Source organism: Tasmannia lanceolata, unplaced genomic scaffold (genome assembly GCF_043159265.1).
Source record: "Tasmannia lanceolata isolate RefF3 unplaced genomic scaffold, GAP_Taslan_0.1 ptg000002l, whole genome shotgun sequence".
Lineage (NCBI taxonomy): Eukaryota > Viridiplantae > Streptophyta > Magnoliopsida > Canellales > Winteraceae > Tasmannia > Tasmannia lanceolata.
Genome location: NW_027518679.1, coordinates 42,736,922 through 42,800,298, shown reverse-complemented (window position 1 = coordinate 42,800,298; position 63,377 = coordinate 42,736,922). Strand labels below are relative to the sequence as shown.

The 63,377-nt window shown below is 38.4% G+C and overlaps 4 protein-coding genes and 1 long non-coding RNA gene across 6 annotated transcripts; 4 read left to right on the top strand and 1 right to left on the bottom strand.

The window, feature by feature from the left end:
- Positions 1-5,574: 5,574 nt before the first annotated feature.
- LOC143891975 (uncharacterized) lies at positions 5,575-7,533 on the top strand. The gene is made up of 2 exons (XM_077396461.1): positions 5,575-6,448; positions 6,536-7,533. The coding sequence occupies exons 1-2, from the start codon at positions 5,575-5,577 to the stop codon at positions 7,531-7,533; spliced, it is 1,872 nt and encodes a 623-aa protein (XP_077252576.1).
- A 607-nt stretch (positions 7,534-8,140) lies between these two features.
- On the top strand, positions 8,141-9,088 carry LOC143891966 (uncharacterized). The gene has a single exon (XM_077396454.1). It carries the CDS (start codon positions 8,141-8,143, stop codon positions 9,086-9,088), a length of 948 nt encoding a protein of 315 aa, XP_077252569.1.
- A 146-nt stretch (positions 9,089-9,234) lies between these two features.
- On the top strand, positions 9,235-17,578 carry LOC143891960 (replication protein A 70 kDa DNA-binding subunit B-like). Its single transcript, XM_077396447.1, has 9 exons — positions 9,235-9,445; positions 9,555-9,697; positions 9,806-10,079; positions 10,163-10,306; positions 10,570-10,651; positions 10,717-10,852; positions 10,937-11,094; positions 11,181-11,295; positions 17,420-17,578. The coding sequence occupies exons 1-9, from the start codon at positions 9,235-9,237 to the stop codon at positions 17,576-17,578; spliced, it is 1,422 nt and encodes a 473-aa protein (XP_077252562.1).
- On the bottom strand, positions 17,555-57,673 carry LOC143873683 (ent-copalyl diphosphate synthase 1-like). 2 transcript variants are annotated; one of them, XM_077376830.1, is made up of 16 exons: positions 57,552-57,673; positions 41,522-41,614; positions 37,947-38,039; positions 35,185-35,267; positions 34,787-35,090; positions 33,739-33,922; positions 32,484-32,698; positions 32,266-32,386; positions 31,780-31,892; positions 31,472-31,698; positions 31,255-31,370; positions 27,832-27,930; positions 27,527-27,751; positions 18,954-19,074; positions 18,674-18,868; positions 17,555-17,972 (listed from the first exon to the last, which is right to left on the bottom strand). In XM_077376830.1, the coding sequence occupies exons 1-16, from the start codon at positions 57,643-57,645 to the stop codon at positions 17,739-17,741; spliced, it is 2,517 nt and encodes an 838-aa protein (XP_077232945.1). In that variant the 5' UTR covers positions 57,646-57,673; the 3' UTR covers positions 17,555-17,738. The 2 variants fall into 2 exon arrangements, with proteins under 2 accessions (XP_077232945.1, XP_077232946.1); XM_077376831.1 differs by lacking the exons at positions 41,522-41,614; positions 57,552-57,673 and adding an exon at positions 40,472-40,588 and having other exon boundaries at positions 17,556-17,972.
- On the top strand, positions 46,993-60,169 carry LOC143873709 (uncharacterized). The gene is made up of 2 exons (XR_013248417.1): positions 46,993-48,242; positions 59,832-60,169. It is a non-coding gene; the product is annotated as an uncharacterized LOC143873709 (long non-coding RNA).
- Positions 60,170-63,377: the final 3,208 nt, after the last annotated feature.

Below are 63,377 nucleotides of genomic sequence, written 5' to 3'. Positions count from 1 at the left end.
CTTTTCATGGAATTTTTTTCCGTTACGATTTTTTTTTCTAATACGTTTTCCTATCTCCAAATATCTCTTTCAAGTCTTTTTTTCATTATTGCAGGGATCAGGATTAGAGTGACAACCATATCATAAGACTCGAATTATGTTACCCACTAGATAAATGCACCGAAATATCCTTTACAATTGTGTCCTTTTGGTATAGAGCAATTCATTTAATTCATCTGAGTTTGCTCTCTCTCGTACCTTCTACGATGGTCTAAAGCAAATCCCGCATGTGAGTAGTAGGAGTGACTCTCTCTCTCTCTCTCTCTCTCTCTCTCTCTCTCGTGTATTTAATTATGGGAAATGTTATCAGCACTGCTGTATTTTGATGAGGGCACTCTTCACTTTATTAAAAGTACGGTATGGCCTGCACCATAGGATGATCCAAACTGTCCATTAGATGGGCCACAGCCTAAATAGGTTGTGCCCAAAAATCATTTCCATAGGTTGATCCTAACCCTCCGATCTATTGACGGTTAGGATCAACCCTCTAACATTCAGATCGGAGGGTTAGGATCAACCTATGGAAATGATTTTTTAGGGCACAACCTATTTAGGCTGTGGCCCATCTAATGCACGGTTTGGATCATCCTATGGTGCTGGCCATACTGTACTTCTAATAAAGTGAGGAGTGCCCTCATTAAAATACAGTAGTGCTGATAACATTTCCCTTAATCCTATATATCTATACTTATATATAAAGCTGAATGTGGTACGCTGTGGTTGTGCCACGTGGCACCCCCTCTGCATACCGCATTCAGCTTTTGTCTTTTGTTTGAAAAAATCGCAAAAACATACGTCTTTTGGACTTTCCTGTCTTTACAAAAACATACGTCTTTAGGACTTTCCTGCCTCTTTAGCTTTACAAAAACGTCTCCAATTAATTACATATCTTATTCCCTCTCCTTAAAAGTTTTAAGTAAATGGTTTAAGATTCTCTCTCTCTCTCTCCTATATTGAGTGGAAGTTCCTTCCTGCTTATCTAAGTTTTTGTATTTTTTAGTTTCAATATCCATTTTTTAAGGATACAAATAGTTTTAATCCTACTGTCATTTCTCCACTACGCTATAATTTTAACCATGCTATTATTTTGGAGTTATCTGATATCGTTTTCTGCAAGTGAAGAAGACTAGAGTACAAGCAAGTTAAATTACAGTAACAATATCTTGGAAAAAGACAATCTTATCCCGTTTTTTTCCCAATATAATCAATCTAAACCTGGCTAAAAGATTTCTTTGTAGGTTTTTTGGTAATTGTCATCTTTTAATACATTGTACTGGTTTTTTTTGGTAATTTTTCTACTTTGGTTGCATTTGTCCGTAATTTTTCATTTAAAACTTAGTACCGTATGATTATTATGAATTGCTTTTATTTATTGCTGGCCACCTTTGCCCAAATCGTACTTCTGAAGCAAAGGATGGGCTACAAGCCGAAAAGTAGCCTCGGAGAAAGAGGCTAGCGAATCCCTATACAAAAAATATCTTAAAATAAAATACGTCAAAAATCCGGGTGCCCCGCGGGCTGGGTGCGGGTCCGAGTTTTAAAGCATTTTTCTCTCGCCCTGTGCATCGCACGGGTCTGCAACTATGTTGTGACCGTTCAAAACTATGAAATAAAACCCATATGGATGTGGGTGAAAAGATATAAGTTGTGAGTTATAGAGGGTTGTGACCGTTCATAGGGGTTTGGTTGGGTGGAGAGAGAGAGAGAGAGAGAGAGAGAGAGAGAGAGAGAGAGAGAGAGGTGTGTGTTGTATGATTTTTAGGAATTTGTAACAGCCATAATTCCAAACGTCACTTCTCCATTTTTTTTCTTGCTCCCAAAAAATCACATCCTTTAACCCCAAATCAGTGAATGCCGTTTGTAAAGGGGTGCCACGTGGCACACCCTCAGCAAAAACAAAAAAAACAAATAATTAAAAAGTGACTCCAAATAAAATAAACCAAATAACAAACATAAAATTAAAATTGAAAAAGTAGGATTCAAACTTAAAAAGAGGATGAGCACGATGAGAAGTAAGGCATGTTTGGCAGATGTTTTCACAACAACCCAATCAGAAAAAATTTCCATCCAGATCAAACATCGCCTTAGGAAAATATTAGATACGAAGGCCCTGTTTGGATTTCGAGAAAACATTTATGCTGGAAATTAATTTTTCATTAAAAAATTTAATTTCCATGATTTAGGTGCATATGATATGATTATACATTAAATTTGGAGGGATATTATAATAAAATTTCCCCAAGAAAAAGTTTTCCATCAAAAAAGTTTTTCTTGTAGCGATGATATTTTCACCCCTTCGGAACGCATTCGCCCCCCATTTAACATGATTTGGCATCAGAAAGGGTTGAAGTTGCCCACTGTTCACATTATAAAGGTTCCATCTAGGTCAAACATCGCCTTAGGAAAATATTAGATACGAAGGCCCTGTTTGGATTTTGAGAAAACATTTATGCTGGAAATTAATTTTGCATTAAAAAATTTAATTTCCATGATTTAGGTGCAAATGATATGATTATACATTAAATTTGGACTGATATTATAATAAAATTTCCCGAAGAAAAAGTTTTCCATCAAAAATGTTTTTCTTGCAGCGATGATATTTTCACTCCCTTCAAAACGCATCCCCCCCCCCCCCCCCCCCCCCCCTTTTAACATGATTTGGCATCAGAAAGCGTTGAAGTTGCCCACTGTTCACGTTATAAAGGGGGCGAATGAGTACTGCCGAGGGGGTGAAAATATCATATCCCTTCCCAAATCACATAAACGATACTTGATACGAATAACAGTGAAATGACACCCTGTTCCTTGAATTATGTTTTAATCTTGATCGAATGATATTTTGGTAATTTGAGTGTATGTTTGTGTTCTCGCCTTTGGCTTGCAGATATCGTTGTGTTCCGGGTTGACTGTGGCACTCACATCGTTATGTATTCGTCGTACCATATTCTGGTTTGTTTATCATCATCCTTCACTTGAAAAAAAAATCCTGATTATATCTGATTTGAATTTTTTCTAAACAACATGTTTTAGAATTGGAAGATTTATAATAAAATTTGTAATTATAAATTTATTTAAAAAAATTGTTAACATGATGAAGTAGCATGTTTAATTTGTCGTTACAGATAGAATGGAAAGAAAAGTGTATACAATCTCTTTCAAATATTTGTTGAATGACATTTTACAAAAAAAAATAAAAAATTACCACCAACAGTTTATACATTAAAACAAAATGCAGAAACAGGATATTATCGAGCTTTCATTGATATAACTAACACACTTGAAAAAGGTTCAATAGTGACATTATATGGAAAACCTTTCAAGAATAAGAGTGACGCGAAACAAGATGTCGCGAAGTGTGGAATTGAACGCATAAAGCGGCGCTATGATCTAGATATTGAAGACTACAATTATGAAGAACTGCAACTATTAAAATTCAATTATGAGCGTCTCGACTATACGTATGAAGAGTTATTAAAAGATAACAAAGAACTGAAGAAACAGCTCAACAAAGGTGCTTCATCATCTGGCAATCGTAGTGACGATTAGTTTTATAATTTCTTGATTTTGTAATACTGTAATAAAGCACTGTCGTGAAGTTTTTTTTGTATGTCAGTAATTTGTAATGAACAAATTCAATATTTGATTAATGAATATCTACTTGATTTAGTTTTTTTCCTGAATATTAAATCCTCAGTATTTTTTTTAAACTGAAGATCAGCATCTTATAACTTTATAGTCAAATTTGTACAAACCAAAAAACAAATAAATACAATACGATAATTATTTTTTTAAAATGTAACCTTCTGAAATTTATTAGCCAAAAAAATTAAGAATATTCATTTTATGTTGACATCACCATTCCATTTAAAAACATTAGATGAAATAATTAACCTTCCGTTGCATTTAACTACAACAATCAAGGTTTAATAAAATCTTAATAAGATTCTTTTAGTTCAAAAAAAAAATTAAATCATATTTCTTGTTTATTATTTTCTACAAATATTCGTCTGCTTTGATTAAATATTATTGTTTATGCAATATAAGATTCATTTTCAACTGTACATTTAAATTGGATATTATGATTGTTTATGCAATATAAGATTTATTTTCAACTGTAAATTTAAATTGGATATTATTATAAATTTGTTTCAAATTTATAATTCTTACTTAGTAGAGGATTATGAAATCTTTTAAGAATAGATGATAAAATTCCTTCATTTGCTAGATTTCATTAATTGACTACAATGGATAAGATGGAAAGATGTAAAGCTGCACGAATGAATCGATGGTTAATTATTAATGCACGGAGAAGAAGCGGCACTAGGGATGTTGAAATTCATTCTAGACATAATAGTGCACCCGCATATACTAGAACGAACAAATTAATAAATATTTTGTCACACTCTGTTGTCAATACGGATGGTAGTATCCAAACATCAACAACTGTTCATAGAATGAGTACAGTTACCAACGATGGATATATTCTTCAACCACCATGTGTTAATACTTGAGGTAAGATACTAAATTAGTAAGTTTTAATTGGGAAAACAGTTGTCGTAAAAAAATTAATTGGATTAATTTTTATGCTATTAAGTAGATAATGTGACGGTTAAAGCGAGTAGAAACAAAAGACGCAGAAGATGTCTCAATCGTCCAAAATTAAGCTTAGGTTCATGCTCTAGAAGGCTTGAAGTTGGACAGATGCGCCAAAGAAGGATAATAAATGACAGTAATAGTGACAATACCTAAATTTCTCGACATCTTATTCCAATATATAATCACAATACTAGGCAAGACTGGTTCTTAGGATACATAAGAAATACTTATAAATTTTCATTTCATATATTGTTACCAGAAAACCAAAGCACTTACGAAGATGGAGATATATTAATGGGGATTGAGAATACAAACTTTGTTCGAGAAGTCGGCCGAAGTAAGTGTCCTGTGTATCATTAGGTAGAAATTTATTTTAAAAATAAAAAAAGAACCTATAACTTAGAGATTTTGAATGTTTCTTGACGTAGGAAAATTCTACGAGGCATGGATTTTTGGAAGTCCGGGTTATGTGTGTCCACACTGTACGGCAATACTATGGTACGAGGAGCGAGTGGATAATTGTAACAGGACAACGATCCAAAATTCTCAATTTGTTGCCTCCAAGGAAAGGTTGACTTACCTGTTCTGCAGCAGCCTCCTGAATTTCTGGCAGAGCTTTTGAGTTATGACAAAGGAAATCGTGCTGCAAAATTTCGAGACAACATAAGAAGTTACAATTCTATTTTTGCATTTACACCGATGGGAGGCAACATTGATAAACGTATCAACGAAGGAAGAGGTCCATATGTGTTTCGAATAAATGGACAAAACCATCATCAAATAGGATCGTTGTTACCGGAGGCAGGAAAAATGCCTAAATTTACTCAGCTCTATATATATGACACAGAGAACGAGGTTTCCAATAGAATAAGAGCAATTAGCAAGGACAATAATAGGTATGACATCTTAGATGCTACAATTGTTGAAGGATTGTGAAATATGTTCGATAATTACAATCAATTTACAAAGGTTTTCCGTATGGCAAGAGACCGTGTCAAGGAATCCGACTTACGTAAGGTTCATATAAGGCTTATTGGGAACCGTGGCAGAGATGCAAGACAGTATAATATGCGAACTACTTCTGAAGTAGCTGCACTTATTGTTAGCGACTTGAGTGAGACAAATGTTGAAAGAGATGTTATAGTAGAGCACAGAAGTGATGGCCTGCAACGTATCAGTGATTTGAATCCAAGTTTCATGGCAATGCAGTACCCAATTCTTTTTCCTTATGGAGAAGATGGCTACCATCTAGGAATACCATATAAATGTAACAAGGGAAGAAGGCAAATGAAGAGACATTGTGTGACAATGAGAGAATATTATGCGTACAGAATTCAACAGAGAGAAAGTGAGAGCCAAACAATTATTCGTGGTGGGAGTCTATTCCAACAGTTTTTAGTCGACGCTTTTACAGCTATTGAAGAGGAACGATTACCCTGGATCCGTAATATCCAACCACAATTAAGAGCAGACTTGTATAAAGGTTTACGTGATGCAGTCGTGAGAGGTGACACGACTCCATCTTCAGTGGGAAGAAGAATTATTTTGCCATCATCATTTACAGGAAGCCCAAGATATATGGTACAGAATTATCAAGATGCAATGGCTATTTGTAGATGGGCAGAAAATCCTGATCTATTTATAACATTCACAGCAAATCCAAAGTGGCATGAAATTCAGAAGTTTGTTGATCAAATTCCTTTACAAAAACCAACTGATAGACCAGACATTGAATCAAGAGTTTTTAAGATTAAGCTCGATCAATTAATGAGAGATCTTATAAAATTACAACATTTTGGAAGAGTCATAGCAGGTGTGTATTTAGAAGTTTATGACAAATTTTTTAAACATAATTTTACAGATAATAACAAAATATATAACATGCTTTTTTAACTTTCAGCTGTCTACACTATTGAGTTCCAGAAAAGAGGCCTGCCACACACGCATATATTACTTTGGCTTCATCAATCAGATAAGTATCCAACATCATCTAAAATTGACAAGATCATATCAGCAGAAATACCAGATGAGACAAGTGATTATACCGCATACGCAGCAGTTGCAGAATATATGATGCATGGACCATGTGGGGCAGCAAACAACAAAGCACCTTGCATGAACGGAGGAAATTATTGCAGCAAAAAATTTCCAAAATTTTTTTACACTGAGACAACACTATCTGAAGGCAGGTTTCCAATTTACAGAAGAAGAGATAATGATAGATTTGTACAAAAGGGAGAGATAAAACTGGACAATAGATATGTAGCACCTCACAATGTTGATTTGATTGTAAAATATCAATCTCACATAAATATTGAGTGGTGCAACAGGTCAAGAGCGATAAAATATCTTTTCAAGTACATCAATAAAGGACCTGACAGGACAACAATGATAGTTGAAGAGGACATTTCTAGAAATCGTGGAAATGATAATAGAGAAATTCAAAGAATTGATGAAATCAAAAGTTATCTAGACTGTCGTTATGTCTCGGCATGTGAAGCATGCTGGAGAATATTTCAATTTGATATTCAACACCGAACACCTGCGATTGAAAGAATGGCGTTCCACCTTCCTGATGAGCAATGCATTACTTTTAGAGATTCTGAACCCATCAACCAAGTTCTGAACAAGGAAGATGTTGAAACAACAATGTTCACTCAATGGATGCATACAAATAGCGTTGAGGAAGGTGCTCAAAATCTGACCTTTGCTGAATTCCCCACAAAATTTGTATATAATAAAAAAGATAAGATGTGGCAACAAAGGAAAAAAGGGAAGTGCATAGGAAGGATAGTTTATGCACATCCGAGTTCTGGGGAAAGGTTCTATTTGAGGATGTTGTTAAATATTGTTAAAGGCCCACGAAGCTATGAAGAGATAGAACAGTCAACGGTGTAATACATCCAACATTTAAATCAACATGCTTTTCCCTTGGACTTTTAGATGGCGACAAGGAGTGGCATGATGCAATTAATGAGGCATCACAATGGGCAACGGCAGGACAACTAAGAGAAGTATTTGTGACTCTTTTACTCTTTTATGAAATCGCTAATCCATTTGAGCTGTGGGAAAGAAATTGGCAGCTGCTATCTGATGATATTCAGTACCGCCAACGACATGCATTTGGCCATGCACAACTAGAGTTAAATGAATATCAAATACAAAGTTACACTTTGTTTGAGATTGAAAACATCCTCATGCGAAATGGCAAGTCTTTGATAGATTTTAAGCCACTCCCACTACCTAATGCAACACTACTCAGCCAACTGAATAATCGACTCATAAGAGAAGAAACATCGTATGACAGGGAACCGTTCAGGATAGAGCACGACGAGTTATACAGCGGACTTAACTCAGACCAAAGAAATATATATGATTCTTTAGTAATAGCAGTTACTGAAAAAGAAGGAGGACTGTTTTTTGTTTACGGCCATGGAGGGACAGGAAAAATATGTATAGAACCTTAATTGCAAGATTGCGTTCGGAAGGCAAAATTGTTTTGGCTATGGCATCATCTGGAATAGCGGCTCTCATTTTACAAGAAGGATGGACTGCTCATTCAAGAGTCGAAATTCTAATCAATCCTGAAGAAAACTCCACGTGCGGCATTAATCAAGGTACCCAACTTGCGGAATTGATAACACGGGCATCGTTCATTATATGTGATGAAGCACCGATGCACCACCGGCATGCTTTCGAGGCAGTCGACAAAACTTTAAAAGACATATTAAGGTTTGATGATCTTAATTCAAGCGACAAGCCATTTGGAGGAAAGACTGTACTGCTTGGTGGAGATTTCAGACAGATTCTTCCCGTTGTTCCAAAAGGAGGAAGACATGAAGTTGTGCTTGCTTCTATAAATAATTACTACTTATGGGACCATTGCAAGGTCTTCAATTTAAAAACAAATATGAGATTGAATCCATGTTCACCCGACAGCAGTACATCTAATTCATTATCAGAATTCAGCAAATGGGTTTTAGATATCGGAGATGGCAAGATTGAATCAATATCAAGAGAAGAAGATGGCGAACCTTCGTGGATTAAAATTCCAAGTCATCTTCTTATACGTGGTGGAGATAACCCCATAGGTAAAATAGTATCCATCACATATCCATCGTTCCACAATAGTTACAAACATGCGCATTATCTTCAAGAAAGAGCAATATTGACTCCAAAAAATCATGCAGTCGATGAAATAAACTCATACGTGATGCAATTCGTTGTTGGGGAACAACATTCATATCTTAGCTCAGACTCAATATGTAAAGCTTTGTCAAATGTCGTTGATCAGAACATGATTTATCCGGTAGAGTTTTTTAATACATTACAGTTTCCGGGATTACCAAATCACGTTCTTCAGCTGAAAGTTGGAAATCCTATCATGCTTTTGAGAAACATCAATCAAAATGCAGGATTGTGCAATGGCACACGACTAATAGTAACTAGTTAGCCACTTGGATTATCGAAGGAAGAATAATCACTGGAAAAAATATTGGAACAAAAGTTCTCATTCCCAGGGTCATATTAACATCTATTGAATCGAAGTGGCCCTTCGTTTTGAGGCGAAGAAGGTTTCCAGTCAGAGTTTGTTATGCAATGACAATTAACAAAAGTCAGGGCCAAACTATTAAACAAGTTGGTCTATATCTGCCAAAGCCTGTTTTCACTCATGGGCAACTATATGTTGCTATCTCCCGAGTGACATCTCCTGATGGTCTGAAGATATTGATAGAAAAAATTGATGGCTACGAAAATGAGTACACAAAAAATATTGTATATAAAGAAGTTTTTAACAACTTACATACAAGTCAGTCAATAAAAAAATAAAGTTATTAAAAATAAAATCTAAAAATGACACAAGATCTTCTACTAATTAATTTTTTTCCCTTTCAGATTTTGATCTCTAAAGATGACAGGGGGACGTCATTTACTGAAAGAACTCCACAAGGACAAACAAGATTGGCAAATACATGTTAGAATAACAAGAATGTGGGATGCTGTTAACATTAAGTCAAATAATGAACTCATTAGTCTCGAACTAATTCTACTTGATGAAGAAGTATTCGTCACCCATTGTTTACTTGACAATTAATATTATAATTGTTTATTCTTATAAAAAACTACTACATTGTACATTTTAAAAAAATCTACATTTATGTCTATCAAGGGGGAGCATATTCAAGCATCAATTAAAAAGAAGTCCACTCATCAATTTAGAGCATTGCTTGAAGAAGGACATGTGTATGTGATAAAGAATTTCATTGTAGTTGACAGCAAAAATGAATACAGAATTGTTTCAGACAAATATATGATAAACTTTCATGAAATCACTTTTGTTAAAGAGAAAATGACTGAAAGTGATGAGATTGGAGAGCACAGATTCGAATTAATACCTTTTAGTATTCTATACAACCGAGTGAATAATAACAAGTTCCTCACAGGTAAAATAAATTTCCTTCACTATATGCTACCTTATTTTTTGTTATAACATTTGATAAAAAAAAATTAAATATACTATCGTCAGATGTAATTGGACAAATCACTGCAATTTCTGCCATTGAGGAAACACAGGCGAAAGGGAAGAAGGTGAATAAAAGAGTAATTGAGCTTCAAGACAAAAGGTTAAAAATAATGACAATGTATTACATTTTGAAAATTGATACTAACAGTATAAGAATATATATTTGAATAATTTTTTTTTAAAAAAATTGCATAAAAAAATCTGAATAACATTGTGGGGACAATTGGCAGAAGAGATAAACAAAAATGATTGCTTACATATTTTTTAGCCTGTCATTCTTATTATAACTTCAACTACTGTGAAGACATATCTCGGTACGTAACTATAATCTAATTCCGATATCACAATAATATTATGAAATTATTCTTTTTAAATATATTATAAAAATGATTCATACATTAATTATGCAGGAAATCTATCGCTCTCTTCAACAAATGCTACAAAGTTTTACGTAAACTTGGGAATTCCAGAAGTACTAGATTTCAAAAAAAGGTATGTATTGAAAATTATTAAAAAAAATTATTTAGAAATAAAATTAACAATTGCATGTTGCATAGTGTTACGGATGCAAAAGAGATTCTCCAATCAATTGAGCTACCAAGGAAATCATTAGCTGCTGATAGAGAATTGGTTGAAAAAAACAAAAGAATGGTGCAACAGATCTTAGATTTCGTCAAAGAAAGCAAGCAAAAGGTTAGACAAAATATTGTTAAAAAATTCGTTACTAGAATAATATATAAAAATACCATCAAAATAAAATAACATCGAAAATTACAGGATTCTGCTTTTTTCTGTGAAGCAACAATCATAAAAGTTGACTCGCATTATCGATGGTACTATCTCTCGTGCAACGACTGTAGCAAGAAATGTGATCCTTTAAGCTCATATTATTGGCGTCTTACATGCGAGAAGAAAGTTAACTTCCCACAAAAAAGGTAACTCTGGCAAAAAATTTATTATTAATAAAGTTTAAAAAATATTTTATGTTCAATATGTTCAATTTAAAACTTTACACGTATAGGCTGCAATTAGAGGTTGAAGACCACACAGCATCAACAAATTTTGTGATATTTGATAAGGAAGCAGAAGATATAATCCAGCAACCCGTTACACAGATTAGCATTCCTGAGAAAAAGGTACCCAACTTAATTAAAGTACTTTAAACGAGATTTTACAAATTTTTACAATTTATTTTTCATTATGTCTCATTTATTTTAATGAAGAAAGTAACTAACTTTATTACATTACAAGATGAAGATAAAGAAATTATGCCGCCTGCAATTGAAAAGTTATTAGGCATAACATATCTATTTCAATTAAAGGTGACCGCATTCAATTTCACAACATCAAAGCAGAATTTCTTATGCAGAAGACAAAATTATTGCCAAAAAAAAGAACTTTGGAAGATGAAGAACCGACGGAATGAGCAAATACAGAAGCAGATGCTCAAATTTTCAATGAAACTCCTCCAAGGAAAACTCCTGCAAGAAAATTATTCACAAGGTTAAAACTATATCTATATATAAAAAATTAATTGAATAAAAAAATGTATGCTAACGAAAAAACATTCACTCTTGCAGGGATTCAAAAGAATGACTAGAATGCGAAGTTCAAACAAAGTCAGAATTGGATTCATGTCATCAAAATGATTACTTCTTTTTTGGGTTTAAGAAACTATGGTGTTAATAATTTCTCATGAACTGATTATGTTATTCCAAGAGAATGATTACTTCTTTTCTTTGCTTTAAGGAACTCTAATGTTAAAAATAATCTACTTAATTACTGTTGTTGTTTTACAATTTTTTACTTATTTACTTTTATTCTGTTTTGATAATTCTGTCTTTTCTTCCTTTTATTTTTTAATTACAAATTTGTTATTACAATTAGGTCTTATATTTTGACACAAAGTAGAAGGCGAATAAGCTTTCAGAGTGACACCCCAAAGCCTTCCATATAAGATTTGGAACAGATTTATATACACATCTATAATTATATTGTGTATTTAACATCACCTTTATACTTGATTAATAGATGGCAACTATTCTCCTTTAATATGCTCATATAAACTATGTTTTCCTTTGTTTGGAATTAAGCTGCTACAATTATGTCCTTATATTTTTTCTCACTTACTTTAAACCAGATTCAATTTATTTTTTCATCTCTAAAGAGGCGTTAATATAGGCAAATTTTATAATCATAAATTGTATAATCCAGGATTTTCTGCTTCTTGGGCTTCTTTGGTAATTCCTTCCTGCTTATCTAAGTTTTTAGTATTTTTTAGTTTCAATATCCATTTTTTAAGGATACGAATAGTTTTAATCCTACCGCGATTTCTCCACTACCCTATAATTTTAACCATGCTATAATTTTGGAGTTATCTATTATAGTATAATAGAGATAATTCTAAAAACATAGTAAGGAGGAAAAAAAGAATAAACAGAATTAAACAGCAAAAACAAAAAAAAAACAAATAATTAAAAAGTGAATCCTATAACCGTAGTGCTGCCACGTGTCACCCCCTCTATAACCGGATTTTTTTAGAATTTTTTTTTTGTAACCATAGTGCTGCCACGTGGCACCCCCTCCATAACCGGATTTTTTTAGAAATATTTTTTTTTTTGTATGAATTTGCTAGCCACCAGTGCCGAGGCTACAACTCGCTGGTGCTTACTTCGAGGTGCAAAGATTGGCCCAAGTACTATTTGTGCTGTGCAAAGGTGGCTAGCAATAAATCTAGCAAAAAAGATCGGCCGAATACCAAGTTTAAAATGAAAAATTAAGGACAAAAATGGAAGCAAAGTTTAAAAATTGCGGAAAAAATACCAAAACAATGTAGTAAAATATGACAATTAAGAAAAAAACTGCAAATAAAATCTACACGCATTCCAATCACCATTCATCTGTTTTTTTTTTAATTTCTTTCCTATTATTTTCTTATAAACCGCATGCATACATCTCTATCAAGGATTTTGTTTGGATTAGCATTAATCAAGTTTTCGTCCGTGTTGATTTTGCGCGAGAATTTTCCCCACGGCGAGTTATTTGGCATTTCAGTTAGATCAAACCCCTCAACTCACAAACTTTTCGAAAGGTAATATCCCCTATAACAATTTCCGTTACGATTTTTTGATATGCTTTTGTATCCGTAGCAAGGGTTTCATAATTTTGCAGTTCCTTGAAGAACTAGATTTTTTTTTTAAATGTTTTTTACTCTTCCTCTTTCCAAAAAGGTAAATTGAACCACCCCAGTTCAAGTTTTATTTAAAGGGACCTTCAATTTATAATGAAATCCCATTAAATAAGGCATAACCATGTCATTTCCTTATAAATTGTTGAAATGAAAAACTGATTGTCTTTCATGGGGCGATTGATCTTTTAGATGTTTCTCTATCATTTTCATTTATTTTCCCTCCCAAACATGGCATCGTAGCTCTCTTTTACCACTACTTTGCATTTTTGCAAACCATGTGCTTGAAGAAATGTCTCTATGAGATTTCCTTCTATTCCAATGAAATGACCCTTTTACTTTTCAATGCTTCTTATCCGCATCATTTCATCTCAATTCAGCTGGAGAAGAAGTGTATTCATGAATTTGAAGCCTTTACTGGATTTTGGTCAATTTCATGTTTTTTTTTTTTTCCATTCCTTTTAAAATGTTTTCCCTCATCTTTTTTTTTTTAAAGCAAAGTGATTGAATGCTTATTTCCTCAATCTTAGATATTGCCTTCATTCTATATTATAGGTGGATCATATACATATTTACATATTTATTTGATTGATTGAATATACCTTCTATGATTGTTAGAGCAGCTTGGTTGGATTCTGGATGCATTTGTTTAAATATTCTACCCAAAGAGCATTTGGTCTATTTTTTATGGTTGCATGTATGATGAAAAAATATTTTAGATAATACAAACATCCACTAACTTATTTTAGAAAAAAACTATTTTTCATAAGGAAGATATATTTGAAAATATAGAGATCAGAAATCAATATTACACAGTTGAGTAGAAGATAACGCCCAAATTAGGAAGAAATCAACAATTAAAAAAATATTATCCTTTATGCATTGCTTGTTTTAGTGGGATTGTAGGAGTTTCAAATGCATGAGATCTCCCAGAGATCTCCCCAAAGCATGTTTGGTTGTCATTTACACATTTGACCACTAGACAACTTCTAGACATCATGATTGGTTTTTATCCTAGGTGGCACCTACGTGGCTGAGATGTTCCCCCCATAATCTTCTCTCCTTTTTTGACCAAAATGGAGAAATTTGTTGGGGGAATTAGGAGAAATTCTTGTCTTATTCTTTTTCTCTCTTTCTCTCTCTTACTTTTCTCGCTCTTCCACCTATATTTTGATAATGACACCCTACATCTTCCGCTAATTTCCTCGCGCAACCAAACACTACTCGCAAATCTCCCTCCTAATATTCTCCCCATCTTCCATTCTCTTCCATTCTTGTCTAATTCTCTTTGACTTATTTTTCTCCTATTCTCCCAGCCATCTACAAGCAACCAAACAGAGCGATAGCATTTTTTCGTAGAGGCAGGAAGTCAAGAAAAACTATCAACAAAAGAGAACAATCATAGTCAAGGAGGAAGGAAGTCAAAGATCTTTAAGCCAGAAATCTTGAAAAAAGGACACAGTAATTGTGTCCTTTAGCATTTTTCCGTAATGAAAAACGATATGAAGACATGTTATCCTATAGCACTTTTTCGTAGAGGCGGGAAGTCAAAGATCTTTAAGCCAGAGATCTTGAAAAAAGGACACAATAATTGTGTCCTTCAGCATTTTTCCGTAACGAAAAACGATATGAAAACATGTTTTGGTTTATGATTGCCTAGTCATTGACCCTAATATTGTCACGTCCTGATTAGTCACTACATAATTCCACCTAAATATCCTTTACAATAAGAGAAAACGGTTTCTACACACAAGTGTAGATAAGTTATCTACACACTAACGGAAAATGACAGGAAGACATGTTTGTTTTAGGATTGTCCCAAACATACTTGTACCAAATTATACAAAATTTTGTTGCTTTTTTGAAAAAAAAAACTAAGGACTTTCTTGTCATAAAAATGGTTATTTATGCGTGTCACACGCCTTAGGCGCGCTGTCAAGTACAGATTTTTTCCATTAGGTTTGGACCCAATTAAATCCTGGATAGGTTTATTGTAACAAGACATCTTGCTTGCATTTTTTGTCGGGGGATCGGTAATTCAAAATTATTCAAGAACAACTATACCAAGAACTCCCTTACTTTAATGTCACTCCTCCGCTGACAGTAGTCATTCAACCTTGTTTGTCTTCTCTTTTTAGCTTTACACCTAGCTCAGGTGTTGCTATCCTTCTCCACTTTTCCGCCATCATTACCTCATCAATCTCAATTATAGAAAAAGGTATGTTTCTCATCCAAACAACATAAATAAAAATTTTAGGAAAATAAAAGATATCATTCAAGCAGCATAAAACTATATCATTATAAAAGTAGGAGGCCATCCAATAAAAAGGTAAAACCATTTTAGGGAAAACTTCAGCTATTTTAAGCTTTTAATGAACTTAAAATTTTCAGCGAAAGCAAAAGCAACGCTTCTGAACACCCCCCTTAGAATTTCATACAAGGAAGTAGTCAAGTTAATGCAAAGAATATCTTGTATTGCTGCATCCTCCTCAAATGTAGGACTGCTGATTCTTCCATAAGGTTGCATTTGATTACCATTCTCAGGCAAGTGATCTTAAAACAGCTCGAAACAATAAGAAGTCTGTCTCGAGGAAATATTTGATGGGATCTTCATTTACAATTTGTAACAGTTGGAGAGAGAGAGTATGAATGTATGTGTGATGCCACATCTTTTGGTGCAAAGAGTCTTATTCAAAAAAATAAAGGCGAAAAGGATTCATAGGAAACCTTACTATTTGAAAGATTATCTTTTATAATTACCGTACTTTTTTTTAGCAAATATAACTCTCATGTTTGGAAAGTTTTGAAAGTCTATAAGAAAACCTACTTTTACAAGGAGTCTAAAGCCGGTATCTTTCTATATGTGTGTGTGCCAGTGAAGTCCTTATTTTTTAAAAAGTACAGTGGAGCCCACTTCATAGGATGATAATTCTTATTTAAAAAAATGGTGTATGGGACTTTTTTATGAATGAATTGCAATTCTCAAAATTTAGTTTTGACGCAACTTTACTTCTCCCCTTCTTCCATTACAGCTTTGCAAAACCGTAAATTTGTTAATTGGTTGAAGGTATTATGGGTTTGGGTTTGGTAATCTTCTTTCTTCCTATCCACTAGAGAGAGAGAGAGAGAGAGAGAGAGAGAGAGCAAACTTTGGAAAAGACTTCTAAAACATATTCCCCCTCGATTAAAAAGGAATGAAAAATGGTGAAAATATCCCTATTTAAAGATTAAGTTTTCAAACAAGCTAACATTTGTTGCATCCGATCTACGGTATTTGCAAGCTTAAAAATTTACTCTCATGGTATTTTATTCATTTCCTTAAAATCCAGATTAGGCCCAGACATATATACGGATCTCTTTCTATAAAAATCAATGGTTTAGCTTTTGATCAATGTGTAAATAAGGCTTAATGGAATCCATGATAATTTGATCAATGTGTACTCAACAACATTTGGCGAGATTTATAGTTGCCTTTTGGATAAACATATCTAATTACAAGTGGGGCTCTTTTGTGCTAGTGCCTTGTATTTTACTCGTGATTGATCATCAGATATGGACTGTGCACTTTCTAATAGAAAGGAGCGGGGCCCTTTTATGTTAGTGACTTGTAAATTATGTTTTACGCTATATAAGTAGAAGAGAAAGACGAACAGCAAGTAGTAGAGAATTGAGAAAACGATTCACACTGTGACGTGAGTGTAATAGTTTTGAATAAATTATTCAAGAAGAAAATTTTCTCTCTCTCTCTCTTCCTTTGTGTGGCTTGGTTTTGTGGGTGTTGCTTCTTGCTTTAATTCTTTTGAGTGAGCAAGGGAATCAAAGCTTGGTTCTTTGATCTCTTGATTTTCTACAAGATAATGACGTAAGAGGAGGAATGATCTGCTATGGTCTCCCACCCAAAATTTCGATGCAAGAAGCTTGCGGAAACTATATTATCTTGATCTAATGATTAGATATGCTAACATTGGACATCTGAAATAACTGGTCATCTGCACGGCCAATGTTGTGAGCAACTAAAGGGATTATTCCTTTATTTGGGTTCTTTTGGATTTACCATTGTTGTTCACATTCAGATGCGCAAATCTAACAGCTCTTACAATGATTCTCATGTTCTTCTGGGTTCTTGTCTGCCATATTCAGATATGAGGAAAGCAATATCTCTGGATTTCCAAAAGAAATCCAACATTCCCCTCAAAAGATATGGTACCCCTCATGAACTCGAATATGACTGAAGTGCTTTATCAGTTTGTTCTACTAAATTGGTGGAAACGCCTTTACATGCTTATGAGGGCTACAGTAATTATATATTACAACCATTTAAGCTCTGTAACATTTTCTTTAACTTATTAACGTCTTCTATGCATTTTGTGATATTGAAACTACAAAATAAGATTAAGCTACTCTTTCAAAGAGTACCTCTGCGATATGAAGATCAAAGGCTGCAGGAGAACAGTAGGCAGAGTAGTAGAAGCTCTTGGCAACGGCGAGGAATGTCTGCTTAGTTTCACAATCAAATCCTTCGGAGTCCTGCAGTACACATTGCATGATCTCTTGCATTTCAGGCTCTATTGGGTGGGCTCCTGCGCTTGCCCAGTTGTTTCCATTGTCCATATCCTTTGTTTGGGCCTGATCATGTGCAGTAAAAGTCTTGGTAAAAAATTTCCTTCTATTTATGTATTTTTCTAGCTAAGTTTGAGAAACAGATTTCGAATCTAACAATATATAACAATGCATTTCTCTTGCATTTCTGACTGTATTTGAGGTTATCAGTACGTGCATTAAAGAGCAATGATAATATCACACCTGGTCTGGGTAAGACATGGCGAACGATATTTTGAATGTTTTATCAACAACAAAAAAAAGTGAAGAAAATGAGCTGGGAATGTTCCCCACAGGTCATAAGAGATCTAAAGCAAGCCATGCTGATCAATTGAAAGTATGAGCAATCCATAGAAACACTCCAACACGGCAACACTCCACCTCTGTCATATATTCCATATATCACACTAGATAGATATCATATTTATGGATATATAACCTTATATGCTCTTATTTCCATATAATCTTATGTGGCCTGCTAAGGCGTAGTGGGCCCTACATTTACTTGATCCAAATCCATCATTTGAGAGGCCTATCAAGTGAATGTCTAAATATCAATCAATGAACGGACAGGATCAATCATGGGTGGGACCCATTACGCACTTGTGGCTCACCAGTGGTTGCAACCCCTACCGAATCTTCCTTTATAAGGGGAGGGTCATTTCTCTTTTCCAAAGACTTAATAAGCCACAAAAGAGTAATTAATTCTAAAAGTTCCTTTTACTAACCTTGAGCTTTTGAATGCCACGAAGCTTGTGACATAGGCTGTTGGATAAGGAAGCGAGCCGGGAGTAGACCGGATGGGACAAGAAATCTTCTGAACCGGACCGGCCGGCGCACAGGGTTATCGTGCGCACCAGGAGCTCTGCACCCACGTCCTTGCCTGGGGTCCCCTCGTACATTATATTCAGCCAAGAAGCCCACTGCAGAGAGAGAGAAAGAGATAAAAAATCCCTAGTTGGTTGTTTGTGAGTACGGAAAGAGAATGAAAATAATGACATTACTTACGGTTTGCCGTAAGTGGTAACGGACGTCTCTACCATGCGCCACGAGGGATTCCCAAGAGAGGTGGCCTAGTGTCTCCAGGAGGGCCCACACCAGTCCCTTTCCTGTCTTCTTCTTACCCGACCTGTAATAAACAACTTTTAATTACATAATAGGGAAAAATACACTTAGACCCCCTGCGGCCTGTGGTTTCTGACACATTCAACTTAACCCCTAATGTTTAAAAAGTTACAAATGAACGCTTTGGATCATCCAAACAATGTGGGCCCATCCCGAATCCAAACACTACCGAAAACACAGTGGGCCCACATTGTTTGGATGATCCAAAGCGTTCATTTGATGGGCCCTGACATAGATAGGGTTCAACCCAGAAAAAACTTGGGTAGTCTCAAGCCGGGATGAGTAAATGGTTACTCAGGTCAGGATCAGGTTCGGACTGAGAGCTTGGGCAACCCGACTCGAGTTCAACCCCAAATTTTTAATAATTTTTAAGCTTAAAATCTCGGGTTGGATCGGGTTGAACTCGGGTTGGGTCGGGTTCGGGTTCGGGATGAGTAAATGGTTGCTCGGGTCGGGTTCAGGTTGGCCTCAACCCGAACCCGAACCCGACCCGCCCGAGTTACACTCCTAAGTACAACCGAGAACAGGACCTGCAATTAGAATAGACTACAATGGTGAGGTCACACATCATACAGCTAAATGAGCTTTTTTTATTAGAAAACTCTCAGATCATGCTATAATCTTAACCATTCATTCAAATCTCGTATGTCTGTCGTCGGATTGAGACATATTGAACCATACTCATTTAACTCATGATCGTGGTGATCCTAGGGCCTTGATCCATCAAGTCCTTTTTGGGGTTCAACCAAGAAAAGATAAAGCATGAGTTTTGCAAGTCCTCATACAAATAAGATGAGTTGGTAATCATAATGCGAATTTATGATTTATATTATAAAGTGGATATTTGAGTTCTTTGAAAATATATGATTATAGTGTATCATGTTTATAGTATGCTATATAGAGAAAATATTTGTTCAATACGAAGTACATCTACTTTGAGAAGATAGCAATATAGCATGCATAATTGGGAAATTATTTGAGTTTTTTGGATTTGAATAAATCCAAGATTGCATGTGGTATTCAGATTTAAGTAAATCCAAATATAGAAGATGAGATCTGGATTCAAAATCCAAAATGAAAGAAGTGATTCGGATTCAAGTAAATCCAAGAGCAAAAATGTGAATCTGATTTTTATTTTTTATTTTTTATTTTTACAACTGAATGAGAAACAGTTTCTTGTTTTTTCAAGAAACAATGAAATATTGTGCTATCGTTCATAAGATTGTGGCAGTGACACAATCACTAAAAGATAAAGTTATGGTATGAATAATAAGTTATATTATCCATGATATCAAAATATTTGATATGGATAATAAAATTTCTTGAGAAATATTTTATTTTCTGAAGAAGCCATGATGTACATGTGTAAACTTGAAATATACCATATTTGGAAAATACTAAGAGAAGGGAAGCGCGCATACCCTCTTACTAAACCTCTAATTGAGAGAGGATTATTTTTAATACCCTCTTACTAAACCTCTAATTGAGAGAGGATTATTTTTAAGACCTCGAGAGATATGGAGGTGAGATGATATTGGTTGTAGCCTACTCTTCTTGAAATTTCAAGTTAGAGTTCAAAGGAAATTTAGCCAATGAATCATCCTGTGGATCCCATCCGAAAGGTTGCCCCCCTTCCGCAGCCCACGAGTGTGTGTTATTGATAGTGCCTTTGTCTATTGGTTTTGAATATGATTGGTTTTTCTCATAAAGTTGATATGAAAATCTTAACTTTACGAAAGAAGCCACGACTAGAGTCGCCACTAAGGTTAAAGCCTAGGACCCATGATTAACTCTGTATGTTTGGTCTACGATTCCGAGTTAGATAAGTTTAGACCCGGCAAACGGGTAACCCGGGCGGGTACGGGTACAAACTCGTGCGGGTACGGGTAGCCTTTCATGAACCCGGAACCCACCCGGGCGGGTACGGGTATACCCGCGGGTAACCAGGCAAATTTAAAGAAGAAATTATATATATATATTTATGAAAAGAAATTATATGATGAATGGGTGTATGAACACATAAATGTGGTACGATGGATGTACAAGCCTTGATATTTAATCCAACAGCAGCTTCTTAACAAGTCAGCTGCTGTTGGATCAAATATCAAGGATGGGATGATGAGTACATGTTTATACACCCATTCATCATACAAATTTTCATCTACTTTAACAAATGTTTGTTTTGGTAAAACCAAAGATACCAGTTACATGGTCTGATTGCTTTGACTTGTTTTGTTGGCCCACCCATATAGTCTATTTTTTAGTGTTTAGTGTTTAGGCCTTAAGAATAAAAAGTTAAAAACCAAATGGCGGGTAACCCGCGGGCACCAACGCCTGACCCAGACCCACCCGCGGGTCATGGGTACGGGTTGGGTGCCGGTATTTTTTTTCGTGGGTATTGAAATTGGTACCCGTACCCCTGCGGGCCGGGTGTACCCACAGGTACGGGTCCCATTTTGCCGGGTCTAGGTAAGTTACCTGGTTACAAGAAGAGAAGGTATCAGGCACCCTTCTTGCCCAACAAATGTCGGTCTTCACCTTTTAAAAGCTTTAATTGTTTAAGTTCTAACTAAATGGCGAGAATGTGAATGTTTATTTGAATTAACCTAAGAATTTCTAATTATTTGGCCGTTCATAGTTTATACTCATGCGGGCCAGGAGTCGTGGTCCTAAATGCCTAGCTAGAATGCTTAAGTGCCTATGTGTGTGATTTGATGTTTTATGGAATTGATGATGATTTGGTTCGAGTTGAATTCGATTAATTGATTTAAGGTGAAGTGACCTATGCTATATGAACCTAGATCTAATGCAATGAATCTAAGTTGCATTTTCAGTATTTTTGTGAAATTTGGGCTCTAAGAATTCTACTGAGGAACCCTAGAGTGTAACTTCTAATTTTGGAACCTAGAACTTTATATTTTGAATGTTAGAATTTTCCAATTTAAGTGATCATGAGTTCTTAGGTTCTTTTAGATTTTTGAATTCTTTTAGAGTTCCAAACTTGAACACAAATAACTAAACATACAAACAATTATTCTAATCATGAAAGAAACCGAAACGAATGACCTAGCATGTGAATTCTAAGCATAACAAGCAAGCAACATATTATTTCTAGCATGCAAAGACAAGAAACTACACTAAACATGTGAGATCATGCAAAAATGACTAAGTGCGTGTTTGGCGTACCGTTTAAAACACCGTTTGGCGTTTGAAACACTGTTTTGGGGCCAAACGGCCGTTTGGTAGTGTTTGGGTGCGCAGCCACCGTTTGAAACACCGTTTTGAACCCTCAAAACAATGTTTTGCAAACGGAGGGGGGAGGTCCTTTTGCAAAACGCCGTTTTGAACGGAGTTTTTGGGCTGTGGGTTTTTACGTGTTTGCCCTCACCAAAACCCATTTTTACGTATATGAGTGCGATTTTATGCGTCAAATACAAAAAAAGTGGAGGTGTTAATATCATTCTTGATGACACAAATTTGTTAAATTGTTAATATTTAATTCAAAACAAGGGGCTGCTGATATCATTATATGATCTCTTAATTTTGATTTTTTAAAGACAAAAGAATTAAAAGAAATCCTAGTTTCTTACTTTCTTCATCTACTTTGCAAAGTTGCAAACCCTCTCACTCCTCACTGCCTCAGCGCCTCCACTCGTCCGTCAAATCCAGCAAATCCGGCCGTTAAGAAGAAGGAGGAGAAGAACCCCAAAGGTAAAGCAATCTTTTTTTTGGCAATGATGTTTAATTTTAATAGTGTTTGAATAAGATCCTAATGACCTTTTAATATTGGGCCTAATGAGAGAGTAGTTGAGTTACATTGAGGGCAACCAAACAATGCCCTTTTTGGTCATTTTACCACTAAAACTCCGTTTTAGGGCATTTGCAACCAAACACACAATACCTCCGTTTGCCATTTAAAACGCCGTTTTGATTTGGCCAACCAAACATGAAACCGTCGTTTGGCAAACTGCCATTTTGCAAAACGGTGTTTTAAACGCTATTTCAAACAGTACGCCAAACACACCCTAAACATGCAATAAGAAACCATAGAAGAAGGGGTTTTGGGAAAGGGATTGGTGGGGATCAAGCCACTGAACTTGGTTTTGCCAAGTTGCCTACGTACCCTGTGGTGGGGATCAAGCCACACGTAGTTCCGTTGGGAGATTTGGGGTTTCGTATTGAAGGGTTGAGATTGAGAGTTAAGATTTGAAATTTGCATTGGAAGCTCGAATTTTGGGAATGAGATGTTTGAATTGGGAGTCCGCTTCAAAGAATGGAGTCGTCAAGAAACTGAATTTGGGAATCCAAAGGATGGGTTCATGAGATTCGGCCAATGGATGCAACTTGGTTAAAGATAAGGATGCAACTTAGTTTTGGTATAAGTGCATGACTCAAGGGAGTCATGACTCAAGAGAGTTATTGAATATAACTCGGTTGGGGTTTAGGTACATGACTTGGGTGAGTCATGGGTTGTAACTAGGGTGAGTCATGGGGGTGTAGGGTTTGGGTTGGGTCAGGCTAGGTCAAGTTGAGATGGGTTGGGTTCGGGAATCGGGATATGGTATCCCGAGTCTGGATTCGGGAATTGGGATATGGTATCCCGAATTCGTTCACAAATCGGGATATGGTATCCCGAGTCTGGATTCGGGAATCGGGATATGGTATCCCGAATTCGTTCACAAATCGGGATATGGTATCCCGAGTCTGGATTCGGGAATTGGGATATGGTATCCTAGGTTCGGGTTCAAGAATTGAGGTTCGGGGATCGGGGTCGGGGTCGGGGTTGGGGCTGGGATTGGATTTCAGGTTGGCTCAGGGTTTGGGTTTGAGGACGGGTTCGAGGTTAGATTCGAGTACGGCTTTGGGTTAAACTCAGGGTTTGGGTTTGAGGATGGGTTCGGACCCGGGTTCGGGTCCAAGTGCAGGTTCTTAGTTCAGGTTCAGAGTCGGGCCAAGGTGGCCCAGTGGTGCAAGGTGGGGTTCGGATGGGAGTTAGGATCATTAGTATGGGAGTATGGGCTGTAACTGATGGGATGATGGGTATGGGTGCAATGATATGCTATGCTGTTATGGTGTATGACAATATATGCATAGGGGATGGGTTAGGGTCTGCTGCGAATGGAATTAATTTTTATATGATAGAATATGGGTTATGGCCTAATGCTATGGATGGATAAGGGTATTTGGATGCAAGGTTAGGATGCATGGGTCCGATGGGCGTGGGTTATGAGCATGGATGCATGAGCTGCGAGAATGGGACCGCCTGATATGGATTGGCCGTTGGACACATATGAGATTATGGGGTGTGTGGCTAGGATGAGAGTTGATATGGTCATGGAAGTGGGGTAATAGCTATGGTCGGTTGGGATTAATTTTGGTGATGTGGGTGAGGCGGCATAGCAAAATAGCTAAGGGAAGTAGGATATTGGATTCGGCTAGGAGGGTTGTGTTGGGTGAGCCGAGCAGGGTTCAGACTGACTCGGGTTTTCTTGGGTTCAATCTGGGTTGACATGGGTTAGCTTGAATTGGACATGGGTTGACTCGGGTTGGGTTGGGTTCGATCCGGGTTGGACCGGGTTCGGGTTAGGTCCGAGTTAGGCCGGTTAGATCGAGTTAGATCGGGTTGGTCCGGGTTGACTTGGGTTAACTCGTGTTGACTCGTGTTGGGCCTTGGGCCGGTTGGCTCGGGTTGACTCGGGTTGGGTCGGGACTTAACCGGGTTGGGTACGGGTTAGACCGGATTGGTTCGAGTTGGGTCCGGATTAGACTAGTTTGACTTGGTTAGGTGATTCATTTATGTGACTTTGTTACGGTGACTCGTTTGGGTCGAATTTAGGAAGGGACACTGTTGGATCGGTTTTGGGTGAATGGCCGAGTGATGGAATATAATGGGTTAGGGTATGGGGATAAGCGTGGGGGATGTGAATTGACGGCCATGGATATGTATACAAGAGTGGTCTGATGAGATGAAGGGTGGTAATGAAGATGGGATTAATAGGAGATGTGCTGTTAGAGTTGGGAATGGGATTAATGGATGAGATGGGTTGATATGGGCTGGGTTAGTATGGGTCAAAAGCTATTGGATAATGGCCTAAGATGGGCCATGGGCCATGGGCTGCTGGCTTTTTGGATGGTCTAACGGAACAAAAGCATTGGTTATTAAATTATGTGAGGTGGAAGATGTACTGACGGGGTATCGAGATGTAGCTCTGGTGAATGAGGTTGGTCATCATGGGTTTGGGATATTGAATTTGAGAAAATTAAGTTTCAGCTAGCTTGGGTTGGGGTCACGGGTTTCGGGTTCGCGCTAGGGGTGCGGCTTAGGGGTGGGCTTGACCTTTTGGGTTGGGTTTTCTAATGGGCTTGGGTTTATGAGGTTTAGGCCATAGGTTCGTAGGCCTGGGAATACGGGTTATGACGCACGGTCATTGGGTACTCCAAGGCTTGAGGGATCTTAATGGAGGAGGGGATGGGGATTGCGGGAGGCTGCAAATGAGAGGAGGAAGATGGGAATGAGGGCTGCAATGCTTAGCGTAGGAAAATGGAGCGACGACGACGATGATGGCAGAGTTGGGGCGGGACTACAGCAATGGTGGTGAGGTGGTGATGAAGAGGGCTTTTGCAGAGGAAAATGATAGTAGGGCGGGCTGCTACGCGGAGGGAGAAAACATGTCTACTCTTCTGCCAATGGTGATGGACGCCAAGTCGTAGCGATGTTGATGCAGATGGCTAGGGTGGAAGTTGTGATTAGACCTGGCAAAAGCGACCCGTGCCTGCGGGTCTACCCGACCCACCCCCAAATTTGCGGGCACGGGTCTGAGTTTTAGTGACCCGTCAAAACTAACCCGCGGGTGACCCAACCTGCAAAAACACGGGTCGTGTCGGGTCTACCCGCGAAAAAGAACGTGGAGAGATATTATTTGCACCACCCCATATCTTGATAATGAGGCAAACTCATATCTTTTCCATTTTAATAGGCTGCTGGGAGCTTTTTGGCAAACCCCATATCTTGATATATCCGCCGCTTTTGATATACATATGGTGTTACGGTGTATATGGTGTGTGGTATCAATAAATAGAGCGGTTAGGATCTGTTTATCGTGTGGCCCAGAATATGGACGGGTTGGATCATCGTATATAGAATGCCGTACAATATATTTTTTTGGAAAAACCACACACCACATAAAAACTCGTAACTAACTCAGAATTTATTTTCCTCACCTACCCGACCCACCCTCTCAATAAATACAAATAAAAACTGCTTCTTCCTCCTCTGAAACCAAGAAACTGCACCCCTCGCGCATCTTAGAAAATGGCAGGCACAAGTCAGCTAAAATCTGCCGCTCTAATGGAGTAGATGAAGCTCCATCTCACCTCCGATGCCGGAAAGAAGGTCGCAGAGAAGATTGGCCACATTTTTCAGTTCAACATCGCTCCCAATGTCTGCCCTTTTTATCTTTCTTTTGTTTTCGATACTGAAAAAGGCACGCACTATTGGTTGATCACTTGATCCTAACCCTCTATAGATCGGAGGGTTGGGATCAACCTATTGAAATGATTTTTGGGGCACAACCTATTTAGGTTGTGGGCCATCTAATGGACGGTTTGGATCATCCCACGGTTCCGGCCATACCCTACTTTTAAGTTTTAACATTTTCCTAAATTAAAAAAATCGTTTGAATTTAACCAGTAAACCACTGTTTGAATTTGCGGGTGACCCGCGGGTTGACCCGGCCCACCCGCGGGCCGCGCGGGTCACGTAAATTCTGACCTGCAAAAATGTGGGTCATTTCCTGACCCGACCCGTGTGACCCGCACCCGCATCACCCGCGGGTTGACCCGGCCCGGCCCACCCGTTTGCTAGGTCTAGTTGTGATGTTATAAGTGGAGAGGAATGTCATCCAATGGTTTGTCTCCTCTATGGGATGATCTCAACCGTTGATGAGAAATCTCAAATATAGAAAATCAAATACTTACCACTATACCCAAATGCCTTTTTGTGAAAAATTATGCACCATTATTAAATTTAATATGATTTCTTTTGAAAATACCCCAACAGTTTTTACACAAGTTTTGAGAATGTTTCGAGATTTTTATAAACGTTTTAAGACTTTTAGTTGGAAAAAAGTGTGAAAACATGTTCTCAATGCATCTTAATTATAGCAATAAAGTCCAAGTTGAGCTGTCATGCTGTTGTAAAGTAATAAGGACGGGTCAGGGGTTGACGTTTTCTGGCCTGACTTAGGGTCAGGGCGGGTTAGGGCCGAGATAATGGGATCCAGGATTGGGCTAGGGTTTTGAAAAACCCGACCCTGTTGCAGCCCTAGTTGGTCATACCAGAGCCTATGTAAAGAAAAAAAAGGGTACTTATTATTATTATTATTTTATTTTTTTTTGTGATGGAGAGATACCACATATTGCTATCATAATAACGACAAGAGTTGTAATTTTCATACCTTTTGTCATTAAATTCTTCCAGAAAGGCTCTCCTCTGCTCCGGAGTATTTGCTTCGCTGCCAAAATAAGACGAGACCGCCTCCATAAGGACCGCTGTCCGGGCCCAAGCTAGCCGTTCTGTTGCCTTTTCGGGCTCGAATATACTCGCAGTGGCCAAAAAGTAGGCCTGGAGTACTGCCCTTTTGCTCAAACCAAACTCTCCTAAATTGCATTCTTCGTACCATCTGCAGGGTTTCACTCATAGTTAAATAACGAGAAGGGCTGTGAATATCATTACAGAGAGGATGTTTGTTTCTGCACTTACTTTTCGATCTCGAGCCATTCTAACTGGTGCAATGCTTGGCAGTTGTTGAAGTCTGATTTAGCAAGTTCCAGATAAGAGTTGTTGTTCACGTAAGGCATTCTGCAACCAGAGATTTCCTTAATGCAACACTCTATCATAAGGCCCTATTTGTAGTGTTTTTTTTTTTTTGAATCTAGTTTGAGACCAAAACTGGTTATTGAACATAAAATTGTTGGATCGTGTGGCTGTCAGTCCTCAATCGGAAATTCAGAGATATGTGACGGTGATGATCATCATGTGATAATATCCAAACATGTATTGCGTGCACACACATGCATGTATTGATTTATAAACGAATAATGATATGGAGACCGAGAGGTGACCACTGACCGAGAGTCGAACCAAATGATAAATTCGCCCATTTTCTTTACATGGGACAGCCAAGCGCCAACATATGTGGCATTTCACAAGCCCCTGGACAAAATCTTGATTCCAGATGGAGAGGGAAAGTAAGACATATCACAAGCCCCATCTTTCTTGGCCAGGACTCCGGAGGCCATTTCTACCAAGTGAAACATAAATAGGACTTCATCCTTTGATAGGAGGGAAGGGTAGGGAAGGGTAGGGATGTCCTAATAGTTTTTCGCCTAGAGCCATAGATCCTGGATGGATCCAGACGGGTCTTTTCTTTTTCCTACCAAGCACGCACATAGGATATTAAGTCTTGTTTTCACCTCTGGACCCGAGATCTACAGGGACGGTTTCCCTCCTTCAACAAAAGGGGCAATCTGTCCTGAATCCGACCAACTATCTCCCTTCTGAGTCGCAATATCTGGATCGGCTGGGGCTATGATATTTTGCTTTTTATCCTGATCACACCAGCGACATCGACTCCGCCATTTAAAGTTTAAGTAATTGCAGGATGAGAAGTACCAGTCCCTCGATCGCCACATCAAATTCCCTTTGACTCTGTTTCTTTCTTCATTCTTCCTCACTGTTTTACCTCTTTTCTTCCCATGGCACCATCGACATTTACTTCTCCATTTAAAATTATCGTAACTGTAGGATGAGCAAAAGCAAAACCAGTCCCCCAGCCGGCGAGTCCATTATCCATCCCTTTGACTCATCCCAGAGAAAGTGCCATATGTGGAAAAAGAAAAAGAAGTTCTCGAATCAATTAACGCTGCATTGTTGAATGCTTTTTTTTTGCAGCGAGGACTTGGAAAGTTCCATTTTGACATGAAAATCACATGTAAGGCTTTTTGGTCCTTATCTAATTTTGACTAAACCTAAATGATAGGTCATGCTGGAGATAGAAAAGTCTCTTCTTAACGGAGATGGAAAAGTCTTTTCAAGGAAGTTGCTGGAAAATAAGCAACTATCGCCGTAAGAGAGTATAAATATCTCCCGATAAATCAAGAAAACCCATTCAGAAGGAAAGAATTGACAAGTCCCCACTCTCCTAAGAGAACACTAGTATGTCCTCTAGATTAACGTGCCTTAATCTCTCTCATAGTTTTCCCTTTTAGCATCTATTTGCTTGATCCAAGTATCCGGATCCCCAGTTTTTACAGGTAGCTAGGTTACTAAGGTATTTTTGCAAGATCTCAAAGTAAAAACCAAAAGGGCCTAGGAGATGTAGATTCCCAAACCCATATGGAGAAGGCTAAATTGTTAAATTTTGATTTTCAAAATCATTGTTTTGGGTCAAAATTGGTGTTTGGAAAAAGTTTCTATAACTTGTTTTGTAATAGAAAAACTTTTCTTTTGGAAAAAGTTGCTTTTTAGAAGAGAGTGTGGTTTTGTGAAGAGAAAGATAGTCCCGTATTGCTTTGGAGAAAAGTTGGAGAGTAGCTTATATAGCTTTTCTCACTTCTTTTCTTTGTTTAAGTGCACGATGGGTCTTAGCCATGGGTGGAACCGCGGGACAATGCAACGCACCGTTCGCACACGCGCGGCATGGGCAATGGGCTATAGGGCGCATAGTGAGGCTTTTTTCGACGCACTTCGCACGCCGCATCGTAGTGAGGAGCTATTGGAGCCTTTCATGTTTTCATATTTGATCCAAGCCATTGGATCAAGATCGAATTGGATCGGTCAAGTGGGTAGGCCGAATGGTTCGGTCGGGTTGGGCCTGAGTTCTGGCCCAACGGGCCTAGTGCTCCAACGGATAGTGTTTGAACGGGTGTGATCCGAGTCGTCGGATCATAGTGCAACGGCTAGTGGATGATGACCGTTGGGTTGTGTCCCTTCTACACAACGGTCAAGAGCCCAAAAGATGAGATTTGCACCATGGATGAGTGATCTAGCGGTTACGGAGTTGGAGGGGTTTTTACACAAGCTAACGGTCACTCCAGGATTGATCTGTACCATGGAGTCACGATTAGATGCGATCTAAGGGTCAGAATTATCGTAGCGATGAGCGATTGGAGCCTTTCATTTTTCCAGATTTGATCCGAGCTGTTGGATCAAGATCGACTTGGATTGGTCAAGTGGGTAGGCTGAATGGTTCGGTCGGGTTGGGCCTGAGTTCAGGCCCAACGGTTGGCCCAGCGGGCCTAATACTCCAACGGATAGTGTTTGAGCGGGTGTGATCCGAACCGTCGGATCATAGTGCAACGACTAGTGGATGATGACCGTTGGGTTGTGTCCCTTCTACACAACGGTCAAGAGCCCAAAAGGTGAGATCTGCACCATGGATGGGCGATCTAGCAGTTACGGAGTTGGAGGGGTTTTTACACAAGCCAAAGGTCACTCTAGGAATGATCTGAACCATGGAGTCGCGATTAGACACGATCTAAGGGTCAGAAGTCAAACCCACTGAAAGGATGCACAGAAAGGGTGCTTTTCAACGTAAAAAGACACCAGAAACTCTATTTAAAGAGCAGAAAACGCCCAAAACAAAAAGAATTCGGAATTCTTCTTTGGCATACCCAAAACTACTGATTCCAGTAGAGTTTCTCACTCAATACACTCTCTCAAATCCCCTACAAAGTTACTGTTTTACTGTGTTAGAAATCCTCTTCAAGTATTCTGTTTTTTCTGCAGAAACAAAACACTTGGGTCTCAAATACTTGCAAAATTCAAAGGTGATCAGGCTTGATGACGTTCTTCACTGAACGGAATCAAGAAATTGGTTTGAAACCGGGCTTTATTGTATCTTGGAGGCGAGTTCCTGGTCCCCTGTGCACACTACTGGTGGGGGCGAATATCATCTTAAGGAAAGTGTTTACGCGCCTTGAAGCATCTTCCTATCTTCTTCTCAACCACTACACCAATTTCCTCCGACATAAATTACCCTTCAAATTCCAGCCTAGGTAAAACTTGTATGTGTAGAGAAATTCGGGGTAATTTGGTTTTTTTCCCAATAGGCTAGATGAAGGTTCTCTCTATCCATAATGGCCAAGAATCCAAGATGATTAAGTGGGTAGAGAAGTAACATACCTGTAGAGCGTTTTTCCAATCCATACGTCGTCTTCCCCTCCGTATTGTTCCAAGTAGAACCTTGTCTCTACACGAGGAAGGCTTGCATACCATGGAAAGTCCAGTGTATATCCCACCTAGCATTTTTTTTTTTTTATTTCAATGAAAACATTTTGCATTTAATATCTCAGTAATGGATGAACTGGATTCTCTTGAATGAGAATTATCTTTTACTTACTTCACCAGGCAAGTCTTTGGTTATTATCCACTTGTCTAGAAGCTGGTTGGAATCTTGCTTTTGTCTCAAAAATTTGTAGGAGAAACTCCTGGCATCTTCTAGAATCTTCTCTCCAGGAAACATGACTTGAGAAGCTCTGTTCAAGTTGTATATCCCTGTGATGGCCTGGTTTGCTTGCCCCACAAAGCAAAAGAACTCTTCCCCACTCTTGAAATGTCTAAATGCTTCTGCAATAACATAATTCACATGTAAGTGTAACCATATAGCCGGAAAGTTTGGGAGATTCTGTATATTTATTTTATATTTACCAGTGGAAATATCGTATCCATGTAATCTTAGAAGCCTGAAGCCCATGGCCGTGTCGTCACCATCATGTACTTTGGAATTTCTAGCCCAACAGATTCCATCTTCAGTCCAGTATCTGAAAATTTTTCAAATTTTTCTGTCATTATAATTCCCTTGTAGATGGAAAGAAAGGATATTTATAAGACTTTTCAGAGTTTTAAAGATAAATTTTCAAACCCTGTGAGACAATAAATTACTCCAAAAGCGTAAGCTATTAGGGTTAGTATTATTTAATCATTTATACTTTAAAACTCCCCCTTGCACATGGCCCCTCTTCTTTTTGGGTTGGCAGTGCACATGGATTTTTAATATCAAAGATTTGTTGGGTTTGGAACCCAAGACCTGCCGTGAGGCAGTAATAACTCTGGTACCATGTGAAACAACCAATTACTCCAAAAGCTTAAGCTGTTAGAGTTGGTGTTCTTTAATCATTTATACTATAACAATACCTATGTACATAATCCAGGCATCCTTTGATTTCTGGTTTGAAATATCGAGAAATCCCGAGCCGTTCCAAGCGATCAACGGCCCAAATATGCTCGAACATGTCCACTGGATAGACATTTGGCACTAAAGAGTGGAACTAAGACAGTCAATAATGGATAATCAAAGGTGAAAGGAAAAAAAAAAGATGCTGATATTTTGTGTAGCTGTTGATTTTTTTTACCTCCCCCTTTGAATCTTTCAACTGCTCTCTGCAGATAATCTAGGCATTTTTTGTCCTTTGTCTGCATCAGTGCAAATGCAGTTGAGGAAGGAGAAAATAAGAAGGACCCATCTTCGTTCTTTAGCTTGAGAAGCTTTTCCCAGTCCAAATTAGGCATTCCTTCCAAACTATGTAGTAGTGTTGTTGGAACTTTGTGCATCATTTCCTTTGGAATCCTACCCACATGCCCACAATCAAAATAAATAGATAGACGGGATAAAAGAAGGCCTTTTTGTTTTCAAAACCCTTGTTTTAAGTACTCCTTTGGAATCCTACCCACATGCCCACAATCAAAATAAATAGATAGACGGGATAAAAGAAGGCCTTTTGGTTTTCAAAACCCTTGTTTTAAGTACTCTGTGTTGGGATAAAATCCTAACCGTTAATGACCTTTGCGAAATCCTAACCGTTAATGACCTTTGCGAAACCAGCAACTTAGATCATTAAAGTTCTAAAGAGGTTTATTTTTGGTAAACAACCTAAAGCTTCTAGAAAGAGAGATAAGGATGATCTAATCTCTTTTAACTTATCATAAAGAGTTTTAAACCAAAAAGGAAAGGGATATTGGCAAAGAAAGAGGCGTGATGGAGAGTTTATTTCATTGCCAAAATCATCTTTAAATAAGGCCTCTATTGTTGCTGCTTGCACACGGCTTTAATAAAGTTTCTTCTCTAACTTTTGCAATCCACAAGGAGTCTTAGAGAAGGCCAGTTCCTATCGCGGTTTTCTGTGGAGCAAGGAGAAACTGTAAAGAGGAGTTCGACTCATACCTTGTTCCTGAAATCAGCCACAAGATCCCAAGGCAATGGCATCTGGTAAGTCTTCCTAACTATTAAGTTTCAAAAACTAAAGGAAACAATGTTACACTCTAAGGTTCATTCGCTAAAGATCTGAGCGTCTCGAAAATTCGGCAAAAGGCCGAGACTTATCCTCTCGGCATCTTCTTAATTTGATAATTATCAATTTAGACAGTTCAATAAATGTGCAACAGCTGAAAAATTACAATGATTATCTTGTCTGATCAATGTGCTCTTTTATTGCATAATGCCTGTAGCTTTTGTCGATCATAAAAAAAGGTTCAATCGACTGCTGATCTTGAACAATATTTCGAATGTGACCGAGATAGTTTATAGACCGAGTCACAATGTATAGATTACACACAAGATTATTTCAATATAAAATTAAACTATTAAAAGAGATGCCTCATAAAGCATACCTCTGTAGTTTTAGATTTCTCTTGTCATATATGTCTTGCAAGACAGCAGAATCCAAAGGAACTTCCAAACCTAGAGATTGAGATAATTCAATCAGGCATGGGAATGCAACTTCGAAGCCAATAGGCATGTGCTCTGCAATTTCATCCTTGAGTTTCCCTATGTTTTCTCTAAGAAAAGACATTCCTGTTTACAAAGCAATGTATGGATTAGAGTAATGAAAGATTTTGAATTTGAGGAAAAGATTGAAGAAGAACCCAATACAATGTTGGGTTCACTTACATTATATTTATAGACTTTTTACAAGTCGTTTACATGAAATATATGAAAAATATGTGTTCAAATTCCAAAAACTACTTATATTTAAAATTCAAACTCTATAACTGAAAACTAACCTAAGTTGTCTAACCTACTACTCTTAACAATTCAATGGTTAGACCAACTGACAGGATATATTCTAGCATGTCCCCTCAAATGTATGGGCGCCCAGTGCACTAGGCTCCCGCCATTGTGGGGTCTAGGGAGGGCTAAATGTACGCAGCCTTACTCCTGCTTTGCAGAGAGGCTGTTTCCGTGACTCGAACATGTGACCACCAAGTCACAATTGATCAACGTTACCGTTGCGCCAGGGCTTTCCCTCAATGTCCCCTCAAATGTATGTAGATTAAAAATCAATATACATTTGATTACGATAAAATGTATCAAAAAATAATTAGAATATGCATCTTAATACCATAAAAGATTTTGATAATTTAAAAAAAATTAAGAGCCCACTACAATCTTGGGTGCCCTTGCATTATATTTATAGATACATTCTACAAGTGGTTTACATGAAATACATAAAAATATGTCGATAAACACCTAATTAAAACTACATATATTTAAAATGCAAAACACATAACTAAAAAAAACTATTAAGTTGTCTAACCAACCACTTTAACAATCCAACGGTCAGATCTTTCCAGATCTGATCTAATATATTCTAGCAATTAACAGCTATATACATATTAATTAATGTACGTAATAGCACTAGACATGGATTTTTAGTACCTTTTTTGCTTATTTTGTGGTAAATTTTCCACGATTCCAATGCAATTACACATGCCAATGTGTTAATTATCCGATCGTGAGCGGAGAATATATACGGATCGCCCCACGAACCATCGATCAGCTGATTCTTGACGATCCATTCAAGTGCCGAAGGGAATTGGGGGGCACCACTCCCATGAATGTCCTCAACCAGAGCAACCCAAGCTGTGTCATAGGCAGATACACTTATTTCTCCATCGCCCATATCACGTAACATTGCTTTGACAAGATCAATCTGTTGTCTAATCTTGCTCGATTCCAAAGCCTTCACAAATATCACAACAGAACATCGAACCCATTTTCTATAGAAGAAATTAAGTTCAACTAATTATAACAAAATGCAAACTTAGTTGAGTAACCTTTAAAAGTGCCTCTTCTTTTTCTTCTTTGCTAAGGGCCTCCGGCCACTCGATGATTGATAAACCCCCATTTTGGAATTTTTCTGCACATTAAACCGGAAGTATTACAAGCCGCTAGTTATAATTATCTGGGACCCTTATTTTGTGAATGTGTGTGAGTAGATGTGTCTAAATACATACATAGTATATAATAGGAATGCTAAACTGAAGGGCACAGGTGCACCCTGGCCCATTGGACCCCTCACTCATTAACAGAAGTAGTAAATGTGCAAACTTTCCAATGGGGACATCTTGGGCTCGTTTCTGCAAGGGTTCCCTTCAGTTTAATATCCAGATATACATAAGAGGATTGCTGCACTGAAGAGCTCCATTGCAAACATCCAGCCGCAAAGGCATCCTATTGAATCCAATTCTTCTAAGTGCCCTTATAATATTGACACTGGAAAAATGAAATAAAAAAGGGGAAATGTTATCAGCACTCATGTATTTTGATGATCGCACTCGTCACTTTATTAAAAAGTATGGTATTGCCCGCACCTTAGGATGATCCAAACCGTCCATTAGATGGGCCACAGAGTTGTGCCCAAAAATCATTTCCATCTGGTGATCCTAATCCTCTAATCTATAGAGGGTTAGGATCAACCCTCTAATATTCAGTCTCTCTATAGATCAGAGGGTTAGGATCAACCTATGGAAATAATTTTTGGGGCACAACCTATTTAGGCTGTGGCCCATCTAATGGACTGTTTGGATCATCCTATAGTGTGGGCCATACCATACTTTTTAATAAAGTGAAGAGTGCGATCATCAAAATACGGGAGTGCTGATAACATTTCCCAAACAAAATTAAGGAATAGTAAATGCACTTGAGTAACTTGGTTCCAATGTGGCTGGGTCCCTTCAGCGTAAATAATTGAAAAAATTGATTATTTAAGAATAGACATTATGGTCATGTTTGGCCACCATGAAAAAATATTCCAAGGAATTTTTGTGGGGCCACTTGCAAGAGATGGATGGGAGTGAAGGGGGAATAAAAGTAGACCTGGCAAACGGGTGGGTCGGGCCGGGTCAACCCGCGGGTGATGCGGGTGCGGGTCACACGGGTCGGGTGAGGAAATGACCCGCAAATTCATTTTTGCTGGTCAGAATTTAGGTGACCCCCGCGGGTCACCCGCAAATTCAAACAGTTGCTTATTTTGGGAAATGTTATCACTGGATTTTGATGAGGGTAGTATGGCCGGCACCGTGGGATTTTATTGGTGGGGAGCTGCATGAAGAAAACTATCGCGATAGATGAACGCCGTTCTCGAACGAGAGGTTTGGAATTGAAAGAACGGAGCTCGAAATCTGCAAATTGAGAACTGCTCTTGAGATTAGTAAGCCAGGAATAGAGAAGATGGAGTTGATTTTCGAGAGGAGGGGGAGAATGAGGTGGAAATTGGTAGAACGGAGAGCGTTCGTTCGGTGCGGGTGCTCGCGGGTTGACCTGACCCGACCCGTGTTTTTGCGGGTTGGGTCACCCGTGGGTTAGTTTTGACGGGTCACTAAAACTCAGACCCGTGCCCGCAAATTTGCGGGTGGGTCGGGTCGACCCGCGGGCACGGGTCGCGTTTGCCAGGTCTAGATGAAAGCTCCTAAAAACAAAAAACCAATTTTAAATAGGTATTTTATTTTCACTAGTTTTTAGGAATTCTGATGCCATTATGCTATATCTACTCCAGCCAACTCAATTCTTTCCCGATCATTCTCAGCCCCTCATTCCACTAATATTCCATGGAATAATTTTCCACGGTTGCCAAAAATGGCCCAAATGTTGAGATTGCAGATTAAAATTTTAGTTGTAAACCCAAAATTAGAAGGGTGTTTATGAGTGTTCGACAAGAAATGTAATAGCTTTTGATAGCTAATTAAAAACTAAAAAATGTGAAAAACAAGGGGATTCGTCAAATTATTAAAACATGGTCGTGCAAATAGCATCTATATTGAATCTCATCTGTTTTTTAGGACAGAAGAGCCGTCCATGGAATGAATTTAATGAATAGTACGTAGCTCTTCTTTCTTGAAAAAACTGGGCCTATCTCTTTCTCTATGAGAGAAGAAAATAAATATTCGCCTTTTTCTATTCTAACATATAGATATCGAGATATAGTTTTTTATATGTTGTCTGCAAGTACATGAGCATATTTTTTTAGAGCATGCATTAGTGATGCAAACCATTCATTTGTTGTGCTCCAATGTATAAATAATATGTGCCCTATCATCTCCATGTTTATCCCTAGGAACCATCACAGAGGAATTTTGCGGCTGGCTGTTGCAAGTGAGAGCAGCCACACAGGTTCACTTTTCAGAATATATTTTGTCTTATTCTTTTAATTAATCTGAGGTGGCTGCTCTCACATGCAACAGCTGTCCGCGAAATGCCTTTCTTCTACGATGGTCCCTAGCAAATCCCTTATCTCTATCTCTAAGTGCAGACATGCTATTGTTAATGAAAATTAACAAAGATTGTTAGAAATCTTCTGATTTTATCATATCCTAACCATTTGATATGCGGATTTTATCATATCCTAACCATTTGATATGCGGCACGACGACAGATTATGCACACATGTATAGATCAGAGGGTTAGGATTGTTAGAGTATAAAAGATTAAATAACACCATCTCCAGTATGCATGTGCGTGTGTGAATGGTTTGGATCATCCTCTTTGGTTTTTGTGTGTGCCTGTGTGAATGGAAGTATGCATGTGCTACTTTTGTTACCTTGCATGACACGAGGTTTTGGCAAAGGAATGCATCTTGGAGAAGGAAGGCGGGTATCCGCCCATTTCCATCCAGCTCTATAGTATCCCACAACTGAAAAGACATGAATATGAAAAGTAATGCCCCAAAAGTAAGAAAATGAAATTAAAAGTAACATTTTCCATTTCATAGCATTGTTTGTTTTCCATTTACTATTCACATGGCAGAAAATCTTCTCTATAGGATGATCTTAACCCACCGATCCGTAGAGGTTTCTATATTGTGCTGTTCATTTTAAACCTGAACAAATCGGAGGGGTAGGATCATCATATGGAGAAGATTCCCTATGTGTATCCTATCTACGTCAAGGCCCAACAAATGGATTGTTTGGAACTTTGGATCACCTAAATAATGTGGGCCTCACTGTACTTTTGGCCTGCATGTGCATGCGAGGGTCGTGCACCATATAATTTCTCCTCATTTGAAAGGGATTTGCTAGGGACCCTCGCAGAAGGGCATTTTGCGGCATGAGAGTGCAGCCACCTCATGAATAATGACAAAATCTGTTGAAAAGTGAGCCTGAATAGCTGCCCTCTCATGTAATAGACTTTCCGATGGACCCTAGCAAATCCCCATGGGTCCGTTTGGTTGTGAAAAATGTGGAAGACGGCTCGGCATTTCCGGAAATATGAAATGCGAGATGTTGTTTGATTGTCAAATTTGAGCTTAAATTCAATTTGACTCCAAGACATGTAGGGGACATCATTATTACACTTTTTCCTAGGTGGTGCTGATGTGACTGGAGTTGTCCCCTCTACTAAAATTCCAATGTAAAGCCTCATTTTTGGAGTTTTTTTTTGTGAGAAGAAGAGTTGAAATTGTTTTTCTTACATAATCATTGCCTTTTTCCTTTCTCTCTCTCTCTCTTCCACTACCCATTTTGATAATGACACCCAAATATTTCCACCATCCATTCTAGCAACCGCAACCAAACGCCTTACCACTTTTTGGATTTTGACTACCACTCTTCTCCCCTAGACAAGCATGCACAACTTCCATGCTTTTCACATCCCCTATTGACTACTTCCAATAAAATCCCAGCAACTAAACAATGCCCATTTGAAAATGTAACGTATAGAGAAAATAGTATAAAATAAAGGGGGTGCATCTACCAAAAATAACGGGGTTTAAAGTAAAGGAAATGTGCACTCTCATGAGAAAAAAAGAAAATCCTGTCATCATAACAGTTTCCTTTTTCTAAACCACGCAAGGAGAATATTTGGTGACACTTGTTCGCTCTTTCTAACGAAAACTTAGCTTTTGTATGATTTCTTTCGCTAACAACGAGGATATCTGAGCCTGCAGTACCAAACCAAGGGAAAGAAGAAGAAAAAATCTATATTTGAATGCCAAAGACTCCTCTCATCTTGCTGGAAAATCAATTCAAGGACCATCTAGCCAAAACTAGCAATCCTAGAGCACAACATTTTTTTTAATGGTAAAGAATTAAATTAAGGGTGATGATAAATTCGCACTACTGTAGGATAATTCTCACCCTTTTAAAAGAGCATATGTGGCAGACTGTAACGCTTTTTTAACGTCAATTCGCTTTAACGGTGTGCGAATTTTCCTGAGGGGTGCGAATTTATCTTTGCTCTGAATTAGTCAAGAAATGAAACAACAACACGGGAGAACCCCAACGATAGATGAGATCGAACCGAACAAAGAAACGAAGCAAAAACGATAAAAGAAGGAAAAATCAATCAAGGAATAGGGAGAAAGTCGGAAACTTCCAACACAGCCCTAGAGACCCACTCCCACTTTAAGCAAATCTTCTTACATGATAAAATGCAATAGTGGATCCCGCCACATGATGAAATGCAATGGAGCATTGCTTTTTCTGTCCATTTGGGCCGAAAATATAACTTTGTTACTACTATTTTTTCTTATTTGAGGAGAGAGAGAGAGTCAGACCTCTCTTGAGATTACGCGGTGAGGAGGGGAAAAACCCACGGTAAAAAAATATTGCTTTGAGAGAGAGACAGAGAGAGACTTCCACTAGAACGAAATTCCGTCTCTTTCTTGTACGATCCAAGAGAAACAACGATCTTGGATTCTCCAACAGGAAAGTTGAAATCGTCCCCTTCCTTCGAATCCAACGAGTAGGAAAAAAATAATTTAGGTTAATGCTTCAAGATTGTTAGATCAAGCAAGGATTGCTTGAAGCATTACACCCTAGGTATCTAGTTTAGAATACTTGAAGCATTACACCCTAGGTATCTAGTTTAGAATACCTAGTTTGTTGCCTCCAACCCCTATATATTTATTAACTGGTTAATGGACTATGGGCCATGTAGGCCCACTACACCGGTCCATTATCTTATTGGGCTTATATTAGAACATATATATAGGGTTATACTATATACCCAACACATCAGGTATCAGAGAGTAGATATTTCGAGCTAAAAACTCTGATGATTTTTAATTAACTAGCTATTTCTAGAGAATTCGAGTTCCTTTTTTTCTTTATACTAAGAAAAACTTACCATTGAAAGCCATTGGAAGGCCGGTATAAGCTAGTTTCGGTGCGATGGGAGCAGCCGGAGAAGATGGACGGACGAGATTCAATGGAAAAGTCATTGTTGTGGTAGAAAAGGAGAATGGTAAGGAGAAAGGAGAATGGTAAAGAGAAAGGAGAGTTGAAGGTAGTATTTAAAGCAGTGGGTGAAGGACGAAAGAGACAGCAATATAGAAATAGTGGCGGCTTGTTAAATTTGATTTCTCTCCAATTTCTCATCTCGTTTCATTTACTTTTTAATATCCATACTTAAATGGGAAATGATATCAGCACAACCATGTTCTAATAATTGCAAAGACCCAGTTAGTCTTTTCTCTTTTAATTGGCTTGTGTGAGCTTTGGTAATCTCTGACTGATGTCATTCCCCAATTATAGTATTAATTCGCACTCCTGTAGGATAATTCTCACCCTTTTAAAAGAGGATATGTGGCAGACTGTAACGCTTTTTAACGTCAATTCGCGTTAACGGTCAATTCACGTTAACGGTGTGCAAATTTTCCTGAGGGGTGCAAATTTATCTTTGCTCTGAATTAGTCAAGAAATGAAACAACAACACGGGAGAACCCCAACGATAGATGAGTCGAACCGAACAAAGAAACAAAGCAAAAACGATAAAAGAAGGAAAAATCAATCAAGGAATAGGGAGAAAGTCGGAAACTTCCAACACAACCCTAGAGACCCACTCCCACTTTAAGCAAATCTTCTTACATGATAAAATGCAATAGTGGAGGTTCACTAGCCGTGGAAAAACTAATCCTAAATATAATATGTATTTTGGATCGATTTTTCAGCAGCCTAAAGACCCCCTATCACGGATGGAATGAATTTAAATAACACCATCTCCAGTAGCTGAAGCTTTTGAAGTAATTGGTCATTTCACTAGGATCATCCTATAGAGATGCTTTTCCTGGCACGGTTTATTTATGTTGGAGCCGAACAAATGAATGGTTTGGATCATCCTATTGGGTTTTTGTGTGTGCATGTGTGAATGGAAGTATGCATGTGCTACATTTGTTACCTTGCATGACACGAGGTTTTGGCAAAGGAATGCATCTTGGAGAAGGAAGGCGGGTGTCCGCCCATTTCCATCCAGCTCTGTAGTATCCCACAACTGAAAAGACATGAGTATGATAAGTAATGCCCCAAAAAGTAAGAAAATGAAATTAAAAGTAACATTTTCCATTTCATAGCATTGTTTGTTTGCCATTTACTATTCACATGGCAGAAAATCTTCTCTATAGGATGATCTTAACCCACCGATCCGTAGAGGTTTCTATATTGTGCTGTCCATTTTAAACCTGAACAAATCGGAGGGTTAGGATCATCATATGGAGAAGATTCCCTATGTGTATCCTATCTACGTCAAGGCCCAACAAATGGATTGTTTGGAACTTTGGATCACCTAAATAATGTGGGCCCCACTGTACCTTTTGTCTGCATGTGCATGCGAGGGTCGTGCACCATATAATTTCTCCTCATTTGAAAGGGATTTGCTAGGGACCCTCACAGAAGGGCATTTTGCGGCATGAGAGTGCAGCCACCTCTTGAATAATGACAAAATCTGTTGAAAAGTGAGCCTGTATAGCTGCCCTCTCATGTAACAGACTTTCCGATGCACCCTAGCAAATCCCCATGGGTCCGTTTGGTTGTGAAAAATGTGGAAGACGGCTCGGCATTTCCGGGAATATGAAATGCGAGATGTTGTTTGATTGTTAAATTTGAGCTTAAATTCAATTTGACTCCAAGACATGTAGGGGACATCATTATTACACTTTTTCCTAGGTGGCGCTGATGTGACTGGAGTTGTCCCCTCTACTAAAATTCCAATGTAAAACCTCATTTTTTGAGTGTTTTTGGGAGCAGAAGAGTGGACTTTGTTTTTCTTATATAATCATTGCCTTTTTCCTTTCCTTTCTCTCTCTTCCACCACGCATTTTGATAATGACACCCAAATATTTCCACCACCCATTCTAGCAACCAAACGCCTTACCGCTTTTTGGATTTTGAGTACCACTCTTCTCCCCTAGATAAGCCTGCACAACTTCCATGCTTGTCACATCCCCTTTTGACTACTTCCAATAAAATCCTAGCAACTAAACAATCCCCATTTAGAGAAAATAGTATAAAATAAAGGGGGTGCATCTACCAAAAATAACGGGGTTTAAAGTAAAGGAAATGTGCACTCTCATGAGAAAAAAAGAAAACCCTGTCATCATAACAGTTTCCTTTTTCTAAACCACGCAAGGAGAATATCTGGTGACACTAGTTCGCTCTTTCTCACGAAAACTTAGCTTTTGTATGATTTCCTTCGTTAACAACGAGGATTTCTGAGCCTGCAGTACCAAACCAAGGGAAAGAAGAAGAAAAAATCTATATTTGAATGCCAAAGACTCCTCTCATCTTGCTTGAAAATCAATTCAAGGACCATCTAGCCAAAATTAGCAATCCTAGAGCATAAAGAATTAAATTAAGGGCGATGATAAATTCGCACTCCTATAGGATAATTCTCACCATTTTAAAAGAGGATATGTGGCAGACTCTAACGCTTTTTTAATGTCAATTCGTGTTAAAGGTGTGCGAATTTTCCTGAGGGCTGCGAATTTATCTTTGCCGTGAATTAATCAATAAACGAAACAACAACCCGGGACAACCCCAACGATAGATGAGATCGAACCGAACAAAGAAACAAAGCAAAAACCATACAAGAAGGAAAAATCAATCAAGGACTAGGGAGAAAGTCGGAAACTTCCAATTCGGCCCTAGAGACCCACTCCCACTTTTAGCAAATCTTCTTACATGATAAAATGCAATAGTGGATCCTGCCACATGATGAAACGCAATGGAGCATTGCTTTTTCTGTCCATTTGGGGCGAAAATATAACTTTGTTACTACTATTTTTTCTTATTTGGATTATTTTTATATTGTTTTTTTGCTTATTCTCCCATCGGTCTTTGTACTTAGTGGTGGATGAACTACTTGATGAGCTCGAAGGTGCCCAATATTTTTCAAAATTACATCTGCGTGCGTAGGAAAACTTACTACAATATAGGAATAATCCAAATACGGAAAAACAATAATAACAAACTTTAAAAAAAAAGATTCGTTAAGCGAATATATCGAAAAATTAAACAAGAGTAGCTCAGGTATTCCAGCCAAGAAGACGCCTTTTGCTTTGCATGAACATCATGTTAAATCAAGCAAGGATTGCTTGAAGCATTACACCCTAGGTATCTAATTTGGAATACCTAGTTTGTTGCCTCCAGCCCCTATATATAGAGATACACTAGGGACTGGTTGATGGACTCTAGCCCATGTAGGCCCACTATACCGGTCCATTATCTTATTGGGCTTATATTAGAACATATATATAGGGTTATACTATATACCCAACAATCTCCTCCTATGTTCTACATATAGCACAATCCAATAGATAGATAATGTAATGTCCAAACAAAATATTGAATCATTCATATCACTATATCAAAAAAGATCCGTAATTCAACTAAAAACAAGAATACTTTTATTAATAACCAAGAGTTTTAGAAATAATCTAAAACTCAAACAAAAGCAGTTTCACAAGTAAGTGAACTATTTATTCAACTGAAAATAAAATAATAGTCCCTACTGCTCTATAAGGATTTACTCATCAAGTAAGTCATCCTCATCAAAATCCAAATCGAGCTAGGCAAGCTCCTCAATTTTCTCCAATTTCTATAAATTACCAAATATGAATTTCATGAAAATGGATCCAATCATTTGTGTAAAATACTAAAGTATCTAGTTCTACTAGAAGAATTTAGTATAATTTCATAATGACTGAAAAACACAAATCAATAAGCATTATTGTCAAGTTTCAATACAAGAACAATACCTAAATAGTTTCTTTTACAAAGAACTATTCCATGTTTCCATTTGGAATGTTACAGTCATCTTATCTAAATTCGAGTTAAGCTGTACCATCAAGTTTGGAATGAAACAACTTTTCCAAAAAAAGGACATGTCATCAAATGTGGAATGACACAAAACAATTGTAAACATCATTGAAACATATCAAGTGCTTATCTTGAGCAAAAGAGGAAGATTCAAAAATTCAAAATAACATAGATGTAGGTTAATACCTGTCTATACAGTCTTTAACCCCATCTCCCCCACAATTTTGAATATTCGATCTTTATTCAGTCCCTTTGTTAGAGCATCAACCATATTATCCTTCGTTCGCACATCGACCAAAGTGATAATAGCTTGTTCTATAAGATAATTCAACGTGGCATGTTTCAGCCTGGCATGTCTCATCTTACCATTAAAGAGTGAGTTCTTTACAATCGTAATTGTAGCTTGATTATCACAGAACAACTTATAGAGTTAATCTTTAAACGGATCAGTGGAATGTCCATGATCAGATCTCTTACCCACTCTGCTTCATCTCCTGGAGAAGGTAGAGCATAAAGTTCAGATTCCATAGATGACAGAGCAATGCAAGTCTGTCTCTTTGACTTTCACGCAACAATTGCTTCACCCTGTTTAAATATATGACCACTGGTAGATTTACTGTCTCCTAATTCTGAGCCCCACGATACATCAGAATATCCTTCCAAGATAGGAGGATGGCCACTATAACATAGAACATAATGTAGAGTACCCTTAAGGTATCTCATCAGCCTCATAAGGGCATTCTAGTGCTCAAGGCTAGGATTACTAGTGAAACGACTCGACATGCCTACCGTAAAGGCTATGTCTGGTCTAGTGCAACTCATCGCATACATGAGACCATCAATCAGTTTAGAATAATCCAACTAATTAACGTTGTCTCCTTCATTAGGTTTCAGCTTTTTGGTATAATCAAATGATGTCTCAGTTGATTTACACTCACTGTATCGCCATGTTGAAAGTAGTTTCTCAATGTAATGAGCTTGGCTAAGAGTGATCCCTTGCCTATAAAAACTTACTTTCATACCAAGAATGGTGTCTACCACACCAAGATCTTTCATATCGAATTCTTTAGCCAACATTGATTTCACGTCACTCACTACAGAGAGATCGGAATCAAGAATTAACATGCCGTTTACATACAAGTAAATAATTGCAACCTTATTCGACACAGAACGAAAGTAACGGCATATATTGGAGTAACTAGTCTGAAAACCAAAGCTCTTTACTGCCTTGTCGAATTTTTGATGCCACATTTTAGGTGCTTGTTTAAGACCATATAAAGATTTGTTTAACTTACAAACTTTGTTCTCCAAACCTTCCATGACAAACCCTTTAGGTTGGGTCATGACGATTTCCTCTGTGGGGTCTCCATTAAGGAAAGCCATCTTTACATCCATTTGATGCACAACATACTGCTCAATAGATGCCAAATCAAGAAGAATTCTTATCGTAGTCAAATGACAGACCGGTGAGTAAACATCAAAGTAGTCTATCCCACTAACTTGAGTATATCCATTAGCTACTCAACTTGCTTTATACCGAGCTATGGATCCGTCAGGATTAAGTTTATTCTTTAAAATACACTTACAGCCCACAGTGTTAGCCCCTTTTGGCAAATCGACTAGCTACCAAGTTTGATTTTGTAACAGAGAGCTCATTTCATCATCAATGGCTTCTGCCCACAACAAAGAGTCCCTATATCTCATCGCTTCCTGTAGACACCCCATTTTGACCGGACCATTTTCCCCAAAATCGAATAAATTATCGAAATCGAATAAAATCCCAATCCCGAAGTTGAGTCGAGATCCCGGAACCGAATCTCAAAATTTTTGAAAAATCAACCCGAAAACCCTAAAAATGCCCATTTCCATATATTTTGGAAATCGTTTGAAAGCCTGGGTGATCTCTGAACCCCATCGGCATCCTCTGTTCAATTGCCCTGATCCTCTATCTCATTTTCGCAAAAAATTGAAAGAGTTACAAAATACCCGTGAGTTTTGGTATTAGCGTTCTCCCATTTGTTCCACTAAGCTCCAAATAGCATTTTCGCTAGCCCATCTTGTTTCTCGTCTCGGTGTTCAAAAAAAAAATTCGTCAATGGTCATCACAGTTCCCAAGGCCCTGTAAGAGGATATCATGAAGAAAAGACAAGTCGAGTTGTGCAAAAATCAAAATATGGTTTTGTCAATATCATTTCCCCCCTTTAAGCGTAGAAAGTACGCTAAAAAAGGTTGTCCATGGAAGAAAGAGAGGGCAAATATATGTTGCTCTTTATAAAAAAGGGGTGGGATAGCCGAGCATGGGTGCCCATTAAAGCAAAAGAAGAAAAAGAAAAGGGGGTAATAGGGATGTTGATAAAAGTGTAAAATCCTCCTCTCAGGAGGGCATTTTTGGAAGCTTGCATTTCTTTCTCTACAAGCCACAAACATAGGCCATTAGATTAAAGAGATTAGGTGTAGGGTTTGGATCAGCTAGGCACTCTAGGTTTTAGGGTTTCTAAGATAGAATTAGGGCAAGAGGAATAAGGAATCAAGGGTGGGGATGATCCAATTCATCAAAAAAGGGAATGGATGGCTAAGATTGAAAGAGGGTTTCAACCCTTGCTATAAATAAAAAAATATGAGTCTCGTAGGTAGAGGAGGAGGGGGAGCCCAATTTTCCAAGAAAAGGGGTAGCAGAGGAGTGAAAGAGGGAAAATAGAGAGAGAGCTGGGCAACCAAAACCCTCTTCCTTGCCTAATACCACCACCATCTTCAACCTTCTTCACCAACTCCAACAGCCACTACACTTCTCCGACCACCAGCCACCACTGGCCACCATAACCTCATTTTCTTCCCTTGTCCAACCTCCATTTCCACCATTTATTTCACCAAGCTACCACCGGCCATCTTCTCCGGCCTCTCTTCACCTCCATCCTCAACTTCTCCACCACCATCATTCGGCACCACCATCACCACCACCTTAACCCCAAAACCCTCTCCTTAAAGCCCATCTTCTCCGGCCGTCCTTGCCGGAATCCGGCCTCAAACCCTTTACAAACCCATCTTCGGCCACTACTCCTCCAGCCGACCCCTCCCTCGGCCATCATCCACCACCACCAACCATACCTCCACCAACAGCAACCACCATCTCCTCCACCCCACCTCCAACTTCTTCTTCTTCATTTATTTTTTTTAAAAAAAAAGAAAAAAAGAAAAAAACAGAGCAACGAAGAGAAAAGAGAGAGAAAGAGAGAGAGAGAGAGAGAGAGAGAGAGAGAGAGAGAGAGGAAGGTCAATCATCTTCCCCAACCTCCCTGTCGTCTCCACCCGGAATCCGGCCGGCCAATCTTCACCCTCACCCCCTATTTCCACCTCCGCTCACCATCTCCGATCAACCCCTTCTTCTACCCCCAAACCCTCTTCCCTCAGCCACCGTACTCCATTACCGAACCCAAACCCTCTTCCCTCAGCCACCGTACTCCATTACCGAACCCAAACCCTCTTCCTCTTCCACCCTTCTCCAGCCATCATCTCCACCACCACCGTCATCCACCAACAACCCAAATCCTATCATCACCCACCCCACTCGCTGTCGAAACCCTCTCCAATTCCACCTCCACCATCGCCATTTCCACCACCGCCACCGTCCTAGCGGCCACCAACTCCCTCCCTTTCTAAATTTCAGACCCTATTGGAATCCTATTTCCCATTCATCCTTCCCTTTTACCTCGTCTCATACAGCTGTGGAAAGTTCCATTTGGGTTTTGATGTAAAAGCAGAGAGGAAGGCATTCCAACTGGATTTTAAAGGGGATTCCTTCAGCCCAGGTAATTCCAGTTAAACTTTTTTTTCCATGGTGGTCATGTTTTTAGTATTACATATCTTCATATTTTCTTCGATGTCCTTTCCATGATTCGAATTGGCTTCAATCGTGGTTTTGATCTTCATGATCTGTGAATGCTAGCTCATTAAGTAGTAATTCGTATTCCCTGTGTCCAGCTGATTTTCAGAAAATTGTGTGAAAATTGTGATGGCTTCTCATTCTTATCTGCTTTTCTTCCTTCATAACAATAAGAATCTGAATGGGATTGAGGCAATGATCAAATCAGGGTACTTTTAGTAGCTAATCTTAGCAATATTATGTTTTGATCATTGTACAGGATCAGCCTGTTTTGATTTTTTTTTATTGTTTTCTTATGGATTTCGAGAATTGAAATAGTTTTGATGATTGTTAGTCCAATGGTTTGAGCTGGGTGTAGTACAAAGAATCAATCAGAGTAATAAATCTGTTCCCCCCATTCTCATAGAGGATTTGTATGCACTGTTTGCAGCATTCGACTCTTATAATGGGCAAAGGACAATGTGCGTTTGTGCCATGGGTTGAATAGGATTGGGGTAGTATCATTCCCTGGGCAACCAGTATTTGCACTATTATCTCCTAACAATGGTACTGCTGTGGCTCTCATCCCCTACATGTAACAATTACATTACATGCATGGAATGTTACGGGCATAATCAATTTCGATTGAATTAATGTATGACGAAGCCGGTAGCGCCGTTATCAAAATGCGATAATGCCAAAGTTGGTTTCCAATTATTGATATTGTCGCTATCCTATTTTAGCAACTGCACAAAATTATGTTGTTCTTTTTCTTATTATGTGGCCGTAATTTCTTTTGGGGCTGTGAAGATCATGGATGATAAAATGGTAGGCCCTTTCATGCAATGGGTTTGGGATCTTGGGAATTAAACTCTCTTAACTGAATAGGAAACCGAGGGCTACCAAAGGGGGCCCATCATGGATGTAATTTCCAAGATAATTTTCCTAAACTTCAGTGCCCCCTTTTTTGATTTACTGAAGGCACTCGTGTGGTTAGTCATAAGAGTAATTGGGTCATCTTGAAATCCTCAAGGGTATTGTCAAGTCGTGCCGACATGGTGCTCTCATAATCAATTGATTGTTTGTAGAGTTTGAGTAAGCAATTACCCATTTCCATCTTTCCTTCTTCCTCTTCTCGAGATCTCTAAGGGGATTGAGGTTCCTTTGGTTTCTAGCTTTCGGGTCAGGCAATGACAGAATGTTTCCTGAGCCAACCCCTTTTCCCTTCTTATCCCCTTTCTTGTCCTAGGATTTTCTAGAGGGTTTAGGTATTCTACCTTCTTCAGGATCATTGCCTCTTACCGGGTTAGGGGTTTCTTTCCTTTCCTCAGTTTCGGGTCTTCTCTTCATACATTCCTCGGGATTCTCTTTGCATTTCGAGATCCCATCGATTTTGGGAGTACATCGTCGGGTTGAGGCTATGACGGATGGCAACCTCTTGAGCCAAAACCCCCTTTCGATCAAAAGGGATAAAAATACATAAAAATCAAATAACAAAAATCCAAAAAACATCAAAAAACACTCAAAGCGTATTTCGAAAAGCTGTTTCGAACTACGTTGGCTTGATCCCTTTTCACAGGGTACGTAGGCAGCTTGGGATCGTCATTCCAAGTTCAGTCAAACCTTTTCAATAAAATCGTTCAAACTTTTCAATAAAATCTTTTAAACCCTTCAAAAAAAAATCATTTCAGCATCTGAAAATATCTTTCAAGCTTTTCTCAAAAATACAAAAAAGCAAAATCGGCAAGGATGGTGATTGCCAGGTCACTCGGAGCCTTCTTTCCATTTCATTTCTGATTTTGATCGTGGTTTGCCGGTGTTATCGGTTTTCCGACGTTTCATCGGGTTTTGGGACGGGCGATGACGTAGCGTGGCCCCTTCACAGGGACTGTCCTCGCTGAGCCCAACGATAGGCTATGACGATCGTGAGACTTATCCGATCTTTAGTGGATCAGGATCGCTGAGCTTGATTCATTAGAGTCGCTCCCTGAGCCTATCGTACGTTCCCTTTTATTTTCCCTGGCATTTTGGGGCCTGCGCGTACCGTCTATTTTCTAATTCCTTTATTTCGTTGCATCTTTTAGCTTATCGTGTGTTTGTCTTTGATTACTTGTGTGTTTACTTTCAGCTTGCTTATTCCTTGTGCGTTTAGTTTCACATGCTTAGCTGTAGATGTTTACTGCTTTTCTGCTTACCATATCTGATATTGCTTGCTTAGCTGTAGCTGTGCATGCGGATGTTACTGCTTTCCTAGATGTGATGAGTTAGGACTAGATGCGATGAGTTAGAATTTTGATGTTTATCTTCTTTTGCCCATCCCCGGGTCATGCATGCTTAGATAGACGTTTTCTCGGGGATACTCGTTCCCATTTCACATGATTTTAGCCCAAAACTCTTCAAAATTAATTAAAAATGGCATAAGAGACCAGGTGCTTGCACTTGGGCGAATTGGGGGCGCTTAATACCTTCCCCATTCGTCATCAGGAACGAACTTTTGTATCTCTGGTTATCCGTTGCAACAGAGCATTTCATGGGATCCAGGGCCTACTTCCCTGGATGGCGACTCTTCTTTGTTATAGGTACATCTGGGTTCCGGGCCGGTCCTGGAATCGAGAGGTATCTCACTTATATCGCCACCCATGTTGTGAGTGGCACCATTTCGAGAGTTCCTTGGTAGAGCTCTCCTTCACATTGTGGAGATCTTAGAGGATCGACGGGGGACCTCGTGTCCCTCGCCCATTCGTCCTCGGGATCGGGGTCCACACTTCCTTAGAGGTTGATGGATCATTCTATAAATGGTAGGTCACAAAGTCCTCACCAAAGTTCTCGGGTACTTTATCTCTTGTAGATATTCTTAAAGGTTCTTATTCAGAAATCAGTGTTGGACGGGTGTCAAAAATATTTTGTTCAGACTCTACGGGCGATTCTGTAACCATCTATGTATCGCTTGATATGGTCAAACCATGATCTATGAGAAATTTATTCTCAAAGAATACTGCATCTTTAGATTCTAGATGGATCTAAAAACCGATCAGCAGCACTGTTTTCTGCACCACCTAGATACACACAAGTGTTGGTTCTAGGCCCCACCTTAGGTCTCCTAGTGTCTTGTATCCGCACATAAGCAATATAGCCCCAAGTCTTAAAAGTGTCATATCTACAAGGATGTTTATGCCATAATTCATAAGGAGTTGATGTCAATTTAGTGTGTGGAACTCTATTCAAGATGTGATTGGCAGTCAAAGCTGCTTCTCCCCAATAACAAGTAGGCATACCAGCTGTCAATAACACAGAGTTTAACATTTCTGTTAACGTCCTGTTCTTACGTTCAGCTATGCCATTAGATTGAGGCGAGTAAGGAATAGTAGTTTCAAGTATTATGCCCTGAGAGGTACAGAATTCCTTGAAATAGTGTACTCTGCTCCTCTATCACTCCTAAATATCTTAATTTTCAAGTTTAATTGATTTTCAACACGATTCTTGAAATTTTTAAATTTATCAAAAGCTTCATCTTTCGACTTTAACAGATAATATGACAACATCTTGAAAAATCGTCTATAAAAGTAATTAAATACTTCTGACCACCTCTATTAGTGAAAATTTTAAAATCACAGAGGTCAGAATGAATTAATTCAAGAAGTTGTGTGCTTCTAGAATCCGAACGAAAAAGTTTTCTAGTGATCTTGGTTTGTACACATACTTCACATCGGTCAAATTTAATCAACATATCTAAAGGTATATTATGAGTTTTAGCAAGGTGTACCATTTTCCTATAGTTCACATGTCTCAATCTATTGTATAACAACTTAGGATCAATAAGAGTTGAATTAACCTGACTAACGGTTTCATTTGCTAAACTCAATTTATACATAACATCGATCAAGAATGCACAACCAAAATAAAAAGAGTTAACAGATAAAGTTACTCTACCACCCAAAAAATAAGTGCACATACCAGCATTGTCTAAAAGACTAATGAAAATTAAATTCTTTTGAAGAGAATGAACAACTTTAACAATTTTCAAAGTTAGTATTTTACCTGAAGAAAGAACCAAGTCTGCAGTACCAGTGTGAGTCACCTCCGCCTCTGCTCCACTACCCACTGTAACAATCTCTTTTGCTTCAGCAACATCAGTAAGTAGAATCTTGGAGTTACAAACATGGCACGTGGCCCATGTATCTAACCACCAGTCTGAAGAGGTACTGGCCTTACCATTGCCCAACATGGCAACAAAACTATTAGGCTCAACCTTGCTCACCAGCATATGAGCTTCTTTCTGTGGTGTGTTAGATTTAGGCTTCTTAGGTAGCCTACAATCTACTACAAAGTGACCCCATTTCCTACAGATGTGGCACTTGCCCTTCTTTTTCTTAAAGATGGTCTTTTTAGCCTTCAAATTGGGTTCACTTTTAGGTGACTTGGATTTCCGAGGAAATTTCTTGGGATTTGTTACCTTGTTAGCAGCAAATTGTTGCTGTCTAACCATCTCCAAGTTATTCCTGGCTCAATTCTCATCTTAGATTCGAATAAATCGTTTGAGATAATCAGTTCCACTTGCACTTTTATTCGAAATATTTCAGTTTTAAAAGAGTGTCAAGCAGATGGTAACTTATATATGATTGCACCTACAAGAAAAGGATCGCATACAACAATTTGGTCATCGGTCAATTTAGATCTCAAATTCTCAAGATCAATTACATGAGGAGTGATTTCCTTATTTTCTTGAAACTTGAAATCCATGAATTTGTCTACAAGATGAGTCTTGGATAATTCCTCCTCCTTTTTGAATTGAGCATCTAAATTATTCTAAATTTCTTTAGCAGTGTTAAATTTGCTATAAGTTTCTACAAGACAGTCGAAAAGATAATTTAACAAGTAGTCTTTGCAGAAATTCTCATTCCTAAGCCATTGAGATTCATCAACATCTTCAATCGTGTCAGCAAAGGTACTAAAAAAGGTGTAGAAATAATTCAAATATTTAAAACCGAATTGAGTCTTTCGCTTCCATGAATTAAATTTAGATCCCCCTAACGATTGAAGTTTGATAATCTCAAACGGAATAGTATTCTTGCCCATTGTATAATTTAGATGAGAAAGCAAATATTAGAGAGAGTGCACCTGATAGGAGAGACTTCGACCAACGAGAATTTGTCCACTAAATTTCGCTCCACAAGAATTTGGCTACAATAATTTGCACTAAAAAAGATTCGGCACCAAGTATTTGGACTCCAAGAGTCGGCAAAACTACAAGAGTGTTGGCCACAAGGATCCTCAAGGATCCCACCAACAAGAGTACTCGGCCACAACTTTTACCCAAAAAAGAGTTTGTCCAAACAAGGTTTGGAACTCACTGTTGGTGGGATCTGTTGCTGATGGAGATTTAAAATAAAAAATTTGTGATGCTTCAAGGCGCGTAATCGCTTTCCTTAAGACAATATTCGCCCCCACCAGTAGTGTGCAATAGGGATCCGCGAATTGCCTCCAAGATAAATGAAGCCTGGTAGGAATGTCCTACAAATGTCTGACGAAGCTTTTCACAAGCGGAATCAAACCTAAAACGCCCTTTAAGAATTACAAGCCTAGGAGAAATTCACTAAAACTGTTTCTGCAGTAAAACAGTTTTTAGTGTACAGTTTTGTATAAAACTCAATCTTCTAAAACAAGAGATTTAAACAAGAAAATAGGGGAATATCATGACAGAAAAGTCTAACAATAACTTACTCTAAAAAGACAGATTTTCTGCTCTTTTTATAGAGTCACGGATGTCTTTTCATTAAGGGAAACATCCCTTCAACATCTCTTGGATTGGTTTGAATAATAACCATTCGATCGCACCTCTTTGCGATTTAAAAGTTTTGGATCATCCACAAGGTGGCCCTTGTGTTTGAAAATCATCCATGACTGTTGGGAATCAAAAGACATGAAGAAAGGTTGAAAACATAAGTGAAAAGCCATGTCTATTTTCTCCCAACGGATAGATTTTCGAACAGCCACCCGCCGGCATGCTTCTGTTCCTTTTATTTTTTACGATCAAATGAACCACGGTCGACCGGTCCTACCGCGGTCGAACGGCCATATCTTTCTGGAAATCACATACATTTCCAAATTCCAATCCGCGGTAGCCCAGAAACACCCGGTCGACCAACCTCGTCTGAAAATCTGTTTTAATTCTCTTCTTATTTTGATAAAACACTTTCAAATTTTTTACTTAACCCAAAACATTTTGAAAATTCCAACACTCACAACCTCCAAAAGATTGTATCAAAGTAGCTTTTATCCAACAAGGCAATTCGGATGGTTCTTGATCCAACAGAGCAAGAGGGTCGTTCGAGCCCCAATACAAGGCAAGGTCTAGGCCTCCACTACCGTTCAAATTAGGTGTGCTTTGTGTTTAATACCCCAAGACAAGGCAAGGTCTCGGCCTCCACTACCGTTCATATTAGGTGTGCTTTGTTTTTAATACCAAGAACAAACAAGTCAAATGGATTTCTGTGAACACGCAGAGTAGATGGAACGTGTCCTCCTTTTTATGGGTTAATAGAATCCCTTTTATATAAACAATGAATAAAAGCCTTATCAGAATTTTGTGGGTGAACAAACCCACAACCAAAACGAATCTTGAGGGACGTTGGTGGAATTCTGAAGGGGAGAGATATGAACCAATCTGATGAGAGAGAGACTCAGACCTCTCTTGGGATTACGTGGTGGGGAGGGGAAAAAACCCTTGGTAAAAAAATATTGCTTTGAGAGAGAGAGAGAGAGATTTCCACTACAACGAAATTCCATCTCTTTCTCGTACGATCCAAGAGAAACAACGATCTTGGATTCTCCAACAGGAAAGTTGCAATCGTCCCCTTCCTTTGAATCCAACGAGTAGAAAAAAAGATTTAGGTTAATGCTTCAAGATTGTTGGATCAAGCAAGGACTGCTTGAAGCATTACACCCTAGGTATCTAGTTTAGAATACCTAGTTTGCTACCTCCAGCCCCTATATATTTATTGACTGGTTACTATAGGCCATGTGCCCATTACACCGGTCCATTATCTTATTGGACTTATATTAGAATATATATAGGGTTATACTATATACCCAACACATCATGTATCAGAGAGCAGATATTTCCAGCTAAAAACTCCGATGATTTTTAATTAACTAGCTATTTCTAGAGAATTCGAGTTCCTTTTTTTCTTTATACTAAGAAAACCTTACCATTGAAAGCCATTGGAAGGCTGGTATAAGCTAGTTAATTTCGGTGCAATGGGAGTAGTAGGAGAAGATGGACGGACGAAATTCAATAGAAAAGTCATATTTGTGATAGAAAAGGAGAATGGTAAGGAGAAAGGAAAATGGTGAGGAGAAAGGAGAGTTTATGGTAGTATTTAAAGCAGTGGGTCAAGGGAGAAAGAGACAGAAATTGCTGCAAAAGAGAAACGACAATATAGAAATAGTGGCGGCTTGTTAAATTTTATTTCTCGCCAATTTCTCATCTCGTTTCATTTACTTTTTAATATCCATACTTAAATGGGAAATGATATCAGCACAACCATGTTCTAATAATTGCAAAGACCCAGCTAGTCTTTTCTCTTTTAATTGGCTTGTGTGAGCTTTGGTAATCTCTGACTAGAAATGCCTGACGATGCTTTGCACAAGCGGAATCAAACCTAAAACGCCCTTTAAGAATTACAAGCCTTGGAGAAATTCACTAAAACTGTTTCTGCAGTAAAACAGTTTTTAGTGTACAGTTTTGTATAAAACTCAATCTTCTAAAACAAAAGATTTAAACAAGAAAATAGGGGAATATCATGAGAGAAAAGTCCAGCAATAACTTACTCTAAAAACTCAGATTTTCTGTTTTTTTATAGAGTCACGGATGTCTTTTCATTAAGGGAAACATCCCTTCAACATCTCTTGGATTGTTTTGAATAATAACCATTTGATCGCACATCTTTGCGATTTAAAAGTTTTGGATCATCCACAAGGTGACCCTTGTGTTTGAAAATCATCCATGACTGTTGAGAATCAAAAGACATGAAGAAAGGTTGAAAACATAAGTGAAAAGCCATGTCTATTTTCTCCTAACGGATAGATTTTCGAACAGCCGCCCGCCGGCATGCTTCTGTTCCTTTTATTTTTTACGATCCAATGAACCACGGTCGACCGGTCCTACCGCGGTCGAACGGCCATATCTTTCTGGAAATCACATACATTTCCAGATTCCAATCCGCGGTAGCCCAGAAACCCCCGGTCGACCAACCTTGTCTGAAAATATGTTTTAATTCTCTTTTTATTTTAATAAAACACTTTCAAATTTTTTACTTAACCCAAAACATTTTGAAAATTCGAACACTCACAACCTCCAAAAGATTGTATCAAAGTAGCATTTATCCAACAAGGCAATTTGGATGGTTCTTGATCCAACAGAGCAAGAGGGTCGTTCGAGCCCCAATACAAGGCAAGGTCTCGGCCTCCACTACCGTTCAAATTAGGTGTGCTTTGTTTTTAATACCAAGAACAAACAAGTCAAATGGGTTTCAGTCAACACGCAGAGTAGATGGAACGTGTCCTCCTTTTTATGGGTTAATAGAATTCCTTTTATATAAACAATGAATAAAAGCCTTATCAGAATTTTGTGGGTGAACAAACCCACAACCAAAACGAATCTTGAGGGACGTTGGTGGAACTCTGTAGGGGAGAGATATGAACCAATCTGACGAGAGAGAGAGAGTCAGACCTCTCTTGGAATTACGTGGTGGGGAGGGGGAAAAACCCACGGTAAAAAATTATTGCTTTCAGTGGGAGAGAGAGACTTCCACTAGAACAAAATTCCGTCTCTTTCTTATACAATCCAAGAGAAACAAGGATCTTGGATTCTCCAACAGGAAAGTTGAAATCGTCCCCTTCCTTCGAATCTAATGAGTAGAAAAAAAAAATTAGGTTAATGCTTCAAGATTGTTAGATCAAGCAAGGATTGCTTGAAGCATTACACCCTAGGTATCTAGTTTAGAATACCTAGTTTGCTACCTCTAGCCCCTATGTATTTATTGACTGGTTAATAGACTATAGGCCATGTGCCCACTACACCGGTCCATTATCTTATTGGACTTATATTAGAATATATATAGGGTTATACTATATACCCAACACATCAGGTATCAGAGAGTAGATATTTCGAGCTAAAAACTCCGATGATTTTTAATTAACTAGCTATTTCTAGAGAATTCGAGTTCTTTTTTTCTTTATACTAAGAAAAACTTACCATTGAAAGCCATTGGAAGGCCGGTATAAGCTAGTTTCGGTGCGATGGGAGCGGTCTGAGAAGATGGACAAACGAAATTCAATGGAAAAGTCATTTTTGTGATAGAAAAGGAGAATGGTAAGGAGAAAAGAGAATGGTAAGAAGAAAGGAGAGTTTATGGTAGTATTTAAAGCAGTGGCCAGGTTAAGGGAGAAAGAGACAGAAATGGCTGCAAAAGACAAACGACAATATAGAAATAATGGCGGCTTGTTAAATTTTATTTCTCTCCAATTTCTCATCTCGTTTCATTTACTTTTTAATATCCATACTTCAATGGGAAATGATATCAGCACAACCATGTTCTAATAATTGCAAAGACCCAGCTCGTCTTTTCTTTTTTAATTGGCTTGTCTGAGCTTTGGTAATCTCTGACTACAAATGTCTGACGATGCTTTGCAAAAGCGGAATCAAACCTAAAACGCCATTTAAGAATTGCAAGCCTTGGTAAAATTCACTAATACTTTTTCTGCAGTAAAACAGTTTTTAGTGTACAGTTTTGTATAAAACTCAATCTTCTAAAACAAGAGATTTAAACAAGAAAATAGGGGAATATCATGAGACAAAAGTCCAGCAATAACTTACTCTAAAAAGATAGATTTTCTGCTCTTTTTATAGAGTCACGGATGTCTTTTCATTAAGGGAAACATCCCTTCAACATCTCTTGGATTGGTTTGAATAATAACCATTCGATCGCACCTCTTTGCGATTTAAAAGTTTTAGATCATCCACAAGGTGACCCTTGTGTTTGAAAATCATCCATGACTTTTGGGAATCAAAAGACATGAAGAAAGGTTGAAAACATAAGTGAAAAGCCATGTCTATTTTCTCCCAACGGATAGATTTTCGAACAGCCGCCCACCGGCATGCTTCTATTCCTTTTATTTTTTACGATCCAATGAACCACGGTCGACCGGTCCTACTGCGGTCGAACGGCCATATCTTTCTGGAAATCACATAAATTTCCAGATTCCAATCCGCGGTAGCCCAGAAACACCCGGTCGACCAACCTTGTCTGAAAATCTGTTTTAATTCTCTTTTTATTTAGATAAAACACTTTCAAATTTTTTACTTAACCCAAAACATTTTGAAAATTCCAACACTCACAACCTCCAAAAGATTGTATCAAAGTAGCTTTTATCCAACAAGGCAATTCGGATGGTTCCTGATCCAACAAAGCAGGAGAGTCGTTCGAGCCCCAATACAAGGCAAGGTCTCGGCCTCCATTACCGTTCAAATTAGGTGTGCTTTGTTTTTAATACCCCAATACAAGGCAAGGTCTCGGCCTCCACTACCGTTCAAATTAGGTGTGCTTTGTTTTTAATACGAAGAACAAACAAGTCAAATGGATTTCAGTCAACATGCAGAGTAGATGGAACGTGTCCTCCTTTTTATGGGTTAATAGAATCCAGTGGGTGAAGGGAGAATGGTAAGGAGAAAGGAGAGTTGAAGGTAGTATTTAAAGCAGTGGGTGAAGGGAGAAAAAGACAGAAACGGCTTCAGAAGAGAAACGGCAATATAGAAATATTGGCGGCTTGTTGAATTCTAATAATTGCAAAGACCCAGCTTGTCTTTTCTTTTTAAATTGGCTTGTGTGAGCTTCGTTAATCTCTGACTGAGTCATTTCCCAATTATAGTATTAACCAACCCCCCCCCCCCCCCCCCCTCTCTCTCTCTCTCACACACAACACACACACAAAAGAATCACTTTCCCCAATCGTCATGTATCGTGACTATTGATCTCCTAGGTGAAATGGCACGCTGATGCATCCATTTGCCAAATCTATGTCAACAACCTCTACTCTCATTCGATGCCTAGTGATCCAACGGTCAGATGTCATCAAATCTGATTTACTCTAATATTCCATGCATAGCTAAATAAGGTAATGGGACTTCTGATTTTGATTATGAAATTAACGAATTGAAGAGAAACATCCGTTCTTGGAGTTTTCTTCTTTTTTTTTAATCTATTCTGCTATCGTAGGACTATAATTTCTAATTCTTGTGATTTATTTTCGTACTTCCGTTGTACGCTACTGCATCACATGCCACGAGTCTATGGAAGAAAAAAATAATTGGAAAGAGCATTTGGATAACTCATTTTTTCTTGTTTTCTAAGAAAATTTCATTCGTTCTAGAATTTTTCTTTTCATGGAATTTTTTTCCGTTACGATTTTTTTTCTAATACGTTTCTCTATCTCCAAATATCTCTTACAAGTTTTTTTCCATTATTTCAATGGCCAGTATAAGCTAGTTTCGGAGCGATGGGAGCGGCCGGAGAAGATGGACGGACGAGATTCAATGGAAAAGTCATTATTGTGGTAGAAAAGGAGAATGGTAAGGAGAAAGCAGAATGGTAAGGAGAGAGGAGAGTTGAAGCTAGTATTTAAAGCAGTGGGTGAAGGGAGAAGAGACAGAAACGGCGTCAGAAGAGAAACGGCAATATAGAAATATTGGCGGCTTGTTAAATTTGATTTCTCTCCAATTTCTCATCTCGTTTCATTTACTTTTTAATATCCATATCATAAGACTCGAATTATGTTAGCCACTACATAAATGCATGAAAATATCCTTTACAATAATTGTGTCCTTTTGGTATGGTAATAATTTATTAATGAAAAAGGAGTCACAACCAAGGGGTTGAGAGTATAGGGAGAACAAGAAAGAAAAACTATCAACAAAAGAGAACAATCATAGTCAAGGAGGCAGGAAGTCAAAGATCTTTAAGCCATACCTTGAAAAAAGCTCCTTTAGCATTTGTCCCTAATGAAAAACGATATGAAGACATGTTATCCTTTACATTTTTTAATAGAGGCAGGAAGTCAAGAAAAACTATCAACAAAAGAGAACAATCATAGTCCAGGAGGAAGGAAATCAAAGATATTTTGTTATTTTTATTGTCTCTGGGTTGCCCCTTCTCGGGTGCTCCCTTGTCCTTTTATTCTAATCAATACAAATCGCTATTTAAGAAAAAAAAGGAAGTCAAAGATCTTTAAGCCAGAAATCTTGAAAAAAGGACACAATAATTGTGTACTTTAGCATTTTTCCGTAATGAGAAATGATATGAAGACATGTTATCCTATAGCACTTTTTCGTAGAAGCGGGAAGTCAAAGATCTTTAAGCCAGAGATCTTGAAAAAAGGATACAATAATGTTAACTTACCAACTCCTCCAATAGCTTAAGCTCTTGGAGAAAGACATTATTTATCTTTTATACTTTAACGCTCCCTCGCACGTGTGGCCCACTTGGCAAACACGTGGCACATGTGGTCCAACTTTGGTCGACCATCGCATGTGGATTTTTACTATCCGGGAGGTTTGAACTCGAGACCTTTGGCTCTGATACCATGTTAACTTACCAACTCCTCCATTAGCTTAAGCACTTGGAGAAAGACACCTTGCTTGCATTTTTTGTCGGGGGATCGGTAATTCAAAATTATTCAAGAACAACTTACCAAGAACTCCCTTGCTTTAATGTCACTCCTCCGCTGACAGTAGTCATTCAACCTTGTTTGTCTTCTCTTTTTAGCTTTACACCTAGCTCAGGTGTTTCTATCCTTCTCCACTTTTCCGCCATCTTTACCTCATCAATCTCAATTATAGAAAAAGGTATGTTTCTCATCCAAACAACATAAATAAAATATTTAGGAAAATAAAAGATATCATTCAAGCAGCATAAAACTATATCATTATAAAAGTAGGAGGCCATCCAATAAAAAGGTAAAACCATTTTAGGTAAAACTTCAGCTATTTTAAGCTTTTAATGAACTTAAAATTTTCAGCGAAAGCAAAAGCAAAAGCAAAAGCAAAAGCAACGCTACTAAACACCCCCCTTAGAATTTCATACAAGGAAGTAATCAAGTTAATGCAAAGAATATCTTGTATTGCTACATCCTCCTCAAATGTAGGACTGCTGATTCTTCCATAAGGTTGCATTTGATTACCATTCTCAGGCAAGTGATCTTAAAACAGCTCGAAACAATAAGAAGTCTGTCTCGAGGAAATATTTGATGGGATCTTCATTTACAATTTGTGATGCCACATCTTTTGGTGCAAAGAGTCTTATTCAAAAAAATAAAGGCGAAAAGGATTCATAGGAAACCTTACTATTTGAAAGATTATCTTTTATAATTACCGTACTTTTTTTTGGCAAATAAAACTCTCATGTTTGGAAAGTCTTGAAAGTCTATTAGAAAACCTACTTTTACAAGGAGTCTAAAGCCGGTATCTTTCTATATGTGTGTGCCAGTGAAGTCCTTATTTTTTTTAAAGTACAGTGGAGCCCACTTCATAGGATGATGTAACTTTTGTTGGACGACAGCGTAAATGGGCTGTTCACTGAAAATCATCTCCATGGGATGATCCTAACCCTCCGATCTGTAGAGGGAATGCACATTGTAGAAACCTCTATAGATTGGAGGGTTAGGATCATCCTATGGAGATGATTCATAGGATACTGCCTATTTACGTTGTGACCCAGCAAATTAATGGTTTGGATCGTCCTATGAACTGGCCCCACTATACTTTTGTGAAAAATACTGGACTCCACACGCGCACAGCATATGAAATCTCATGAAGCCTAATCATATTTTATTTATAGGTCGTTTTGACCTTGGCCGTAGGTGTGAGAAATGCAATAAGTAGTGTTAGAGAAGATACGTACATGTTAATAAAGTCCAAAATTTTCAGAAATTGAGGCTTTTATATGCTTCATTTCAGTGATGAATGGCTCCAAAAATAGGGTCACTTTCAGTACAAAGATATGTTGAGACTTGAGAGTCATCGCCGACTCGTGTAGGCAGTGCGAGCTGAAGCGGGCTGACATAGGTGACTCCCAATCGATCTAGGATTCCTAATCACTTTTGGAGTTTGAGCCCTCAATGGCTAAAGAGATATGCAGATAGTCATGCAGTCATGCGTTGGTCACCATGCATCTGGAACCGGCTTAAACGAGTCCTAGATGAACTTGGAGTCGTGATTTGTGGTCAGCTTGTAGAGTTCTTATTAAATTAGGATCCTATTAAGATTGGATGTTAAAATGGTGTAGGTAATTAGTTATGGAGTGATGGGGTGCGAAAACGCGGCAGCATGTTAGCTTCCAACACGTGGCTAAAGGAGGGCCCACTGTAGAACCCACGTCAGCAGGAGTAGTTTGGTAATTCCCTCGGAATAGGTGAACCTGAACCTATAGCTGGTCGACACCTGCTTTGGGGCATTAACTCCCCACCTACCCCAAACTTTCCTTATAAAAAGGCTTCCAAAGCTCATAAATTAGGGTATTGAATTCTTACCCACCACTCTAAAAACCACCCCTTCACCCCGGCTCTTACTGACTTGAGTGTCGAAGGGTCTGTCCGGAGTACACTCCGGGTCGGCCATTCTGACCTCGTTTGCTTCTGTGCAGGACACAGTTAATCAGGACTCTAACCTCCATTTCACCTCCTCGAGCCCTCCAGCTCGGCTCTTACGTCACTGTCATATTTGTTAACCGATTTCGGGCCTAACAGATTGGCGCCATCCCGTGGGACCCCAGAACTAAAGGCTGTTCCAATCACTTTACAAAAATGGCAGGGCGCAAGAGTGCGCGGGTGCCAACCGCACGGACTACCCGAGCCGTGCTACCCGGCAGGACTCGGAGTGAGCGACTCGCCTCGCTGGTGGTGGCAGCTTCTGCTACGGCCGAACAGAGCCAGCCTCGTTCGGAACACCTCAACTCCATGTCCACTCCAGAGCAAGTTCAAGCCCTCTTTCGGCAAATGACAGCTCTCGTTGGACAGTACCAGCAGTTAC

Excerpts from the sequence above, each read along its gene's own strand:
- LOC143891975 (XM_077396461.1), top strand. The coding sequence starts at position 5,575 with ATGTTCGATAATTACAATCAATTTACAAAGGTTTTCCGTATGGCAAGA. Across the intron at positions 6,449-6,535 it reads TTTTGGAAGAGTCATAGCAG|CTGTCTACACTATTGAGTTC; the intron begins GTGTGTATTTAG and ends TTTAACTTTCAG.
- LOC143891966 (XM_077396454.1), top strand. The coding sequence starts at position 8,141 with ATGGCATCATCTGGAATAGCGGCTCTCATTTTACAAGAAGGATGGACT.
- LOC143891960 (XM_077396447.1), top strand. The coding sequence starts at position 9,235 with ATGACAATTAACAAAAGTCAGGGCCAAACTATTAAACAAGTTGGTCTA. Across the intron at positions 10,853-10,936 it reads TCAAAGAAAGCAAGCAAAAG|GATTCTGCTTTTTTCTGTGA; the intron begins GTTAGACAAAAT and ends CGAAAATTACAG. Across the intron at positions 11,095-11,180 it reads GTTAACTTCCCACAAAAAAG|GCTGCAATTAGAGGTTGAAG; the intron begins GTAACTCTGGCA and ends TTACACGTATAG.
- LOC143873683 (XM_077376830.1), bottom strand. The coding sequence starts at position 57,645 with ATGACTTTTCCATTGAATTTCGTTTGTCCATCTTCTCAGACCGCTCCC. Across the intron at positions 35,091-35,184 it reads AAGAAGAGGCACTTTTAAAG|GCTTTGGAATCGAGCAAGAT; the intron begins GTTACTCAACTA and ends ATATTTGTGAAG. Across the intron at positions 31,699-31,779 it reads TGGATACGATATTTCCACTG|AAGCATTTAGACATTTCAAG; the intron begins GTAAATATAAAA and ends ATGTTATTGCAG.